The following is a 72089-nucleotide window of genomic DNA, read 5'->3' as shown; positions in this document are numbered from 1 at the left end:
CTAAGCTATGTATTTTAGATAAGAATAATCATATTTGATATTGACAAATAGAAAGGGAAATAAATGTTAAAACATGAATTTAGTTTTGCATCACAGTTAAATTAAAAAAGTTTTATTTGAGAATAATTCCACATAAAGAAGATCCATATATGCACATATAACATGAATTAATATATTCACATATTCCTTCATATATTCACATATAAGACATATTGAAGATACACATATTATGTTTGATGAAACTGTCCATTTACCATGGTGTTTATCTGGTACCTCCTACTCCTGCCATGCATAAATCTCTTGATCTCTCTAAAACTCATATACTCTTATCTTTGGTTGTTTTCAAATATATGTTTTTTATGACAAATCTTCATAAGCCAATTAGTTAATGAAGTTTTTTTCTATTCTTTTCACTCTCCTGTTTGTTCTTTGTTATAATTTAATATATTAAATCTTGTTTTTTTCTGTTTTAATTTCTCATTTAAATGACACTTTTCAGTGTCCTTGCTTTCATATATTTCTTAGCTTTTCTCTAATAGTTTCAGAATTACAGGTTCTAAATAGAAATCTTCCATTTTGATCATATGAATGTGGTTGACTCCAATAATCTCAAGGCACTATTAGGAGATGTGGTTTTGTTGGAGTGGGTATAACCTTGTTGGATGAAATGTGTCACTGTGGAGGTGAGCTTTGAGGTTTCCTCTTTCCTAGAATACTACCATTTTCTCCGTTTTACTCCGGTTGCCTGCAAGATAAAGGACTCACCACTCAAGCATCACCTCAGTTTGTATGCTATCATAATCCTCCCTATGATGATAATGAACTGAACCTCTGAAAAGGTAAGAAACCACAATTAAATGTTTTCCTTACAAGAGTTGTCAGCATCATGGTGTCTCATCACAGCAGTAAAATACACTAAAACATATTTTGTTACGAGAAGTGGGCTATTGCTGTGATAGTCCTATCTTTTTCTTTTTCTTTCTTTTTTTTTTGAGTAATGTGAACTTTGGAACTGTGGATTAGAAAATCAATTGAACGCTTTAAGTGCTGTTTAATGGGCCATCCTAATCAGAGCACGGACAACAGTGGTGTTGAATGTGATTTGATGAGGTGCGGGGGCTTGCTGAAGATGTGCCAGAGGAGAAGAATTTTAGTATGTTCTTAAAGATTGTTCTTGTAACATTTTGGTCAAGAAAATGGCTGAATGTTGCCCTTGTCCAAATAGTGGCCTGAAACTAAAATACAGGATTTGGGAATAATTACATTTGGCAGAGGAAATTTCAAAAAGTCTAGCACAAACTGTATTTGTAGTTATTAGTGGTAACTATAATGAAGATATGGAATGAAAAGAAACAGGCTCGGCAAGGAAAAATATTTGAAAGAAAAAGTGCACCAGAAATAGGATGGAGCCAAGTCCTGTCTTCAAGGAGATAGACAGATTAATAAATTGGATAAAGAACCTGATGACCTCAGGGCAATATTCCATCTAGCTGAATTTTCAACTTGTGAACATTAACTAAAGAAACGCTTAGAGTTCAGTGTGTTGGGGGCATACCTTTAATCAAATTATTGAGAAGGTAGAACCTGGCAAATACCTGAGTTTGGGACCAGCCTAGTTTAGGATTCAGTTTCAGAACAGCCAAGCTTAGGCAGCAAAGGGCAGAAAGCTAGTGAAGAAGTAAATGAGAAGAGGCCATGTTCCAGTCCCAGTAAGCAGCAAAACTTGCCAGCTTCAGTCGTGTGGGCCTGGCTTTAGAGTTAAAGAGAGAAGACACAGATTATGGAATTTATCTCTGTGGGTAAAGAAAGTCATGGAGGCAAGACATTGTCAGGGGCATCCCTGAATGGAAGCCTAGTCCAGAGACCATTTGTGAAGCTGTGGAGTTGAGCCTTGATTGCCTTGCAGACCCCAAAATGTTACAAATATCAGAGTCATAGGATAACTGTCAAGGTGAACTATTAACAGAGAGTAGAAACAGTCCAAGAAGAGGGAGTGTGTTACTGATAACAAAGCTGAAAGGAGTTGGAGATCTGTTGAACTTTTCAACATCAGACATGAGAAGTTTATAGTCTTCAGTAATCTGGTTTCCAGTCTTGCTTTTAGTCCAGTGTTTCTTCACTATGCTCCCTTCTTACATTTTAGGGTGGTAATGTATATCCTATGCCACTCTATGCTTTAAGTATGTCATTTTTTTTTATTATTTTGTTTTTACAGGGGAGTACAGTTCAGAGATTGGATGAATCTCAGAAGAGACTGTGAACATTTAAAAAGTTGTTGGGATTGTTATAAACTATAGGGACTTTTGAAATTGAACTAAATGCAATTTGCATTATGATATTGCTATAAGCTTATGGAGCCCAGGGAGTTGAATGCGGTGGTTTGCATATAACTGGCCTCATAATCTCATAGGGAGAGACATTATTAGAAGGTGTGGTTTTGTTGGATTGGGTATGGTGTTGTTGGAGAAAGTGTGTCACTATGGAGGCAGGCTTTGAGGCAATTTTAAATGTATCATTCTGGTTCATATTTTAAAACAGATTTATCAAAACAGTTTGAAACTTGATTCACTTTTTATATGATGCTCAATTTTACCACAAGGGCATTTGCTCAACTATGTTCAAAGCACCATTGTTTGTCATAGTCAGAATGTGGAGATAACCTAAATGCCCCATGATCAAAATGAATAAGGAAAATATGGTACGTTTAATTAACGGAATACTACAGAGCAAAGAAAAATAATGACACCTTGAAATTTGCAGAAAATGAATGAAGCTAGAAAATATCATATCAAGTGAAGTAACCCAGACCCAAGAAGACAATGAAAATGTATACTCACTCATAAATGGTTATTAAACATAAAGCAAAGGAAACCAGCCTACAAATCACAATCCCAGAGAACATAGACAATAATGAGGACCCTAAAAAACACATCCATGTTTCTAATCTACATGGGAAGTAGAAAAATGCAAAATCTTCTGAGTAAATTGGGAGTATGGGTAACATAGGAGAGGGTTGAAGGGAAGGGAAGTTGAGAAAAATGTAATTCTCAAAAAGATCAATAAAAATAAATTTTCTGTGTTGTTCTGCAGACATGCCTCAAAGCAGAAGCCAATGGAATCTTTATTGAATTACCAATGTCAGTCCTACAGCCAGGAAATTGAACCCTAAATTTTACCTGGAATGACAAGGATGATGCAACATGACTGCAGCAACCATTAATAAAATGAAAAATGCTGGAGGGGTCACCTTATTGTGCATAATAGCACACAGGCCGAGTTACAAAATCAGCACAGTACTGATATATAAATAAAAATGATAGATAAAATAATGAAATAAACCCACAAGTCTTTAAACATCTGATTCTCAATTAATTGTCAAAATTTATACTTTACACAAGAGAAAGTAGGTAACAAATAATACTGGAAAAACTAAATATTAACGGGTTGAAGATTGAAATTTAGCCATTTTTATTCTAAAACCCAATTCAAAGTTGATGGATGCCTTAGGATTTTTATTACTGTGAAGAGACAACAGGATGATGGCCACTCCTACAAAGGTAATCATTTAAATGAGACGGCTTGCTTACAGTTTCAGAGCCCAGATTTGTCCAAAAATCTGTTATAAAGTATGAACCAGAATGGGACATTTAAAATAGCTCCTCCATCCCTCATCCATAAATCCCTCTCAGGAAATTTATTAGCTTCAATTTCATCATTCACAGGCATTTCTTGTGTCCTGAGCATAGTCACTCTAGAGAAAAAAGTTCCAGAAACGTGTGTGGTCACAAAGGCTGTCAAACACTATCATACCCTGAGATTAAAGCATATGAACATAGTACAACACTGGTTTAGGACCAAGGACCATCCTCATCTGGACTACTGATACTTATACTCACAACCACCACGTTAGTCTGCCCTTTGTGGAGCCACATGTTTATGCCTGACACTGACCTTCCTCTCGCAGTTCTCACTATTGGTATTAGCTCAGGGCTAGGAGTCATCAGGATCTTTCTGACGTTATTTTCACAAGTCTTATTACGAAGTTCAAGGGAAGACCTAGGATAATTGGCCTGTGATAGCTATGAAAGGAATGTTGCTCTTTGTTATAACTTAATTTGGAAAAGAATTGAAGAAGGGTAATCTTTGCCCATGATAGCTATTTCTGAACTTGGAACTCAAACTCACAGTTGAGTCTGATTAATCCAACATATACATAGTCTTAGGAATGTACTGTGATCCTTCACACAGCTGACAATACTTTAGACTTGTAAGTAGGTCTCTGTCTGGCACCAAACTAGTCTAGAGGTTTCATTTGTTCACCAGTGCCTTATTTTCATCTCTTTTTGCTGTCTTAGGCAGTGGAAAAATTTATAGTGCCTTGGCTATCACAGATAACATTAATGTGTATTGTCACAGAGAACTATCCAGCCTGATGAGAGGGGGAAGACATGTAGTGATACTTTGTAAAATAACAATTAAAGCTTGCCTGAGTTAAGCCACTAGGTGGCCATTGAGGCCAGGCAGTAGTGACACACATCTCTAATCTCAGCACTCAGGAGGCAGAGGTAGATGAATATCTGTGAGTTCAAGGCTTCCCTGGGTCACACTAGATTGATACAGTCTCAAACAGAAACAGAGTCAGGTAGTAGTGGCTCACACCTTTAATTGCAGTTCTAAGGAGTCACACACCTTTAACCCCAGCACCAGGGAGGTGGAGACAGAAATGATAAAGCTGGATGGAGTTGCAGTCTTGAGGATTCTAAGAAACAGGATCACCCCTCTGGTCTGAGCATTAGTAGAGGTAAGAAATCTGCTAGCTTCTCTTATCTTCAGCATTGACTCCTATAGCTGACTCTGGATTTTTATTATTAAGAAAAATTAGAATTCATGCTATGGCCTGGAGACTGGCAAACAATACCAGGTGAACCTCCTTTGCATACTTCTACCATTCAGATCATAAGCTTATCCTCCATCTGCTGTTTAAGTTTGGGAGAGGAATAGCAAAGAGAGCTATTATTCTGGAGAGTCAGTGTGTGGGAGGTGTAAAATGGATGTTGTGCAGCTCTGTCTAGCACCTGGTACCAGGCTGGCTGAACTGATAATGGATGTCACCTCTAAGGGTTGGTATCCATCCAAAATGGGATGCTTTCACTTTCATGATGTTTGGAGTCAGAGGATGACCAGTACTGACAACATTTCTGTCTTGCCATCCTCTATATTTGTTTTATTTGCATTATACTAAAATGAAGCACTGTGTCCTCTAATCTAGTATTGCTTTTTTAGTGCAAGCCAAAATATCTATGGAAAAATCATTCTTAAAGGATTCCATTTAGAAACTATCTAGCCCCATCACCTGGCCATATTTATTTTCTTTATTTGTGCAAATTTCTCAACTGTTTAGCTCACTAAAATTTTAGTTCAGTAGTTTGCCTAGCCTCCTTCCTGTTTTGTACATACAGTACCTGGGGCATTCTGCTTCCCTAATAATAATGAATAAATTCCATTTTCTCAACATCCAAAACAACTTGAATTATTATCACCTATTTTTTCACATATAGTGTTGTAATAATAATGTACATGAAGTCTTATTTCTTGTGGTTTGCGTTTGTAGATACATTTTATTTTTCCATGCATCTGTGGACATTTTATCAAGATTTTATTGGGGGGCCTTGTAGATGCAAACAAACTGTACTTTATTTTTTTTTAATTTTTTTTCTCTTTGTAATTTTATTAAATTATTAAAAGTTTCCATTTACGCCCCTCCTCCCAACGCCCTCCCACTCCCCCCCTCCCTCTCCTCCTCCCTCTTTGTCCCCAAGGGAAGTCAGGGTCTCCTGCCCTGTGGGAGGTCCAAGTTCCTCCCCCCTCACTCCAGGTCCAGGAAGGTGAGCATCCAAACAGACTGGATCCCAAAAATCCAGTATATGCAGAGGAAACCAGTCCCAGTGTCATTGTCAATGGCTTCTCGGAAAGACTGCAGGCCAGCCACATTCAGAAAATCCGGCCACATTCAGAGAATCTGGTTGGATCACATGCTCGTTCAGTCACGGTCCATCTGGCCTTGGTAAACTCTCATTAGATCCGACCCCTTGTATCAGTGGGTGATAGTATCCCTCGCAGTCCTTCGTCATTTTCTTCCTCCTTCTGCTCCTCATTTGGATCTTGGGGGGCTCAGTTCGGTGCTCCAACGCGGGCCTCCATCTGTATCGTCATCTAACGCCAGATGAGGGATCTATGGTGATAAGCAAAATATTCATCAGTATGGTCACGGGCCAAGGCCGGTTCAGGCACCCCCTCCTCTGTCCAGAGAACAATCTGGGGATCTCTCCTTGGACCTGGGATCCCATATATAATCAATTTTCCTGTAAACTCTAATATGACTCCCTTAGTTGAAATATATTCTTCCCTGATCCCACATTCATCCTTCCTCCCTTCCCCCCATCCCGGTCAACCGAGCTTTCTCCATTCCTCCCCTACTCCCTTCTCTCTAACCCTCTCCCCTTCCAACAACCCTCCCCCCCCCCCCATGCACCCAAGGTTACCTGGGACTCTTGACAATTTCCTACCTCCTGGCGGATAGCTAAATAATCTTCATCAGGTTCATCTTCTTATTTAGCGTATCTAGGATCACGAATAATAGGCTCAAAGACCTTTAATTATGGTTAGAATCCACTTATGAGTGAATACATACCGTGTTCCTCTTTTTGGGTCTGGCTTACCTCACTCAGTAAAGCGTTTTCTATGTCCATCCATTTGCATGCAAAATTCAAGATGTCATTATTTTTTACCGCTGAGTAAAACTCTAATGTGTATATGTTCCACACCTTTTTTAACCATTCTTCTATTGAGGGGCACCTAGGCTGTTTCCAGGTTCTGGCTATTACAAATAGTGCTGCTATGAACATAGTTGAACAAACGCTTTTGTAGTATGTTTGGGCATCTCTAGGGTATATTCCCAAGAGAGGAATTGCTGGGTCCTGAGGGAGGTTGACTCCCAGTTTCCTGAGAAACCGCCACACTGATTTCCAAAGTGGCTGCACAAGTTTGCATTCCCACCAACAATGGATGAGTGTTCCCCTCATTCCACATCCTCTCCAGCATAGGCTATCATTGGTGTTTTTAACTTTAGCTATTCTGACAGGTGTAAGATGGTATCTCAAAGTGGTTTTGATTTGCATTTCCCTGATCGCTAAGGAGGTTGAGCATGACCTTAAGTGTCTTCTGGCCATTCGAAGTTCATCTGTTGTGAATTCTCTGTTCAGATCAGTAACCCATTTTTTAATTGGGTTAATTAGAGTTTTAGTGTCTAGTTTCTTGAGTTCTTTGTATATTCTGGAGATCAGACCTTTGTCTGATGAGGGGTTGGTGAAGATCTTCTCCCAGTCAGAAGGCAGCCTTTTTGTCTTACTGACAGTGTCCTTTGCTTTACAGAAGCTTCTCAGTTTCAGCAGGTCCCATTTATTCATTGTTTCTCTTATTGTCTGTGCTACTGGGGTCCTACTTAGGAAGTGGCCTCCTGTGCCTATATCTTGTAGACTGCTTCCCACTTTCTCTTCTATCAGGTTCAAAGTGGACAGATTGATGTTGATGTCTTTAATCCATTTGGACTTGAGTTTTGTGATGGTGATAGATATGGATCTATTTTCATTCTTCTACAGGTTGACATCCAGTTATGCCAGCACCATTTGTTAAAGATGCTTTCCTTCTTCCATTGTATACCTTTAGCTCCCTTGTCAAAAATTAGGTGTTCGTAGGTTTGAGGGTTAGTATCTGGGTCTTCTATTCGATTCCATAGGTCGACTTCTCTGTTCTTATGCCAATACCAAGCTGTTTTCAATACTGTAGCTCTGTAATAGAGTTTGAAGTCAGGGATAGTAATGCCTCCAGTAGTTCCTTTATTGTATAAGATTGTTTTGGCTATCCTGGGTTTTTTGTTTTTCCATATAAACTTGATTATTGTTCTCTCATGGTCTGTGAAGAAGTTTGATGGGATTTTGATGGGGATTGCATTGAATCTGTAGATTGCTTTTGGTAGAATTGCCATTTTTACTATGTTGATTCTCCCAATCCAAGAGCAGGGGAGGTCTTTCCATTTTCTGGTATCCTCCTCAATTTCTCTTTTCAAAGGCTTAAAGTTCTTGTCAAATAGGTCTTTCACATCCTTGGTTAGAGTAACCCCAAGATATTTTATGGTGTTTGTGGCTATCGTGAAAGGTGATGTTTCTCTGATTTCCCTCTCCGTTTCTTTATCCTTTGTGTATAGGAGTGCCACTGATTTTTTGGAGTTGATCTTGTATCCTGCCACGTTACTAAAGGTGTTTATAAGCTGTAGGAGTTCTTTGGTAGAGTTTTTGGGGTCGCTTATGTACACTATCATATCGTCTGCAAATAACGCAAGTTTCACTTCATCCTTTCCAATTCGAATCCCCTTGATCCCCTTATGTTGTCTTATTGCTATTGCTAGAACTTCAAGCACTATATTGAAGAGGTATGGAGACAATGGACAGCCTTGTCGTGTTCCTGATTTTAGTGGAAAGGCTTTGAGTTTCTCTCCATTCAATTTGATGTTAGCTGTCGGCTTGCTGTATATTGCTTTTATTGTATTTAGGTATGATCCTTGTATCCCCAGTCTCTCCAACACCTTTATCATAAAAGGGTGTTGAATTTTGTCAAATGCTTTTTCAGCATCCAATGAAATGATCATATGATTTTTTTCTTTCAGTTTATTTATATGATGGATTACATTGATAGATTTGCATATGTTGAACCATCCCTGCATCTCTGGGATGAAGCCTACTTGATCATAATGGATGATTTTTCTAATGTGTTCTTGGATTCGGTTTGCCAGTATTTTATTGAGAATTTTCGCATCGATGTTCATGAGTGTGATTGGCCTGTAATTCTCTTTCTTGGTTGTGTCTTTGTGTGGTTTTGGTATTAGGGTGACTGTAGCCTCATAAAAGGAGTTTGGCAGTGACTTTTCTTTTTCTATATTGTGGAATACATTAAGGAGTATAGGTATTAGCTCTTCCTGGAAGTTCTGGTAGAATTCTGCATTGAAACCATCTGGTCCTGGGCTTTTTTTGGTAGGGAGATTTTTGATAACAGCTTCTAGTTCTTCACGACTAACAGGTCTATTTAGATTGTTCACCTGGTCTTGGTTCAACTTTGGTATATGGTACTTATCTAAAAAAATGTCCATTTCTTTTATATTTTCCAACTTTGTGGCATATAAACTTTCGTAGTAAGATCTAATGATTCTCTGAATTTCCTCTGTGTCTGTGGTTATGTCCCCCTTTTCATTTCTGATCCTATTAATTTGCAAGTTCTCTCTCTGCCGTTTGATTAGTTTGGATAGGGGTTTGTCAATCTTGTTAATTTTCTCCAAGAACCAGCTTTTTGCTTCATTGATTCTTTGAATTGTTTTCTGTGTTTCTATTTTGTTGATTTCAGCCCTCAGTTTGATTATTTCCAGTCTTCTACTCCTCCTGGGTAAATCAGCTTCTTTTTTTTCTAGAGCTTTCAAGTATGTTGTTAAGTCTCCAATGTGTGCTTTCTCTGTTTTCTTTAGGTGGGCACTTAGTGCTATGAACTTTCCTCTTAGCACTGCTTTCATTGTGTCCCATAGGTTTGAATACGTTGTGTCTTTGTTTTCATTATATTCAAGGAAGACTTTAATTTCTTTCTTTATTTCTTCCTTGACCCAGGGGTGATTTAGTAGTTGACTGTTCAACTTCCATGAGTTTGTTGGCTTCCTGGGGGTACCATTGTTGTTGAATTCTAATTTTAATCCATGGTGATCTGACAAGACACAGGTGGTCACTAATATTTTTTTGTATCTGTGGAAGTTTGCTTTGTTACCAAGTATGTGGTCAATTTTCGAGAAGGTTCCATGAGCTGCAGAGAAGAAGGTATACTCTTTCCTATTTGGGTGGAGTGTTCTATAGATGTCTGTTAAGTCCATTTGATTCAGTACCTCCAGTAAATCTCTTATTTCTCTGTTAGGTTTCTGTCTGATTGACCTGTCCATTGGTGAGAGAGGAGTGTTGAAGTCTCCTACTATTAGTGTGTGTGGTTTGATGACTGCCTTGAGTTCTAGAAGAGTTTCTTTTACATATGTGGGTGCCTTCATATTAGGGGCATAGATATTCAAGATTGAGACTTCTTCCTGATGAATTGTTCCTGTTATGAGTATGAAATGTCCATCTCCATCTCTTCTGATTGATTTTAGTTTGAAGTCGATTTTGTTAGATATTAGAATGGCCACACCCGCTTGTTTCTTAGGTCCATTTGCTTGGAAAACCTTTTCCCAACCCTTTACTCTGAGTAGGTGTCTGTCTTTGTGGTTGAGGTGTGTTTCTTGTAGACAGCAGAATGTTGGATCCTGTTTTCATATCCAATCTCTAAGTCTGTGCCTCTTTATAGGTGAGTTGAGACCATTGATATTAAGTGATATTAATGACCAGTGATCGATGACTCCGGTCATTTTTTTGGGTAGTAGCGTGTAAGTGTTTTCCTTCTTTGAGTTGTGCTTGTGGAGGGTCGCTAGATGTCTGAGTTAATGTAGGCAGTGTTGGGAATGTTGGATTCCTTGGGTTGTGATTTTCCTTCTAGTATTCTCTGTAAGGCTGGATTAGTAGCTACGTATTGTTTAAATTTGTTTTTATCCTGGAATATTTTGTTTTCTCTGTTGATAGTGAACAATAGCTTGGCTGGGTAAAGTAGTCTGGGTTTGCATCCATTGTCTCTTAGTTTCTGCAGTACCTCTATCCAGGACCTTCTGGCTTTCATGGTTTCCATCGAGAAGTCTGGTGTAAGTCTGATAGGTTTACCTTTATAAGTTACTTGACCTTTTTCCTTTGCAGCTCTCAATATCCTTTCTTTAGTCTGAATGCTTTGTGTTTTGATTATTATATGACGAGGGGATGTTTTTTTCTGATCCAGTCTATTCGGTGTTCTGTATGCTTCTTGAACCTTCATAGGAATATCGTTCTTTAGGATGGGAAAGTTTTCTTCTATAATTTTGTTGAGTATATTTTCTGGACCTTTGAAATGCAATTCTTCTCCTTCTTCTACTCCTATTATTCTTAGATTTGGTTTTTTTTATTGTGTCCCACAGTTCCTGAATGTTTTGTGATGAGAATTTGTTGGATTTGCTGTTTTCTTTGGACAGAGTGTTTAATTTCTCTATGGTGTCCTCAGAGTCTGAGATTCTTTCTTCTATCTCTTGTATTCTATTGGTTAAGCTTGTTTCTGAAGTCTCTGTTCGTTTACCCAGATTTTCCATAGCCAGCCGGCCCTCGGTTTGTGATTTCTTCATTGACTCCATTTCAGTTTTCAAATCTTGAACTGTTTCTATTACCTGTTTGATTGTTTTTTCTTGGTTTCCCAGAATTTCATTTACGGATTTATTCATTTCTTCAAACTTTTTGGTATATTTCTCTTCCATTTCTTTACTCATTTCCTCAATTTTTTTGTTATACTTATCTTCCATTTCTTTACAGCAGATTTTCACCTGCTGTTTAAGTTCCTCTATTATTTTCATAAAGAAGCGCTTAGAGTCGATTTCTTCTATTTCTTCTGGAGTAGGGTGTTCAATTCTTCTAGTTTCGAGCTCCCTGGATTCTGGCGATGTCATGTTGCCTTTCAGGTTGTTGGAGGAATTTTTGCATTGGCGCCTGCCCATCTCCTCCACTCTGGATGAAACTCCTCAGCACTTTCTGGATAGAACTCCTCAGCACTCTCTGGGTAGGACTTCACAGCACTCTCTGGATAGAGCTCCTCAGCCCTCTCTGGGAAGAACTGCTCAGCAGGGCAATAGGGCTAGCTGGTCTTCCCAGGACTCAGGAGGCAAAGGGCCCGCAGCAGTGGGGGGAGGGGAGGGCTCCCTTGGAACACTGAAGACCCTGCCACAGAAGCTGAGGGGGGGAGGGCTGTGCTCCCTTCCCGGACAGGCAGGCAGGCTGCCCAGGCTAGCACCCACTCACCTCTCTGGGAAGAACTGCTCAGCAGGGCAACAGGGCTAGCTGGTCTTCCCAGAACTCAGGAGACAAAGGGCCCGCAGCAGTGGGGGGAGGGGAGGGGTCCCTTTGAACACCGAAGACCCTGCCGCAGAAGCTGGGGGGGGGGAAGGGCTGTGCTCCCTTCCTGGACAGGCAGGCAGGCTGCCCAGGCTAGCACCCACTCACCTCTCTGGGAAGAACTGCCACAAACTGTACTTTAAAAGGGCATAAGAAAATACTTTATTTAAGGCAAGTATGAATTTCCTCTTCATGAGAACATGTATTCATTCTCTGGTGCATGATACATTATAAGATAGTGACAATTTTTATTAATTTTGGCAATACTGTGGATCAAGCCTTGAACATACATTTATTTAAGGAACTACATACCCAACCAGTGATCAGTGGACGATTAAATCTAAGTTCAAGGAGTTATGTAAACCTTTTTTAGCCAATGTGCTAAGAAAGCCATAATAATACTAATATAAACAATTTTGTGGGTGGTGCACTATGTAGGAATATATTGAAAAATTCTCATATGTTTTAGATATTATGGCACTCTTAGATTAGAGTTGGTACAGAATGGGGCTTTTCAACCAAATGTAAAAATAAGTAGAAGCCTTTTTAAAGGATCTAAAATAAACCAGTAGAACTCTGGTCTCTGATACGTGTGTGTGTGTGTGTGTGTGTGTGTGTGTGTGTGTGTGTGTGTATGTGTGTGTGTGTGTGTGTGTATGTGTGTGTGTGTGTGTGTATTTTCATGTGTGTATTTGAGCTGGGTCTTTTCCACATCAATCACTAATTAGGAAAATACCCTACAGGCCTTCCTGCAGTCTGATGTTATGGAGGTCTTTTCTCAGAAGAGGCTCCTTCCTTCATGCTGACTCTAGTTTGGGTCAAGTTGATAATACTAACCAACACAGTATAGTAACAAACAACAGATGCATATATAAATAGGATTTAGCATATACACAAAATTTTATACTGACTTTTTACAGATGGAATTATTCCATATTTTATAACACCAACAAACATATAGAACACTATTCTAAGGGGAGTCACAGTCAATAATTCCAAGATTCCAAATGCCTGAGTTATCGGGAAAAAAATCAAATATTAAAAGAGAAGAAGAGATTTTCAAGAGTTGTGGAAAAACAGGCATGGAGATCTATACTTCATATTTAAACCAGATGAATAAATTCTAAAGATCTTCAGCAGAACATAGTACCAAGCTATCTCTATGTACTATTTTTGTTCTACATACTATGGGCACAAATAATGTTTGAGTTATTTCATGTTCTAGTAATGGAATCTTATGTGAATTGTTTCGCTACAATAAAAAAGTTAGTAGCAAATGGGTCTGTTTATGAACAATTATTTTTAAGTTAAGAAGCTCAGTGTAACTGAAACTAATTTGTTATGTATTTGTGTTTGCATGTGATTTATAAGTTTGTGTGCTGTTGTGAGGGGGTGGCGTCATTTGGAGGCCATTGAGTGGTTTAGGTCTTTATCAGTCTTAACTTTTTTTGTTGGTTTGCCTGTTTATTTACTTATTTTGATAAAGAGTCTATGAATAACAAGGGATTTTATCTTGTCAGCTAGATTGGTTGATTATTGAGTCACTGTGATTTGCCAGATACCTCCTCTAGAACCGAAGTTATAAGTTTGCACTGCACTTGGCTTCTATTCCTTTGCTGGGGTGCCAAGTTCAAGTAGTCATTAGTATTGTTTAAATACTGGGGTCTTCCTGTGTGAGCCTAGCTGTTCAGGAACTCTCTACATAAACCAGACTGGCCACAAACTCACAGAGCTTGTTTGTCTTCAGAGTGCTGGAATGGAAGATGCATTCCACCATGCTAGGCTCATGCCATCAGTCTTGGACAAGAAGCTCTTGTGGACTGAACCATCTACCAGTCACTTAACCAACTTCTTACAAGGACTTAACGGCCTACCAGCTGTCTGTTCTTCCGCTTGCTGTTTTATAGAGATCAGCATAATGTGGATATGTGAATATATAATGTGTAAGTCAGAGGATCTTCAACCATTTACACCGCACAGGTTCTTTTTTGTACTTACTAACCTGTTCTGTTTCTAGTAACAACAGACACAACCAGCTAATGACAGAAAACATCCCTTACAACAGGGATAATGGAAAAGAGTTGTAGCTTTTATAATGATAGTATGGGAAAAAAAAACTAATATGCTCAAAGAGAAAGGCAATGGGTTCTGATTTTCAAAACTAGGAAGTGTGGTTTTATATTGTTTTTAATTTTCACACCAAAAATTATTATATCACTTTTACTGACATATTGACACAGTTATTTATTGAAATCCTTTGCCCTTCATAATTAGTTGCATTGTAACTTTCCAAGTTCGGTGTTTAGATGGTACATATATACCAGTCATATACACAACTCTCATTATATCTTAATAATCCATAATTAATTGGTAACATATATCATTACTATGATTACATGCATTATACACTTAATACATGTGAAGCTAATCTACAAAATATAGACATGGGAAGCAGAGAAATACTCTCAGGTTTGTTGACATGACTTTTGTAGGAATAAAGGTATACTATGTATTTTATTTAGAAAGTATGCCTGGAAATTTTATGAATATATTGTTAATACCATGTAGCTGACAATAAGGTATCTATAATCTAAAGGAAGAAAAATACATAAATTCACATATGTTATACTGAAATTCATTTCTAGAAAGTAATTTTACATATCTTAGATCTTGGACATATTTATGAATGCAGTCTCATTTTGCTATTATATAGATTAGGCACAAATAGTAAGTATAGATGTGAATTTTAGTAAGAATGAGTTCTCTATTTTTGGTCTGAGAATGCCTCTTTATTTTCCAGACTAACTCCTCTCTTGTGAGCAAAAATATCCCATGTAATTTTACTTGGGAACTGATTTATTTGAATGCAGTACAGACAATCTTGGTTCTGTATACACTGTCCTAATCTGTTTTTTTTTCTAGCAGAACTAATAAAATAATATCTATTGTTTCCAACTTCTAATTCCTAAAGACTCTTCAAGGTGCAACTTCATTAATGGATATTTTGAATCCTGCCACATATAATATGCTGTTATATTTTTTCTGTTTTTTTCCCTGTGAGATTTAATTTAATTATATTTCTGCTTCCTCCAAACCTTATTCTCCTTCTGATTCACGGCTTCTTTTGTTTTCACCAATTGTTAATTTATGTATGTATGTGTTTGTATATACTTAATTCAGTTTAGTCTTTCACGATTAATTGTTATTGATAGTAATAAAGAACAGCTCCCTTTACTTTTAGTGGGGCTGGTAAGAAAGTCAGTCCTACTGAATCTTGTTTTGTTTCCATATTTTCAGTTTTTCATTTCTAGACCTGCTAATATATCTCCTCTGCTGCTGTCATCAAACTTGCCATCATTTCTAAGAAATAAAGACCTCTTTTTCTAATACAAGTATTAGTGTCTCTTCTTTATTGGCTCTCTTCTTTTAATGCAGTAGTCTTAATAACCTGATACCACACAACTCTTAATCACAAATCATATGCTGATTATAATTATAGGTTTTCAGGTCACTCCAGTTTATCAAATATTCTTTAGCATTCAGAACATCCTTAGATATATTACTAAGTAGGACAGAGTCTAGTCTCTTAGGAACTATTCATTTGATTTGGAGGAGGAATGGAAATTTCAGATCGGTGAAAATGTTAATTATGTTTACAATTTTACTCTAGGTCTATTTGAGCTGAGTTTAATGCGCTTACAATATCAGTATGGTTTGAAAAATATCTTACAAAGTCTTATATATTGTAATTGGAACCCACTGTGAGGTATTAAGAACATGGAAACTTATTCAGATTTTTTTTTCTGTTTAGCAGTAGAAAATTAAGAAGAACTGGAATTAGAAAATATCCTTAGTGAGCATCTTTTAGGATTGAATAACTGTAATAAAGATATACATGTATATCTGTTTTTTATATCTCTTGCCAAATGATGCCCAGTAATGCCTTAGATTTGCGCAAGTATAATAATAATTAGGTATGCATTTCAATATTACATATCTAGAAATATGAATTAAAATTAACCTTTAAAAATCACTCAGCCACAAGTATTTTATTACAGTTATGTCAGGTAGACCGATGTAAGCACTCATGTTTGCTATTCTGCATCTACAAAGAACCATTGAGAATTAACTTTAGTTATATTTTTAAGTGTTAACAAAGATATTGCCTCATTTCTGATTTCAACAAAAGGGTGTAAGTAGCACTCCTCATTCTTTATTATCTTGAAAACTCTACACAGGTATTTACAACATTGCTTAGAGTTAGGAGTTCTCCAGCACAAAATGGCAAAACATTCTATAGTTTGCATATTCAATTTTAAGCAAGTGACTTTGTATTTATTTCAGTAATTACAATCATTCAATAATAATTTAATGGATATCATTTGGATATCATGAAAGAAAAATACACTAGACTGCTATTTTATATAAGTAATAAGTGGATGAAAAATTCTTCCCTAAAATATTAAACCTCTATATTACTCTATAGTCATCAATTAAAGATGAATTCTTATTACCATATATGCTGTCATTCTAAGTTGTTTTCCTTTCTAGAATATAGAGAAAATCATAAAATATAAGGAGACTTTAATAGATATGTACAATGTCCTTATAATTTCCAGTGACTGATATTCTTAATTTTTCCTTGTTGATAAATTATATTTAATAACAAACAGATAATGACATCAGGAAATTTTCTCAGTATTTGGTTCCACCTATTACATGCTTCACACAATTTTTATACATACATTTTTATGGCAGTGACTTGATATAGTTGAGGCTATATGCACACAGTTAATTTAAAAATCATTATACAAATGTAATGTAAATTAAATACTACTTCCAGTTAAGATATCTGTTTATTTCAAGTCAGTAGTGTTTTGTCTTAAATTGTAATGAATTTAACATCACTCTATTTGGCATCTGGGCATGATCTTAATCAAACTTATATATTTTCCAAAATTCAGGTGATTTTAGTCATTTAATAATTAAATGTGGAAGATAAACCATTTTTCTTGTATTTAAATGGTGTATTGGGTTATAAAATTCACACTAAAGACACTAAAGAAGAGAATGATAGTTTTTAGCCAGATGGCTTTTTGGATGTTTGGAAATATGCACGAAAGATTTTATTAATTTTACCACCATATGGGGTAGCTCTGAAATTAGCTTCTATGGGCAGTAAAATTCAGATATAATCTGGTTATAACAGTGTGCCTAGCTCCAACTTCTAGCATTCTATTCTCTGATAACATTTCATGGACTAGTTTTGGTTTTTCTGTTCCATGTTCATACAGAAATGTATTATTTGCTTTCTGTTAGGGTGACATGGCCAAAAGTTCTTCAAACTGAAATGTTAAAATACTGATTCTCACACAAATCTCAGGTCTTTGGATTCATGAAACCTATTAAATAATTTACATGCAGCTATTGCCATTTATTTTATTTTTGTACATGGTGTATAAACCAACATAAGTTTGTATAGCTGCAGCCAAATGTTTAAGTTTACTGCCTACACACCTACAAAATATTGCCTCTCAACAGATGAAAAGTAGGTAAATAAAAATGAGAAGCTGAAATATGACCCAGTAAAGTTTTTCAAGGAGAAAATAAGAGAGTTTTTTTTACTAATTAGAATTTTTAATATATGTACCTCAAAATTGACTGCAAGTTTAAGTAAACATTTTAATTTACTATTTTATGCAATTAATTATTTAAAATTAATGTTAATAAATATATTTAATTAGTTTCTTTTTGACTTAATGCAAGTGAAAGTGAATAAACTAAGTTATAAATTCGGTGTTGGAAACTTTAAAGACAATCCAGCCCTTCAGGTCCCTTACTGCTGTTGCAGAGTACCAAAGTTTAGGTCCCAGTGAACAGATTGGGCAGTTCAAAATTTCCTATAACTCTAGCTCCAAAGGATTCAACATGCTCTTATTGCGTCAGTGTGCACTTTTGTACTTTCTCTCTCTCACACACACACATGCACACAAACATCATTTTTCACAAACTTGAAGATTAAGTTTTACATGAGATTTTATATTCTACAAATGTCAAGAGAAGATAAACCTATAAAATCTCATCAAAGTGACTGACTAAACAGAACCTGAAGGATGGCATGCTTTCATGGAAGGGGAAAAGTTCAAGAGGCCTCAACTCCAAAGGTCTATGAGCAATTTAGAGATGTTGAAAGTAGAAAAAATAGTCTTTCCCTGATTTTCTGGATATTTAATACCAAATGATCAGCATGAAAACATGGATATAAATAATGTTGTACAGACTGAAAAGGTTACAAATATATCTAAGTGTACACACTCACAAACAATATATGTCTGTGTTTGTGTGTGTGAGTGTGTATTTGGATATATAAGTTCAACCTGTTATAAGGTGCATGTATCTTTACATATATGTAAACATAAGTATGTAAGTATATATATATATATATATATATATTTATTTATTTAAGTTATATGTAAGTACAGCAAACAATATATGAACATATGTACACATGTATATGTGTGTACTTGGATATATAAGTATATATATTCATATAAAAATGCTATCCATGCATATAAAAGCAAAGAAAAAGAAAAGGAGTCTATTTGCATGAGATAAAACAAGGAGAGAGGTTAATATGGGAGAGATTGAAGAAAGGTAAGGGAAATGATGCAATAATTTTAAGATTAAAAAACTTATAATAAAATAAATCAAGAAAATATAAAGCAAGCTCCCCAAACAAAATCAATTTGTCCATTTAAAAAATAGCTCCATAGAGTCATGATGCAGACCTTTAGTTCCTACTCATAGAAGCAATGGGTGGTATCAATGGACACTATCAAATGATTTAAAAACTAAAATCATAAAAGACACAAATTGAGAGATTAGAATGTCTGTAATATTATGTAAAACTGAACAATACAGAATAAAGTCCTGTTCATATTTTCCTTTAGCTTTACAATTTTCCTCTCCAACTATCATATAAGGAAAATATAAATATTTCATTTGGTTCAGAACCATAAGTACTGTGCTTTATTGTGAAGAAAAGGTGAAAGACCCCCCCAATATTGAAAGCCTCTCACTCAAGCCTCGGGATAACGCAACCCCCCCCCCCCCCCCAGTAACTCACGAGAGACCAACCTTGCTGCAATCACAAGAGGTTTAATGACAAGTTGACAAGACAGGAACCAGTGCACTGGTGCCGAGACTCATAACCCATGCAGGGGAAGAGTTCGACTTCGAGTGATCGGGAGAAGTAGTTTTTATAGGAAGAAACCACACAGCCCAGTAATCCGATAGGGGGGCAGGGAGGGTGTCACAGAAAATTCTGAAAATTCCAGTGATGATTCAACTCCCAGCCTCTCAAGATCATTCTTAAGGTCATAATCAACTAGTTCCTGTTCTAAAAATACACTAGGGGGTGATAATTACTAGGGGGAATCTCCCTGTTTCTCAAGATTACTCTCAAGATTACAATCTACCTTTATCTTCAGCTAGTTCCTGAAACCCTGAAACTGGCTAATCCTAGATTTCTGATTCTTCTCTCCCTGCTAGATTTTTGGCTCTATTTTCCTGCTAGGGGGGATCTAGATTTATTCAGGTCTTTCAAAGGATGAGGGATTGGACGTCCTCACCAATAAAGTAGAAGTTACATTGTGTCTCGTATTGTGGACCTCTTTTATACCATAACCATTAGTGCTGTTTTACAAAACTATAGTTTTAACAGTCTACTAAATTCTTTTATACATCATCACATACTACAGAGCACTGTACTTTCTGTGTGGTATGTAATCTTCCACACTTTCAGGGTTTTATGACTTCAGTAAGTAAAAAGTCCTTGGTCACTGCTACTTTCAATATAAAATTTTAATAACCAATTCCAAATATTCATGATAAAACAGCTAGCATTTTGAATGTGCTGTTGAGTATGGGATATATTGCAAAAATTCCAAATCTACATTTTACATCTGCAAACTTTAAGATTTGTTTACATCTTGGTTGTGAAATTATGGGGTCTAATGTCTGAATAGGTTTGTTTTTACCCACAATCTAAATTTTATACTTGAAGAAATTTATGGTTTTTGTATCCACTGTGCACTAATGGAAATAGTTAAAAAATATAACATGGAACAAGTTGTTTATTAGGGCCCAATTTTCATTCCAGATTATACATAATCAAATATTTGACATGTTACAACCTATTTTAAAGATTTAAGTATTCAAAGGGAAAGCATTGTTCTAGACAGTTTCCAAACAAATTCAAATGGGCTTTTGTTTTCTGACTGTTCTGAATGACAAAGAACTTGTTGTTTGAGCAATTGAGAAACATTACCATAGCATTTTATATTAATGTCAATGGAAATAACAAAGAAGAATACGGAGCTGTTTTTCATTGTTTGATTTTTATAACTTATATTTTTGTCATTATTCATTCCATCTGAAACCAACTATTTTGTGCAGTATCATACATTGCCTATTTCTTTACTTTTAATGTGAACAAAAAATTATAGCCTAAAAGATTAGGTAATACCCTTAAAAGTCTTACTTCCTCAGAGACCACATAGAACAGATGAATGTGTTCAATTATACTTTGGTCATGCTTAGATTATCATGTCTTGCTATCTTGTTTATTTAACTTTAATTTGCACAAACTTATTGAGCAAAACAAACACAGTTAATATTCCCAGCTTTTCCACTACAGGCAGCAGAGAAGTCAGTGATTAAGCAACTCTCAAGGGAAATTTATTAAAGAGATAAGCTCAAATAGATCACAAAAGAGCCTCCTTCATTTACATGAGGACTCTGTATCCATCGACATCATTGTTATTTCTGAGAAACAGAAAGGCCTTCTTTTTAACATTCACAGTAAGTCAGCGCCTCTTGATTTTCCATCTGTGGAGATCGGTCCAGTTCGTACAAATGTGATCCAAGCAAAGCACTGATACTGACTCACTGTAAAATAGTGAGAAGATGCTCATGATCTCCATCTATAACTGATGTTCTACTATGCAGCATCTTTTACTTGTTTTTGGTACTATATGTATAGGACTATAACATAGAAAAGTATGGACATTAATTTTATCAGTGCTTAATTTCCTTGTTAATAAATTAAATATGACAATAGTACACTAATAAAGTGTGGAGTTGAGATAATTCATGCGGAATATTTAGGATTACAAATGCTACAGAGTATGTAGTTAATTCATTAACTCTTTTTTATTTATGACCTCAATCTACAGATATACTAAAATTTATGCCAAACATAAATGAACATAGTCAATATTTAAATTAATGTTGAATGTACGACCCTAAGCATGTTTGACCAGACTGCTCAGACATTATTTACTGCTTTCTATTTTTCTTTCCCTTTCCAGTGTTCAAGTGTTAGGTGATATGATTGTAAATCAGGCAAACTTATTATGCAGTTAAGGGGTGTGTGTGTGTCCTATAATAAGGTGTTTAAAAATCCAATAATCACTTATAGTTAACATTACCTGTTGCCCCTTTTCTTTTGTTTGTTAATAAAAACACTTTATAATGTCACTTGGTTATATGTAATAAAACATACTGGATAGATTGTTCAACCATTAATTTAATTTAAAACATGCTTTTTCTACTGAGATAGCTCTTTATAATCCTAAACCATCAAAAGTATTATACAAATACAATAATGAATATTTAAATTATAAAGCTAGGGCATGGATAACGATACATTATTTGATGATATCTAAATAAAAATGATGAAAATGGTAATTAATGTTCTTTTGAATTAATATGTTTAACAGTAGCAAATAATTATATCAAACAGTATTTTGAAGAATAAGCTAAAGAAAATATAGAAAATAAAAAAGAAGTTTTTATAAATCTGCAAAATAATAAACAATGGGATTTCATGTTATAGAGTAATCATTTTAACCACTTATTTCACTGTAGTTAAAGGATATCTTCCACTTAGATCCTTTTGTTTATTGTGAAAAATAATCTATTGATTTGAAATATATATTCATTTCTATTCAAACATATGTATGCTTGAATAAAAAATGGTCTTCACAGGCTCATATGATTAAATGCTTAGTAATTAGGGAGTGGAACTATTAGGAGATATACCCTTATTGGAGATAAAGTATCACTGGTGTGGGGTTTATGGTTTCAAAATCCCATGCCAATCCCAGTGTCTATCTTTCTCTCTGCCTAGAGATCAGATGTAGTTTTCAGTTTCTGGTCCTAAATCTACCTGCATGTCACAATGTTTTCTGCCATGAGGATAATTAACTAAATCGATGAAAATGTAAGCCAACTTCCATTGAAAGGATTTCTCTTATTATAGCTTCTATATGGTGTCTCTTCACAGCCATAGAACAGTGACTAACGGTACAACTGCACTTGCAGAAAAGTATGTTTTATACAATAATATAGTGATGCTCATTTTGGGGGTTTATTCTTTTATAGCAATTGTCAAGCAAAATATATGATGTAAATATGCATCAAATTTAAAATTTTAATCGGTTGTCTACTACTAGCAACCTAATAATTATAGTGAAGACATTGTCTCTTACGGAAATAGACATGAAAATCATTTTATGTAGGAAGATGACAGTATCAAAAATAATAAAAAGAATACTTTCCACTACATACCTATTAAATTGTTGTAATGTATCATAGAATTTTTATTTGTTTTTAGCATTTACAAGTTTAAATACAGTACTATTTCATGTGAGCATTTTAACAAAATTAAATCAAAAAAATCTAAAAGGTTCATGTTAAATTGAAAAAGTGTGCACAAATTCCTATTCTTAGAGATGCCAGGACTCTTGACTCTAATAATACCAATAGATTTATTTCACAAGAGGAACCAACGGTGTTTCAGGAAGAAAAAGGCTCTCACTTTCCTTTAGTAGGTAGCAAATGATGTAAATTTTTTTTGTAAGCCACGTGCTAAAAATCCACTTGACTAGAACATGCACATAATTATATTTAGTAAGGGGAAATTTATAATTTGGAGTAATTATTTATTCCTTTTCTCCAAGTATTTTAAAATGTCAATAGTTGATGTCACTGTTATTGTGTGACATAAGTTAATACATTTGCTTAAAAAATACAAGTTGCCCATTAACAAATAAATTCAAGATGAAAGGTCTTTTGGAGTCCTTAATAGGATAAGTGATAACTACAAATAGGGTAATTATGGAAGAAGCAAATTTCTTAGTTATAGTGCATCATTTAATTTATTACATGCTAATTTTAGAGGAGCTTTTCAATGGAGTTTACAAATTTAATCATTTCAGTAGCTATGATAAATATGAAACTTATAAGAAGAGATTTTAAAATTCAGTTTTGCTAGTTACTAGCTAATTTCTTTCACTTGATCCTCATAAAACTTTACCTCAATTAGTAATATTTTGATTTCAGTTTTCATGATACATAATCTGGGCTTTCAAAAGAAGCAATATTTTGTCACATATCAATGTTTCAGAACTAAATCATTTAGAAGGTACTATTTTCAATTAAACATTCTATTTTAGGTTTCTCTATGTATTTTCTTTGTCTGTTCTGTATTTTGTATTGTTTTCTAGACACTGTCTGTTTGAGGGAGGAAAAGATCATAAATAATTTATATTAAATAAATTTCTCATAAAACATAAAGAAATCCTTGCCATATCTACAGATAACTATGATCTAAAGTTGCTTATAGATATCTTGCCATGCTAAAACTACAGTTTCAATTGAACATTAATAACCTTTCATAAACAATAGTCTAAGTAGTACTGCTGCTTTTAATTTAATATTTTTCTTTTGCTGAGAACCCGGATTGCATATAATGGAGCTGAGCAGTAGAGTTTGGGGAATATCATGAATTTATGTATGAATGATAATAGAACTCACTAAAGATGATATCTGCATGACAGAAAGGAAAGAGATGCGCTCTCAAACATGCACTTTTATACTACAAGCCTGCTCTCCCAAGGAAAACATTATAACTTGTTAAGCCACAAGGTTTGTTCAGATAAGCCTTGATATATTGCTTTCTGTACCAAACATCTTTTTCTGTACTGAAGACAAAAAGGTCTTAGGAATTCCAGATTATTGTCATATATCACTCTATAAAGCAACTTTCACTCCCCACGACGAAGAGATCTCTAACTCACTGCTTGGCAATGCAATTTTGGGAATGTGTCTTAATTTTTTGATGGTTATGCAATCTCTTATTATAACATACATCCATATTTTTACTACGATATCTTAATTTTGAGGTGGTTTTTTAATTTCTTATTATAATATTCATACTTTGAATTAATTCTTAAAATACGTAATTATAAACCAAGTGAAAACTCCATTATCTCTGCATAACATTTATATATAGAATATAATACTTTTAGAATGTCATAGGCTATAATCTCAAATATGTATGAAACATTTTAAGAAGGATTCTTTCAGTTGGTTGATTAACAAAAGGGTTAATTTTAACATAAAGTTACAGAAATTTCACAAGGTCTGACGCCTGCATGAAGAACTGCATATATTAATAATTGCAAAGAGTGGGAGAATTAGGCTTCTCTAGGTATAAGCTCCTAAGTTAGTTGTAAAATCCCTAGACACAAATATACCTGGGAAACATTAAATGGACAGCAGGTTATATGTATATGTATATGTATATGTATATATATGTATATATATATATAATTATGTGTGTGTTTGTATGTATGTATGCATGGAGGTTTTGTTTGACTTGTCCATATTGGATTTTATGGTCTAAGATGAAGAGGACGACTGACCAGGTCTTTTACACAAGAGGGCACCAGATCTCATTACAGATGGCTGTGAGACATATGTGGTTGCTAGGAATTGAACAGAGGACCTTTGGAAGAAGAGGCAGTGCTTTTAAACACTGAGCCATCTCTCCAGGCATGTTCATATATACATATTCATAAATATAAGTATGTATACATATCAACTTTAATGAAGTAAAAGAGGTCTTGAATTTTTATGAGGGAGTTAGTAGGGCACTAGAAGAGTTGGAGTAGGGAAAAGAATGAATTGCTGCGGGAGGACCTTCCGCCCCTTCGGTCAATCGTCGCTGGAGCAGGAGCCAGAACCAAGCGCCTGAACCAAGAGGCCGAGCCGAGGCTGGCCGCTCTTCTTTAGAATAAGAATGATCTCAAAATAGGAATACTAGAATTCTCAAAAACTCTTTAACATCAAAAGCAATCAAAAGGACATATCCCTTTGTAATATTTTAATTATTCAAACTTCTCTTCATTGACCTTTCAATACAGCCCAAATACACAAATGTGAAGTCTGGTCTTTCTGTTCTACTGTGTTTGGAAGTAAGAATTAAACTTTCAATTGAAATTCTCTGCTTTTAGGTATTTGGATATTATTAGGGAATTTTTGCAAATGCATAAAAATTTCTGCTTATTCCTTGACTTATTAAATCACTTTAGACAGTGTATTATGAAGCCCAAGCTAGAATAGCACTCATAAATAATAATCATAATAATGAAGATTAGCATTTTCTGAGCAACATTGTTGTTTAATATCCTACTTCAAATGTATCAAATATTAACATATATAGATAAAAGTATAAGCTTTTTGAGTGTTTGGATTAAAGCTTTGTATTACCACACATGGCTTACTCTGGTTTTAGCTAATACTGAAATTATGAAACAGAGTTAGTACTGATTAAAATTTTTAAATAAATCACCCTAATAAATATGTGGTAACGTCACATCAAAATGAATGTACCTGAAAATTAGAAAGGGCTCAGAAAAAAGTAGGGCCCATAAGAAAAGATGACAAGCAACTTGAATGCAAATAGAAAATAGGTGAATTAAAAAGTAGAAGCGTAATGTGTTGAAATTGAATGAAAAAGTAAGAATAATGTAGAAACATGAAAATATAAGATGTTTGTGGATAGGTAGGGATAAAAGAAAACAACATTATTAAAGAGGAAATAAATGTCTAAATATTTGCACATTCATGAAGAACAAATGAGCGAGACACTTGGAGTTGAATGTATATTTCAGAAACACTGGAGAGGGGGAACGGCACTGAAGTTATGCTATTAACATGGTCAATACTAAACCAAGCAGACAATTTAGAATGAACTTGGGCCTCAACATACATCAGTGTTTATAGTGTTGTATTGATTGTCAGCCTTCCCGATAATTACCAAAGCTCCACTCTTCTCTCTGTTAAGTAAACAGTCTCAGTGATAACCTTGATTTATTGAAAATGGAAGAGCACACATTTCAGAATCTGCAAATATGCAGAGTAATATCAATTTCAATTCAGTTAATGTTTATGATTTCTTAGATAGAATTGCATTATAACACAAAGCTCAAAATAATACAGTCATTGAAATATTTAGAAGTTGTAGTCAGGGAGTGGTTTGATGGTACTATGCTTTCTTGACATCTGCATGCTTCTGGGGCAATCCACAACATCTCTAGGCCAACATAAATGATGAAATGCACATGCATACACACACACACACACACACACACAAATGGATTTATTAGAATGATTTGCAGGTAGTCCAACGACAGTTGTGTCGTAACAGAAAGACTGAGAATTCAGGAGCTGCTAGATTCACAAGATGTGATGTATCAGCAATCCCAACAAGATGCTGCAGTGCCAGACGATTCCTAGAATGCTACAGTTTGTGTTGGAAAAAGTGGATACTAATCCCTGCAATGGCATGCCTAAACAACAAGATAAATGAACTTGCCAGAGGGAGTGAGAGCAGGCAATCACAAAAGAAATGCCTCCTTATTTCTTGTCTTTTTTTATAGGCTGCCATCAGAAGTTCTGGCCCACTTTGGATGGGTCTTCTCATCTCAAATTCTAGAATCAATTAAATCCCTCACATGCATGCACAGCTCCTTGATTTTTAGTAGATTTCCTATATACTAATGTAGACAACCAATATAAGCTCATTATATGTATCAAACCAGAGTCTCCCACATACTAGGCAAGTGCTCCATGGATCCTCTGTATCTCTTGGTTCTTAGTCACTTTTTGTTACACTGTAAAAATTGCTATTCTATTTTGTGTATTGTCATCTAATAATGCACCTCATTGAAAAATAACTTTTCCATTTCACAGCTGCCTTTTAACCCATTTGACATCTCAAAGCTTTGTAGCATTATAACTAAGATAGATGGAAAATTGTACTCATTTTTTTCACTTGTGATAAATTTAAATTCACAGTGTGTCTAAAAGAAGTTGGCAAACATAACATGCTTTCTCTGGAAGACTGTTAGTGTTTCTATTTTTTTCTGGCTTCAAATATTTACTTCATCTTTCTTTTCTGTAATATCTCACTTACTAAAAGAAATATATTAAAATGTCTGCACATAATAAATGATTTATTGGTTTTCCTTGCAGTTCTAAAATCTTGCCTTGTATAATTATAGTAGTTTGAATATATTACCGACTTTGACTCTTCACCTCTCCTTGACTTTACACCCCTTTTCTAAAAGCAGTGCTTCCCTATTGTTGTCAGTCTTTGTCTTCTCTGTTTAATGGGATTTAGTTAAACATGACATGAGCTTGAAGGGAACTTGGACAATCTTGCTTGGTTCTTATCATCTGCTGATTATCATGACTTCATGTCAGGGCTAAGTTTTTCCAGAGATCTCAGCCAAGATCATCCAGACTAGCATACCATTAGCTAATGAAGGGTTATATGAGTAACACTATTTGATAACAGAAAAAAAAGCATATCATTGGAAAGCTTATAAGAAGATGTTCTTCTGACACAATGGCTTTGTTGTTATGCATGTATGCGTTCTGTGCATAGTAGCAATACTTTATTGCCATAAAGAGATGACAAATACGTTTGGGCCTTTAGAGATACATACATACATTACATACATATTTTTCTGTGTGACCACAAATGGACAACATTTTGTTTATTATATATCCTCCAAGATGAACAATCTTTTTTCCCCTGTCATTAAGGTTGATTTTTATTTTCTAAGATGTTTTCTTTACATGCCGAACATTTCTTTTTCCTTGTTTTATGTGGCTTCTTCACAAAGTTGAGCATTGTATTCACAGTCAAAAAATTTCTTGTGATTTATGTTGCCTGGTGATCTTGTAATAAAAACAAGACTGAAGATAACAGAGGGGATTAAAAACAAATTGGGGCTTGTGGTTTGAATGAGAGTGATCTTGTAGACATATATTTGAATGTGCAGTTCTCATTTGTTTCAACTCTGGGAAAAAGTTAGGAGTTGTGGTCCTATTGAAGGAAGGGTGTCACTGCAGGTATGATGGGAAGTTTCAAAAGCCCATGCCAGGCCTAAACTCCATCTCTCTCTCTCATAAACTTACAGATCAGATGTAAGTTCTCTCCTCATACCCCAGATCCATACTTTGTCATGGTGACTCTATACATCAATAGAAAAGTAACTAAGATAGTGCTGGTGAGATAGCTCAGCAAGTATATACACTAGCTAAGCAAGTGAGTCAAAATAAGTTGCTCTCCATAGCTGCACTAAAGGAGAAAGGAGAGAAATAACTATAAAAGGTTGTCTTCTGACCTCCACTAAAGTATCTTGAAATGTATACTCCCCTTCTTTCACATCAAGTATAAGTACAATAATAAAATTAAATTAAATAAAAATAATTTGATGACCTTTTTTACTAAATGTGTCTTAATCCTGTATCTTATCTCCCATCAGAAATTACCAAAATCTTTGACCACGCTTTCTCTTGGTTGGAATGGTCAATTCCAAATCAGGTTGTCTGTACTAAGTGATATATAGAAGGATGCCAAACACTATTTTTGCACAACTCTGTAAGGAGATTTTAATTAAAAATGGCATTCAGTGGAAATATCAACACCTGGAATAAGTATCCTATGCCATTCTCACTCCAGTTCTCAGGGACCCTTTCAGAAGAAACGTTATCAAGATTTTAAGAACCAGAGGTTGGATAAGACTAGAGCAAAACAGTATCGTTACATGATGGGACCTGTGGACAGCTGAATTCACAGCAGCTGCACAAGAATTTTACAAGATCAAAGCACTCAGCATTTTAATCCAAAGCCATACAACCATCACCCACATTCAGAGGACTTAGTTTGGTCCTATGATGGCTCTCTCGCTCTCAAGCCACAATTGGTGGGCTCCCATTAGCTCAGGGTAGGTCCATAAGCCTCCACTCTTAAGGGCAGAGAAGCAGAGAATAGTTAACTTCTAGAGGAGGAAGAATTAGTTTCAAGGGTGTAGACCCTGCCATGTAATGCACGCTGCAGCAGGTGATGCCATATTTGTGAATAGATGGGTGGCACAAATTAGTCTTGATGGCTTCTTTTCTAATTATTTTTTTAAAACTTTTTTTTCTCATTTTGCATACCAATCCGAGTTCCCACTCCATCTCCTTCTCTTACTCTGTTCACCTTCCCCCAATCCCAGCTCCCATTCATTCCTCAGTAGGGAGTTAACAACATCTATCACATTGCTTTGAGGCAGGACCAAGGCCCTCCCTCCTGTATCTAGGTTGAGCAAGGTATCCCTGCAAAGAGAATCGGTTCCAAAAAGGCAGTACAAGTAATAAGGATAAATCCTGGTTTCACTTTTAGGGGCCCCACAGTCTGCCCCATCCATACAATTATCACCCACATTCAGAGAGCTTAGTTTGGTCCTATGCTGACTCCTCGATGTCAAGCCACAACTGGTGGGCTCCCATTAACTCAGGCAAACTGTTTCAGTGTGTATTCCCATCATGTTCTTGAACTCTTTGCCCATATTCTCACTCCTCTCACTCTTTGACTGGTCTTTGGGAGCTCAGTCCAGTGCTCCACTGTGGATCTCTGCAGCTGATTTCACCAGTCGCTGGATAAAGGTTCTATGGTACCAGTTTCGGTATACATAGATCTGACTACAGGGCAGGCCAGTTCAGGCACCCTCTCCATTATTGTTTGGCTCTTAGCTGACTCATTCTTGTGGATTCATAGGAATTTCTTTAGTGCCAAGTTTCTTTCTAGCCCTATAATGGTTCCCTTAATCAAGATATCTCTTTCCTTCCTTCCCATCTTTGTCCTTCCATCTTGACCATCCATTCCCTCAAGTTCTTCTCCCCCCTTCTCTTCTCCCAGCCTCCTCCTTTTCTGCCATCTTTTCTCCCCAATCTCTATGCTCCCAATTTTCTTAGAAGATCTTGTGTATCTTCCCATCCCAGGGGAATAATCTGAGTAGCACCACAAAGTGGTGGCTTTCCGGGAAAGATTCAGCATGTCTGACCTAGTGTCTGCTCCATGGCATCTGCCTCATTGCCCTCTTCCCAGCATTCTGTTCTGTTTACTCTGCCTACCTAATTTTCTGTCCTATCAAAGGGCCAACACAGTCTCTTTATTAACACATAGACAGAAGGACCACCTACAGCAGAGGAATGAGCTTTCCTCTTCTCAGAATTCTCCTGTTCTCATTGACTGACCTCTACTTCCTGTCTGGTTGTCCTGCCTATACTTCCTGCCTGGGTACTGACCAATCAGCATTTATTTAAAATATAATTGACAGAAAACAAACAATTGTCCCATACCAATTCCTGAATAATTAATTAACAATAATCTAAGGGAAATTTAAAATAAAAATTAATGCAAAGTCTATGATGAACTTAGGAATGAATATTAAATTTTAAATTAAGCCCTGATCTACTATGTTTAAGTTTTCTTTCATTTGTCATGCCAGATTATTATTAGATCCTTTTCATTGCTCTTTTTGGTAATCTGCTCTCTCTCTCCCTCTCTCTCTCTCTCTTTCTCTCTCTCTGTATGTGTGTTTATTTTGTCTTTTTGTTTTATTTTTTAACTTTTTTATTGATTTTTATTTAGCTCCACATATTTTTTCTGCTCCCCTACTTGCCTCTTCCCTCAACTTCAACCCTCTGCAAAGGTCCCCATGCTCCCAAATTACTCAGGAGATCTTGACTTTTTCTACTACCCATGTAGATGAGATGTATGCATGTCTCTGTTATTGTCCTCATTGTTGTCTAGGTTCTCTGGGATTGTGATTTGTGGGCTGGTTTTCTTTGCTTTCTGTTTAAAATCCACTTATGAGTGAGTACATGTGATAATTTTCTTTCTGGTCTGGGTTACTTCACTAAAAATGATGCTTTCTAGCTTTATCCATTTGCCTGCAAAATTCAAGATGTTATTTTTTCTGCTGTGTAATACTCCATTGTGCAAATGTACCACATTTTCCTAATTCTCTCTTCAGTCGAAGGACATTAAGGTTCTTTCCAGATGGTGGCTATAACAAACAACACTTCTATGAACGTAGTGGAGTACATGTCCTTGTGGCACGGTTGAGCATCTTTTGGATATATACCCAAAAGTGGTATAACTGGGTCTTGAGGAAGGTTGTTTCCTAATGTTCTGAGAAATCACCACACTGACATCCATATCTATCACCATGCACAAAACTCAAGTCCAAATGGACCAAAGACCTCAACATAAAGCCAATGACACTGAACCTTATAGAATGGAAAGTGGGAAGTACACTTGAATGCATTGGCACAGGAGACCACGTCCTAAATATAATCCCAGTAGCACAGACAGTGAGAGAAACAATTAATAAATGGGAACTCCTGAAACTGAAAAGCCTCTGTAAAGCAAAGGACATAATCAACAAGACAAAACAACAGCCTATAGAATGGTAAAAGATCTTCACTAACCCCACATCAGACAGAGGTCTGATCTCCAAAATATACAAAGACCTCAAGAAATTGGTCATCAAAAGAACAAATGATCCAATAAAAAAAAATGGAGTAGAGACCTAAACAGAGAACTCTTCATAGAGGAATCTAAAATGGCTAAAAGGCACTTAAGGAAATGTTCCATATTCTTAGTAATCAGAGAAACAAATCAAAATAACTCTGAGATTGCATCTTATACCTTTAAGAATGGCCAAGTTGATGACAACTTCTGCTTGAGAGGTTATGGTGAAAGGGAACACTCCTGCATTGCTGGTGGGAATGCAAGCTGGTACAGCCCCTTTGGATGTCACTGTGGCGATTTCTCAGAAAATTAGTGTACGTGTGTTTATTATAGGCTTCAGAGGACTTGTGAATCTTACTACTCTCCTTTCACCACATGACTTTCAGTGTTTGAACCTGAGTCATTAGTCTTAGCAAGATGTACTTTAAGCCAATTCTTTTTGGACATCAAACATCTATTCAAAGTCCAAATTTAAGCAATAATTTAGATATTTTCTTGTCTGTTGATACCAAGCTGTTTTCATGAGAAAAGAAAAAAATTACTTTAATTTAATCAATATAAAATCTGACTTCTGAATTTAGAAAAAATAATATTTTTAAAATTTGTTTCAAAACATGATGGTTCTGAAATTAATTTCCCAACATTAGTGCTGTACTTTAGTTTTAATTTGAAATCTTCTTGTATAGTCTAGCCACTTTCCCCTGTTCGTGCTGGTTTCTAACAGGTGATTTAAGATTTACCAATGCCAGGATTTTCTTACTGGTTTAGTTTGTTCTGTCTGTAATCTATGCTGATATTTCAGTCCAAGCATAAGAGTTTAAGGGGAATTCAAGGCTTTATGAAAGAGTTTGGTTATTAAGAGTGATTAATTCATCTCTCATGGGTCTGTGTTAATTGCTCAAGGAAGAAGTTTTTTATAGGGAATTTTTCCCAGACCTATGATTTCATGGCCAAGGAAAAGACTACTTGCCTTTTTGCTGCTTACCTAAGGCATGATGACGGAGAATATTTCCATCAGAAATACAAGAGAGGATACATGTGTGTTTCTGAACATCCAAGACTCAAAGGCTGATATAAGCAGTGACTGCTCATTTGTTTTCTGGAGGTCCAGACTCTAATAATCACACAGAATCTATATTAATCACAAGACTGTGTAGCCTATTAGCTCAAACATCTTATTAACTAACTCTTACATCTTAAATTAGCCCATTTCTATTAATCTGTGTATCATCACGAGGCCATGGCCTACCATTAAAGATTCCAAGGTATCTGTCTCCTTTGGCAGTTACTTGGTGTATCCCTGACTCTGCCTATTCTTTCCCTTTATCTCTGTTCAGATTTCCTGCCTGGCATTATTCTGTCCTGCCCTAGGTTATTGATTTTATTCATCAACCAATAAAACAACACATACAGAAGGACATATCAAACATTAGACTGAGAGTCAATTAAATTTCTTTTATATATATACTATCAAGGCTCAAGCATTCATTGTATCTGTAGGCCATTTTAAAATGTCTTTCAATATCTATTTTTCAAATTTACTCTTACTTTTCTTTTTTTGCATTTTGTACAAAGATCAGTTGTGCATTCCAATGTGCTATTTATAATGTTTTGACAACTTAATTAGTATTTAAAAATTGCTTTCAATGAAAACCTCAAGTTTTTACATGTTATAGTGATTGTAGAAAGCTAAAAAACATATGACAGGTTGGAAGAAGAAAACTGCTTGATTGTGATGCAACTGGCTTATGTCTTTTTCTCTTTCAAAGCTGATGCTACTTTTAGTTATATAAATAAGAGTGTGAGGGTTACTGTCACATATCAATATACATATCAGTGAAGAAGTCAAGAAACATGCATCGTTTCCTCAAAACTGAAGTCAAATGTGAACTGTCTGGGGTTGGTGCTGGGAATCTAACACTAATCCTCTGCAGGAGCAATAAGGGCTCTTAACCACTAAAACATCTCTGCAACCAAGGTTTTTCACTTTAAAGCCTCTTAATTATTAATTTTATGAGAAAATACATGTTTTACCTTGATCCAAGAGAATACACGTACCAATTAATTTTTATAGTTAATAAATAACATATAGATTTATGTGGATAATATAGGTTGATTTATGTACGTCTTTATTGTCAAACAAATTTAAGGAAATACTCATGTTTCTTCTAATACAGCTCATCCTACCTCCCAAAACCTTTTCTGAAAAGATACACAGATGGTTCTCCACAAGAAACGTTGAATTTCTTGAATGACACTTGCTACTTTTCTATGAAGGACAATATTTTCAGTACAAAGACAAAGCACAAAAATCTGATTTATTTGAAAATAAAATATATGATTATCAAAAATATTGTTCTTCCCTGCTTGATAGTTCGCATTACCAACCTTTCAAATGCTTGCAGAAGTATTAAATATCATCCAGAAATTTTCTCCTTCATATGCTAGTGATAATCAATGCTACACTGTCTGGAATAATTGTGCTTTTGTATATAGTGTTACTTCTTCATGAATGTTTAATTCAAAACATTAAGAGTTTTTATTATTGTATTAGAACCTTACCAAAGAGGTGACAGAAAATTTGTATGAGTCAAAGGGAGAAGAGGAAACAATGAAAACATGACATGAAGGGTTCATAGTGGCTCACAGAGACTCACAGAGACTGAAGCAGCAAGTGCAGCAAGAGAACAGCAGCGGTCTTCCTGCCCAGTCTACTTATTCTTTTGCTCCTTTATCTATACTTTCTGCCTCCGAGGCCCTGTCTATCTGTGTTCCTGTTTTGCTTTTGGCCATGTAGCTCTTTATTAGACATCAGACGTTTTAGACAGTCAAGGAATCACAGCATCACAGAGTAAAAGAAATGCAGCATAAAAAGGCTTAAAATAACATTCCCCAACATTTCCCTCTTTTTTCTAAACAATAATGAAATGTTTTAACTTTAGCATAATGAGACTGTATACTACCAGAAAAACTGTTAATTACATTTACAATGTACTGAATTCCAATTAATTTGTGTCTAGTATTTAAAGAAAATACTTCATAATCTATCTTATCTTTGTCAATCTAAAATTTATACCTAACATACTTTCTATCATATCTAAGAAAAACTTCAGTTATAGCTATCTAGTCTTCAATTTCTTTATTGGCACAATAAGGATATAATATTATTAAAATAACAAAACCTTTATTGAAAATGACTTCTAAATACTCTAGAAATGACAGAGACGGCCGATTCCTTGGTCACTTACCCAAGTTTTTGCAACATTTGGGCATCCTTCTTCAGCCTATAGGCCCCTCGGTCCTCTGGATATATTCTACGGCTGTTAACTTGATCTTTTGTGGGATTCCTAACCATGGGAGTGGGTGTGTCTCTGACTCTTAGCCTGCACTTAGAACTCTTTTCCTCCTATTCAGTTATCTCATCCAGTTCCTGTATGAGGGCTTTTCCTTTGTTTTATTTGTCTCATTAAGTTGCTGTCACTTGTAGGTCAACTATTTTTCCTATAAGAAATGGTGTGGTAGTGGATATGGGAAAAAGAAGAGAAGTTGGGAGCTGGAAGGAGTGGAGGGAGCAGAAACTGATCAAGATGTATGAGATGTATGAGAAAAATATCTATTTTCAATGATAAGTAAATAAATAAGAACTTTTCAAATTTAAGTTGACAATTTCATGCATTTGTACATTGCACCATAATCAGATTCATGCCCCAGTATTTGCCCTTGTTCCGATTGCTCTTCTTTAGAATGTGTTTTCGTACATCTAGCTCCCATCCCACTTTTATGTCTTATTTTTGTATGTGATTCACTGAGTTTAATTAGGGTAGCTTGAATAAGCTTCTATGGCGGATTATTTACTGAACTTTGGGGCATATCGCATTGGTTATAGCACTGGAGAAAATGTCTTTTCCTCTCAGCAATTCATTAACTGCCAACAGGTTGTCAAGAGGTAGAGGCTCATGTGTTCTTTTACCCCTGATGAAATGCTGAGAATGCTTGAATAGCAAAGAAGTTAACTGCAACAATTTTCTCAATAAAGAAGATGATTAATTCATATAAAATAATTTTTGATACATTTTCAATAAACATATGAGTATCCATACATTTACTTGATATGCATATATACCATATAAATACATGGTTTTTTTAAATTGATGTATACTGCAGAACATTGAGAAAAACTGTCATTTTTTCAGATTTCAGAGTTTCTGAAGTTCTTAATTCAGAGATAAGGAAAAAATTGCATATAATTAAGAGTCCCACAGAAATAAAAATCTTTGTATTCCTACTAAAGAGATAGCAAAAGTATAACACGAAGCCTGGACAGGTGATTGATTACTCCCTGAGGTTATGATTTTCCATTGGACTTTTCACTTAGGTTCTTCCCTGTCAGCTTTCCCAGCGATACTGTTGTTATTCTTTCCTACCAATAATTGTTTTATGCACACTTAAATCCATCTCACCTAAGTGATAGCATTCTTTAGCTTTCCTGTAGCAAACTATATTTAGTTTGATTTTATTTGCTTTATTAAATCCACAATGATAAGCCAATATATAAAATTAATTTCTGGCAAAATAACAAAACAAAAGTAATTTGCCTGAGCCTTATATCCTGCATTCTTAAAATACTAGTTTCCTTTCGTTCAGTGCTTGGGGACAGCCCACTTCACTTTCCAGCTCAGGTGTTATACATCTCTGCTCTTAGAGAAATAACCCCTAGATACCATTTCCATTTCAGTGGAGATAATGATGCCATGAAATAGCTCTCAAGTGGACCTGAAACCATGACATTGCAAGGAAGTTTATATTTTAAGGCAAAGAAGTTACATTCCATTAGGTGTTAGTGTCTAATAAATATGCGGACCCTGAGAGACTTCGAGGAAAGACAGAGAATTGGTACATGTTTCCAAGATTGTTTGACAGACATTAAATATAGCATAAATCACAATAAAATAGACATGAAAACTTCATCTACAGTAAAACTAGACAAGTTTCCCTCATCATTCCACACATTCTGAAATATCAGCCCGATTCAATGAAATTTAGATGAAGCTGAGAGATGCTATCAGACACTAATACTTGATTTTCTGGCAGAACTGGAACTGTGAGATTGGGAAACTATATATAAGGTTTTTTAAACACAGCAATAATTCTTATCCTGAAGGAATGAGAGCTGAAGGCAGGAATAGAATGTCAAGAGCATAAGAAACAAGCTATTTGGAAATCAGCAGTGCAAGGAGGCCTGAGGTAGAATTCCGCCACCGAAAACAGTGTTGCTGAGATTTTAGTGTGTATCAGAATTACCAGAAAAGCTTGTTAAACACATGTTATTGGATGCTGTTGGCAGAATTTATGATTTGGAAGGTTGTGGAGTAGTGTTCTGACAATTTGTTTCCCTGCAATGTTCCCTGGTAATGCCTAAAGTGTTTGCCTTTGACTACAATTGATGATGTAAATTACATTTTTCAATGCTGTTAGTTTTATCTTTGACCTAAATCTACAAAATGAAGAACATTAGATGGTAGGCGAAACATATTCTTATTCTGGTTCCTGGAAGATTTCATATAAGAACAACTTTAAAATATATCCTATAAAGTCACACTGATTTATAATGTGAAAGTCAGCTGTTAAGTAATAATTTTAAATCACATTGGTGGAATAGCCTAAATCCCTAGGTCTTCATTCTTAATGAGTTCTAAGTGAAGTAAATTCTGAAAACAATTATATGTGTCAAAAAATAAACCTGATAAAATTTACCCTAAATAGATAAATTAAATAATCATCATGATTCAAAAATTATATTTTGTGTGAAAATTTAATACTTCTAGAGAAACAGTTAAGGGAATTTGTAATGGAAAGAATATCAGTAAGCTGCTAGGTGCTACTCATGTCTCTTGAATGTAGACTCTGTAGATAAGAAAGATTCCACAATGTCAGACATATTGTTTCCTTCAAATGTGCTCTGTGGCCATTTTATTAGGGCTGGGATTTTCCCATTCATTCCATGGCAGGAAGACAAGAGAACAACAGTAGCTTAAGAATAAAAACATTGGACAGACTTGTGGCAGCAATCTCTACAGTAACATGTCCAAGGGAGCAACCACCAAGAAACCACTGTGGGACAAGGTGTGACCTCTGACCAAGCAGACTCAAGTCAGGGACCTCTGTGGAAACAGGTCTGAGCCAGGGACCTCCACAGAAGCTAGCTTGAACAAGTGACCTCCCCCAGAACAGGCCTCAGGCAGAAAAAAAAACTCCACAGTTGCAGGTATATGGGAGCCACTGCCCACTGCTGAGGGAGCAGGCACAAGCCAGAGACTTCTAGGGGAGAGGACAGGCATAAATCAGTGACTTCTGAGGTAGCAGACCTGAGGCAGTGACCCCCAATAGAGCAGGCTCCAGCCAGCAACCTCTGCCAGAGCAGTCCTGAACCAGCAATTTCCACCAGAACAGGCCTGAGCCAGAGACCTCTGTGGATCTAGGCACAACTTAGGGCCCTTCAAAGGGACAAGCCTTAGCCAAAGAATTATGCAGAACTGGACCCAAGCCAACAATCACTGCGGGAACAGGTTCAGGCCAGGGCCATCTACAGAAACAGGCCTGAGCCAGCGACTTCTATCAGAGCATGGCAGAACCAATGATCTCCACTGAAGCAGTCCTGAGGCAGGGACCTCCACAAGAGCAGGTGAATGGGAGTCACCCCACCACTGAGGGAACCAGCCCAAGTCAGAGACTTCTGTAAGAACTGGCATGAATCAACCACCTGAGCCAGTAATATCTGCTAGAGCAGTTTCAAACCAAGGACCCCACCAGAACATGCCTGAGGCCAGAAGCCTTTGCCAGAGCAGGACCAAGACAGTGACCTCAGTGGAAGCAGCCCCAAGCAAGCAACCTCCTTGGGAGGAGGACCAAATGACTGCAGGTATTGCAGAGCAACCCCAGGGAGCACTGTGCAACATCTAGGATCACCAATTGACCTGTTGGCTGACAAAAACCATGACCCTGATTGCACAATGAGGAACAAGCATCTGAGTTTTGGAACCACTAGAGAAGATTGATCACCAGATCCAGCCCCAGCTACATCAATCTAGGAAAAAGGATAGATAGGCAAGATAAGAACATGCTCAACAACACAAACAGCAACATGACACCAATAAAAACTAGTGACTTTACAACACTAAGACTTGAATAACCAAATATAAATAAAACAGAAGAAAATAATCTAAAAAATAAGTTTAGGAAAATGTTTGAGGCCCATAAAGAGGAAATGAAAAATTCCCTCAAAGAAATGAAGGAAAAGACAAGTGAAGCATTGGAAGAAATCAACAAATCCCTTAAAGAAAACCAAGAAAAAGTAATCAAACATGTGAAAGAAGTGATTAAAGACTTGAAAAACGAAATAGAGACAATGAAGAAAACACAAACCAAAGGAATTATAGAAACGGAGATTGTTAGAAAATAATCAGGAAACACAAATGCAAGCATAAACAGCAGAATACAAGGGATGGAAGAGAGAATTTCAAGTGCTGAAGATACAACAGAAGAAATAGACTCATTGGTCAAAGAAAACATTAAATCTAGCAAAAGCATATCACAAAATATCCAGGAAGTATGGGACTTCATGAAAAGACCTAAGAATAATATGTATAAAAGAAGGAAAAGAAATCCAACTTAAAAGCACAGAAAATATATTCAGCAAATTCATAGAAGAAAAATTTCCCAACCTAATAAAAGATATGCATACAAGAAACTTACAGAACACTAAATAGACTGTATCAAAAAAAATACTCTTGTCACATAATAGTCAAAACACTAAACCTACAGAATAAAGAAACAATATTGGGAGTGATGGAGCATGTGATCAAACTAGACTCTCTGAATGTGGTTGTCAATGAAGGCTCACTGAGAAGCCAAGGACAATGGCACTGGGTTTTGATTCTACTGCATGGACTGGCTTTGTGGGAGCCTGGTTTGGATGCTCACCTTTATATACCTGGATGGAGGGGGGAGGACCTTGGACTTCCCACGGGGCAGGGAACCCTGACTGCTCTTAGGACTGGAGAGGGAGGGGGAGGAGGGGAAGGGGAGGGAAAAAGGAGGTGAGGAGGAGGTGGAAACTTTTAATAAAAAAATAAATTAAAAAATAAAAGCTGCAAGGAAAAATGTTCAAGTAATATATAAAGGCACACCCATCAGAATTACAACTTCTCTGTTGTAAACCATGAAAGCCATAAGGTCTTGGTCAAGTGTTATACAGACATTACAGAAACACAGATGCCAGCCCAGACTACTATAGTCAGCAAAACTTTCAATCACCATAGACAGACAAAACAATATATTCCATGAAAGAACCAGATTTAACCAACACCTAGCTACAAACCCAGCCCTATACAAAGTACTAGAAAGAAAGCTTCAACCCAAAAATTTGGCTACATCCACAAAAACACAGAAAATAGATTATCTTATGGCAACAAATCACAAAGAAGGAAAAAACACACATAATAACATCACCAACAATGAAAACTAAAATAACCGGAACTAGCAATCATGGGTCATTAATATCTTTTCATCTAAGTGGACTCAAATCTCTTATAAAAAGATACAGGCTAACAGATTGGATATGAAAATAGAATCCCTCCTTCTGCTGCTTACAAGAAACACATATCAACCTCAAAGACAGACATCACCTCAGAGTAAAAGTTAGTAAAATCTTTCCAATCAAATGAACCTAAGAAACAAACTGGATTAGCTATCCTAATATCTATCAAAACAGACTTTAAACCAAAGTCAATCAAAAGAGACAAAGAAGGACATTTCATATTAGTCCATGGAAAAAATCAATCAAAAGGAAATTTCAATACTGAACATTGATGCCACAAATACAAGGGCAACCTCATATGTAAAAGAAATACTTCTAAAGCTTGAATTACATATTACACACTACACACTAACAATAGAAGACTTCAGCACCCCACTTTCACCACTGGACACATCTATCAGACAGAAAATTTATAGAGAAATACAGTAACTAACTGATGTTATGACTCAAATGGACTTAACAGACATCTATGGAAAATTCCAACCAAGCATAAAATATTATACCTTCTTTTCAGAACCTCATAAAACCTTCCTAAAAGTCGACCATATACTAGGTATAAAAGCAAGGCTCAACATATACAAAAAAATTAGAATAACCCCATATCTTATTAGATCACCAGGGATTAACATTAGAATTCAGCAGCAACACTATTCCAAGAAAGCCACAAAACATATGGAAATTAAATAGTGCTCATCTGGAACATCAATGGGTCAAGGAAAAAATAAAGGAAAAAATTAAAGACTTCCTAAAATTCAATGAAAATAACCACACAAATATCTTAATTTAAAATGGAACACAATGAAAGTAGTGTTAAGGGGAAAGTTCACAGCACTAAATGCCTAGATAAGAAACTGGGAAAATCACACACTAGTGAGTTAACAGAACATTTGGAAACTTTAAAACAAAAAGAAACAAACTCAACCAAGATAACTAGATGACAGTAAATAATCAAATTGAGAGTTGAAATTAGCAAAATAGGAACAAAGAAAATAATGCAAAAATATCAATGAGAAAGAGCATTGGTTCTTCGAAAAAATCAACAAAAGAGACAAACATTTTTCCAAACTAACCAAAAGAAAGGGAGAAAATATCCAAATTAACAAAAACAAAAATGAAAATGGGAACATAATAACAGCCACAGAGGAAATCTAGAGTCTCATCAGGACACGTTTTTAAAATGCGTACTCCACAAAATTGGAAAATTTAAAGGAAATGCACAACTTCCTGGATAAATAACACTTACAAAAATTAAATCAAGACAAGATAAGCAAATTAAATAGACCTATAACTCTAAAGAAATAGAAATATTCATCAAAAGTCTCTCAACCAAAAAGAGCCCCAGGTCAGATAGTTTCAGCTCACAATTCTACAAGCTTTTTAAAGAAGAACTAAAACCAAATACCCCTAGAATTGTTCCAGACAATAGAAACAGAAGGAGCATTACCAAACTCTATTTATGAGGCTATAATTACCCTGAAACCTTTACCACATAAAGACATTACTAAGAAAGAGAATTGCAAACCAATTTTACTGATGAAAGTTGATGGAGAAATATTCAATAAAATTCTGGCAAGCTGAATCCAAGAACACATAAGCAATATTATCCACCATAATCAAGTTGTCTTCATCCCAGAAATGCAGGGATCATGCAACATATGAAATTTTGTCAATGTAATCTACCATATAAACACACTGAAAAATAAAAAGCACATGATCATCTCATTAGATGCTGAAAAAGCCTTAAACAAAAACAACATCCTCTTCATGATAAAGATCTTGGAGAGAGCAGGGATATAAGTAACATACCTAAGCATAATAAAAGCAATATACAGCAAGCCAACAGCCAACATTAATGCAAATATAGAAAAACTCAAAGTAATCCCACTGAAATCAATGTTGTCTACTCTCTTCATATCTATTCTATGTAGTTCTTGAGCTTTTAGCTAGAGATATTATACAACAAAAGGTGGTCAAGGGTATGCAAATCAAAAAAATAGAAGTCAAACTCCCACTATTTGCTGATGATATGAGGGCTATGTAAGTGACCCCAAAAATATACAAGGATCTTCATTCATATAAATATATATATAATATTATTTTTTATTAAACCAGAAATAACTTATATGCCCCTTGACAGAAGAAAGGATAACAAAAAGGTGGTATATTTACACAATGGAGTACTACACAGCAGAAAAAACAGGATCTTGAAATTTGCAAGCAAATGAATGGATTTAGAAAACATCATATTGAATGAGGTAACCCAGACTCAGAAAGACAAATATCATATGTTTTTAGACATAAAGCAAAGAAAATACAGCCTATAATTCACAATCCCAGAAAAACCTAGACAACAATGAGGACCATAAGAGAGACTTTCATAGATCTAATCTACATAGAAAGTAGAAAAAGACAAAATTTCCTGGGTAAATTGGAAGCATAGGATCATGGGAGTGAGTAGAAGGGGAGGGGAGAGGAAGGAATGGGAGTGGAGAAAAGTATATAGCTCAATAAAAACAATTAAAAAGAAGTTAAAAACATTGTCCGACAGGTAGCCAAACCTAATTCCTGAAGGAAAGGGAGAGAGAGAAAGAGAAAGAGATTATTTTAGGGATTCACGATTGGAACACTGGTTCATTTTCCCCAGTCAGTTTCTCCAGGATGACTGTAATACAAGATTTGACGATATCAATGTACAACTACCTATTCTTTTGCTTGACAGCCTAGGTATAGGGTATATTGTGCTCCACATTGGCAACCAGGTCATGAAATTTTGATGGTGCCTTAGCCAAAATATCTCCATGGAGTTTAAATGTTTGTAGATTGGTTTGATGATATAATGGAAACAAAGCAAAGTGAAAGTCCATTACACCATTAAAATATAGTAAATTTTATTTCAAATTTTGGATGTTGATTTATAGATAAAGAAATACTCTAATAGCAAATTAGGTCATTCATTCATATAGTTTTGGAATGATTTTAAAAATTGCTGGTCCATTTAAGCAAATATTGTTACATTAAATATAGGATACATGGTGGACTTATTTCTCAAATTTTTGTCCTTATTTTCTATTCATCCTATTACCTTTTGTTTCTAATTAAAAGTCTTGCACAATAGAATTTGTGGCAGATATAAGCTAGATTATAAATCAAGTTCATTTTGTCTACAAATATGTTTTACTCCTAAACATTACCAGTTAATGCCAATGTATCAGGTTGGTTGATGATGCTAGCTGGCAAGATATTATTGCTGCCATTGCTGCCAGTTACTTTAGCCTTCGAGCATGAAGAAATCAAGCTGATACTGATCTGGAAGGTTCACACCTATAGCATAAGTTCTAATTCATCTGTTATTAAGATAATAAAAACCTGAAGTGAGATATTAGTGCATGAAAACTGAAAGATTAGAGAAGCAGAGCAGCTACTCACTAGAGTTTTTAAACTCTAGGAAATCCTCAGACCAAAAAAAAAAAAAAAAGTATGAGCTCTCACCTTATATTTCGCTCTCCAGTCATACATATTACTTCTCCAGTTCCCTGTTGTTGACTTGTGGCTATCTCTGCCCTCTGATCTTCAGGCTAGATTGATTTGTTAGAGTACAAACAAGATATCACCACAAATACTTTCTATCAGTCTTTCACAACGCTGAAAAAAACTAAGCATGCTTCTAGAGGAGGAAAGCAATCATTAATTTTACCCAGCCATAAACTTTGTAACTTATAATGCTGATAGGATTCACAAGGAATACCATTGTTGCACAAAGGTCAGGGAAGTAACCAAATACTTTCTAGGTAGATTTAAGGCCTTCTACACAAGAGGAAATCCAAGTCTTGAGCTGTTATTGTGCTAAGAACTTGTCCTTAGAAAGATCGTAGACCCCTTTGCTCATATTCTCACTCTTCTAACTCTTCAATTGGACTTTGGGAGCTCAGTCCAAGGCTCCACTGCGGGTCTCTGCCTGTTTCCATCAGTTGCTGAATGAAGGTTCTATGGTGATATTTAAGATATTCATCAGTCTGATCACAGATCAAGGCCAGTTCGTGCACCCTCTCCTCTATTGCTTACTGGGGTCATCCTTGTGGATTCCTAGGAATTTCTCTAGTGCTAGGTTTTTTGCTAGCCCCATAATGGCTCCCTCAGTCAAAATATCTTTCCTTGCTCTCATCTCCGTTCTTTCTGGGTCTCTACTATTCTATTCCCTCCAGTTCTCCTCCCCACTCTCCTTCTCTACTTCTCTTCTCCATCTGCCCTCGCTTATTCTACCACCCTCATGCTCCAAATTTTGTCAGGCAATCTGGTCTATTTTCCCTTTCCCGGTGGATCGATGTACCTTTCTCTTGGGGTTCACCTTGTAACTTAGCTTCTCTATGATCATGAATTGTAGGCTCAATATTCTTTGCTTTTCGGCTGCTTTCTGCGTATGAGTCAGTACATACCATGTTCATCATTCTGGGTCTGGGTTACCTCCCTCAGCATGTTTTTTTTTTTCCCTAGCTCCATCTATTTGCATGCAAATTTCAGAATGTCATTATTTTTAAATGCTGAGTAGTACTGTAATGTGTAAATGTGCTTTACTTTCTTTATCCATTCTTCAGTTGAGGGGCATCTAGGTTGTTTCCAGATTCTGGCTATTAAAAATAGTGCTGCTATGAACATAGCTGAACAAATGGACTTGTAATATAATTGAGCATCTTTTTTGGGTATATGCCCAAGATTTGTACACCCACTGAAGCAGTTTACCTGAGCTAATGGGAGTTTACCATCTCCAGCCAGATAGGGAAGGAACCAGCATAGGTCCAAACTAGTTTCTCTGAATGTGGGTGGCAGTTTTATCACTGGGCAGACTGCAGGGCCTCTGGTAGTGGCTGCAGGATTTATCCCTACTGCTTGTACTGACTTTTTCACAACCTATTCTCTTTGGAAGAATACTTTGCACAATCTAGACATAGTATGGAGGGCTTTGCACATTCCCCAAACCAATTTGCCTTACCCTCTCTGAGGAGTGTATGGGGCACTGCATGGGAATTAAGTGAAGGAATGGGAGGAGGGGAGAGAGTAGGAACTGAGATTGGCAAGTAAAATGAAAAAAAAAGTTTGTTTTCTTTTTTAAAAGGAGAAATTATATCAAAAAGAATGATCATAGGCTCCAAAACTGAATCTACCATTTTGGAATATTCACTATAATAAACCAATTCTTAATGACTCATTTTAATATCCATAGAATAAGGTATCTCTCAAACCTCATCTGAAAATCAGAAAAGTTCTGTTTGCAGTAGATGGTTTACAACCAAGAATTCATAATTGGTCAAGTAACAGAGAATAAGAGTCTTCAGAATGTTCAATTCTAAGTGAAACATATATATTTCAAACCGTTCTTCAACAGCCTAGAGATAATTATAAAAGAGTGGGCAGAAAGATTTTAAAAGCTAAAAGTAGAATATAATTATAAGGAAATATTATCTTCTGAACACATCACGGCAGCAACACATCTGAACTTACAGAAGTTTTGACAGCATATAAAAGACCTGTGCAAACCTGAGTCACACCAAATGCCATCATGAAGAAGGGGGATAAGTATGAAGTTACAACTCTTGACAGGAAATAATTGGTAATTCATAGTTTCCAGAAGATGAAGTTTCTAGGAGTGCAGATTCTCATGAGTTGCCCTTGCCCCAGTGGAAGGACACAGAGACAAGTACGTACTAAGAACACAAGAGACAAAGTGTATTATGCCTTCTTTTTATTTTGCTGTTTCTTCTTAACCATAACATGTGTATATATATATCCCATCTCAAAAACATATGACAATTTATATTCAGTTTAATTCATGTGGTTCATTGATTTGGAAATTTTGTATGCAATGTTTCATAAATGACACAGATAAAATTATTTCCTTTCATCATAGAGTTACAAAGAGAAAATTATTTTAAAATATCCAATATTCAAATATTTAATATCTAATATGTAAGTAAATAAAACATTTGTGACTACACTAGAATGCATGTTCATGTTAAGAACTTTTAATGAGAAATTTCTCTTTAAGATAACATGAGTCATAAAGGATTTAGAAAAATAACCTTCTCTACGTCTTCTAGCTTTTGCCAGTGAGACAATATGTCAATTTTGTTCTTCCTGTGACATACAGATAAGAGTACCAAAACTACAACCATTATCAAAGTCTTTTTGTAAACATAAAATATTTTATTTTTGTTGATTCTACTTTCTGATGAAAGCAGTATTATTATCTACTTTACGAAGAGTAAGGTATACTCTAACAATTTTATGTTTATAACTTTTTTTATCCATCTTAACACATTACAAGGAGGTAGATGCAAAAGGATCATAAAAAGTAAAGGGGAAGACACAGAAAATTTACACAAGTTCTTTCTCATTCTACTTTCCAATATTGCTAAGGACAGAAGCCTGGATGACTTAAGAATTCCTCAGCGATATCCTGTTTCTTTTCAACTAGCTTCTTTCTGGTTCATCTAATTAGTATATTATAAGTAGGAGTAATTTTCTCTTCATGTTTATGATGCTCAAAGTGCACACTGCAATGAATAATGATTTTTCCTAAGTGAATTGAAGCAGAGCCAATAATTCAAGCACAGCTTTTACCACCACTTATCAAGTGGGGATGGTACCAACCCTGAGAGACAGAAACAATTGCATTTGACCCTGATAACTGAATGGGTTGCATGAACCCCAACCTAGCCTCTTTAAAACTAAAATAACAAATTGTGTTTCAAAGGAGATAAATGACTCTATAGAGGAGGCAAAAGACAAGCTCTTCCATATACTCTAAAATGTTAGTTTTAAGAGCGAGAGATTCTTATCCTTAAAACTCCCTGAGGAGGAAAGGCACTGCAGAGTAGAGAAGATAGGTGCATCATGAATTCAAGGAACATTTTCATTCCAGCTAGCATCTGCCTGCTGATAGTAAACCTGGGGGTAACTGTCACACAGTGTGGGTACTTTTCCGTCCAGTAAGGTTGATGAGAAAACCTTATAGCTTCTGGCACAGTTGTTCAGGTTCCATTTCTAACAAAATGTGGATGTGAAACTGTAAAAGAAGTTTAAAGACAAAAAATATTTTAACTGTATTGGAAGAAAAATATATTTCTTAAAATCACATTTTTACTATGTTTTGTTTTTGATTTTTTGATGCAACACATTTCTATGAATACATATATTATTTCAAAATGTGCACAATATTGTGATATTCTAAAATGTATTATTAATCTATATGTATGCTGTTTGTGTGTGTACTAGTGTTTTCAAAGGGAAGCATAAAAATGTTAAGCTGTAGGGACAATACAGATGTTGCTGAACTGTCAAGGACTTGATGGACAAGCATTGCTTAGAGACAAATGTAATTGCTTGTTTCCACCTGTGGGTGTAGAAGGTCACAGACATTTCAGATTTATGCTTACATCAAGGCTGTTCCTAAAGCACAGAAGAAAATCTGCTTTCCTCACATGTACTTATCATGATTGTATCATAAAATAAAGTGGATTTGTTATCCTATTAGTCACTTATGTATGCTTAATATAAAGAACTGCATTGACACAATGTATCGTGAGGAATGCGATACATTAAGATAAATATTGATAACAAATAATTGCTAGTATAAATGGTAATAATTCATATCAATTAAATAATTAATATATTAATTCACAATGAAGACAATTACAGTGTAATCTAAATATCCAATAAGAAGAGTAACCTGGGTAATTAATAAAGATAGGTTCTTATAGCTTGGAAATGAGAGTATACAGGATATTCTCAAAATAGCATCATCACATAGCATGAATACATTATCACAGGGCTAGTTTCTGTCAGAGTCTATTATAACTCTAATTTGGTATTGAAATGCTTTCAAGTGACTTCCTCTAAATTTCAAAACTGCATAATTCTACCCCTCTCCAGTAGGAATAGTTTTACCCTTTTGAATCTATCAATGGAAGTATGGGGCCTCGAAAATCTTGGGATGATGAATGGTTGCCAAGGTCAGAAAGGTTTTATTGGTGGAAACTGCATGTATACCACGAAGATTGGCTGTCAGAGTTAATTTTTCTCACTGAAGAGCCACAAGAAATCATTTAAATATTTTACTTTGTCATTACTGTTTTGCAGAGGATCATAAAGGACCCATAACACTTCTACTTTGGGACATTTTACGGAGGTTGAAGACTGACATTCATCGCTGATAAATAACACTTGTTAACTAATCACAGACTGTCAGGTCATGTGTCTGAATAATTTGCCATATAATTTTCTTACATTAGTCAAATGAAAATGCCCAAATGCATATACCATTACAGCCAGTTAAGTTAATGATAGGTGATATGTTAAAATTAATTATCTGGCATGTCATATTATTTCAAATTTGAATTAGTCTCCCATTTGACCTAAATGTTTGCAAACACACTACAAATATCTGGGGCTTATTAAATTATTTCATATGGGTTCATATCTTCTTAAGGAAAAATAATGTCTTATACCAATATGATTGTATGTGTTGTGTAAGGTGAACATATAGATGTGTTATAAATGTGATTAGACTCATATCATGCAGAACTGATGAGGCCTTTTCTCAAACTATGTACTGGCAATGGAATAGCATAATGAACAATGTTCTCCAAACTATGGTTGTTAGAAGCCTTACATCAACTCTACTGTAATAGTCTATATTCTTCAATGTCCATGTTCCAGAATTCCCTGTTCCTATCAACAAGCTGAATGAATATTCAGACTAAGCAAGCAAGCATATTCCACAGTGCTTTCTCCTTTCTTTGTTGTCGATAGATCATGATCAACAGAATACTTATTTTATTCAAATGAGAAGAAATCTACCGAGGGACTAAGCTTTAGCCAGAGAACTCACAGCTTCTCTACATGTCGCAGTACAGATAACGTTGCTTATAGCAGTTTTTCTGGAAGCAAAGGAAGAAGTAACTCTTTCATATTATTCAGATGGACCCCTCATTATTTTACACATTTCTGATGGGAAATCATAATAAGCATTGTGATTAATTTTTGTTGTTGTCACTTGATCGTGTATTCCAAGATGTTGTTTATGGAGTAAATGTTCACTGTTCTTAGGACTGTAAGGTTGCTCAGTATGAATAAAGATAATTGAGGAAATTTCCAAGATCCATGTTACACTGGAAATGAAACCCTAACTTAGGAGTAATCAATATTAAGGAGAACAAATGAGGTTTATTTGTTGGAAATTTGAAATTTTTTCTACCAGTAATAGAAAAATATTATTATTTTCTCTCAGCTCCCCATAATCATTAATAATCAAGAGACAAGTGTATATATACCATAAAAACAAAGTCTGAGAAGGTTAGTAAGGACAACTCACTTTTCTGAAACAGCAACGTTTTTGTTGAATTATCAGTTTTGCCATCTACTAGCAAAGCATGAATACTCCTAGTTAGAAAGTACAATTCAAGTTTTTGTTTGTTTGTTTGTTCTATTTTCTGGGAGTACTTGATCTCAGCATTGGCTGTCTACCCATTGACTGAGATTAAAGTAGACATATTGTAAGCTGACAATCTATGTATAGTGGTCATGGAGGAACTAAAGATAATACTGTTCTAGCAATAAAAGATTTCTGAAAATTTTTTCTCATGAACAGAAAGGAAAGAAAGTGTCTGAGAATGAGTGCAATGTGATTGAGCAAGTGTAAGTTGAGCTGAGATGGATGAGGAGTGGTGAACTGAAGCCACAGTGTGTGTGATGGTCTAGCTTTTTACCTCTCACTATAGTGGGTAAGGAAAGAATCTAAACAGGAGAAAGCTCAATGCCGTCATTTGGTTTATCTTTGCGGTGGCTCTATTTATGGGATAAGTAGAAGAATATTGACATGAGGAGTCCATCCCTCCTAACAATTGTAGACATTTACGCCCATGACTCTATCCAAACTTGTAAACTATGACATGACCAATCTCTACTACAACTTTTAGTATCATGATCCTATAACTCTTGTATAGTGCCAGCTATCATTTCCCATTCTTCAATATTTCAAATCTGTGTTTGAAATGTCTTCCAGGAAACCCTGGAAAATACTAAATGAATTTACCATCTTTTCTGGTCATTACCTGCTCATGGGCAGATAGGCTACTGTTTGATATATTTGATAAATAAGATACACTCTTTGATAAATTACTATAAAAAAATACCCTAGTTCATTTGGAACCTACAACTAAATGCCAAAGACACTGTGACTTACAAGGAGCAGAAACTTATTTTTCGTGGTTCTGGACTTGGAATGAATGCTATGGCATTTGTTTTTAGTGACAGCAAGGATCTGGCATGTATCTCTTTCTTGCATCTCACATTGTAGAAAGGAAAAGAATTTCCGCCCTCGAATCACTCTCCAAAGCCCCTCATCTCTTAACATCATATTGCTGGGGTTCCATGTTTTTAAGAATGAATTTTAGGAATGCATAAACATTTATTGTACAGCATGTTTAAAACTATCATGTAACATGAGAGGGCCTGTTTGTTGGGGGTTTTCCTGTCCTGCCTGGCCCCCCAGCTGTTTAGTTCCAGATAAAAATCACACAAAGAACTCTGTAAGTTATAAAGCTGATTGGCTCTTTTGGTCAGGCTTCTTACTGGCTAACTCTCACATCTTGATTAACCCATTTTTCTGATCTATGTTAGCCATGTGGCTTAGTACCTTTTTCAGTGGGGCAGCTCATATCCTGCTGCTTCGGTGGCCTGGGCAGGAGTCGGAGTAATCAACTTCCTCCTCCCCAGAATTCTCCTGCTCTCCTTGCATCATTTCCACTTCCTGTCTGGTTTTCCCGCCTACACCTCCTGACTGGCCAATCAGCATTTGTTTAAAACATGATTGACAGAATACAGAAAATGCTCCCGCACCACTATCAGACCTTTTCTGTTTCTGGGATATACCACCCAGAAGTATTTCTTTCAATCTAAAGTTTTATTATTATACATAAGAGACATTGGTGAGAGAGGTCACTCTACTTTTATCAGACCATGGATTCCTGTTGAACCATTGCCTTCTCTCATAAAGATAAGAAACATTTTGCATCATATTTTTTGTTTATTTTTTCTCCTCAACACAAAGTTTAACTCATAAATAGATGTAGCTTTATTCACATAGATACACTTAGCTAACCCAAGACTTTCAGACATCTCTAGTAATGTTTTAAATTTTCTCGAATCAGTCTTAACTAATAAAACCAAAGCAGTTGAATTTAGTTCATAGTAAGTGATCTTGCCTGTTATGATAGTTTAGTAAATAGTACATGGGCTTAAAGTGTGGCTAATCTTTAGCATCCTTATCTTGAATATAATGGAGAAACAAAAAGGCCTATGGATTTACAAAATTGGGATTAGGAAGAAGAGAGACTAGTGCATGGAATCACTAAATACTGATTTAGGGTCAAGGATAGTATCTTTACAGATTCATTGTTATCCCTAGAACTAGTCTTCAGGAAGGATTTTGCCAAAGGTGACTGACAAAGAAACCTCCAAGTACAGGTCTCAGGGCTAGTGACACAGATATAAGACTATGACCAAAGTAGCGTGGGTCTCTGACTGAAACATTTCTGGGAGACTGTAAAACATTGTCTCTTCATACCCTTGGGAGACTTGACAGGAAAAGCTTCTATCATACATATGGTTAAAGATGAAGGAAGACAGGTAGAATTTTAGGAATGAGTTTCTAATACCAGAGCATCCACTTGCTTATGGACTGACTGTTGTGCCCACACAAAGGCATCTGTCAAACCATAAACACCAATATGACAGAAACAGAAGAGATTCTTAAAAGCATATACTAATTAGAGAGGTTAGTGATGACTGTACTCTCATAGTGATATTAGTGCATAATAAAGGATATTAGACATTCAACATACTTTTCTTTTTTGTAAAACATAGTTTTAGTGTATAAATAATGGATTGCTATTTTTTAGAGACTCAGTGGATTGATTTTAGGGATCAACAATTGTGTTGATTCCAATCATCTCTGTAGACATATTGGGGGGGATACAAATTTATTCAGGGATATTTAATAAAATCGATTTCTGGAAATTTTCTTTTGTGTATACATGTATCATATATGTATATACATGCATGAATATATACATATATTATGTATCCCATTCCCTTGTCTTTCCTGCCTTTTCTAGAACATAACTCCTTTCTTTATTGCATACAACTTCATTCTTTTTATTTAAAAAAATAAGTCACTAAGTCCATTTATCTCATGTAACATGTTTTATGGCCAGCAACACATTAAGAATTTCAGGTTGGCAAATAGGGGATTGGCAATCATATATATTGTCAACAATTTGCTCATTTTTGTGTATTTTTATATTCTAAGTGTTGTATTATATATGCTTTAGAAATAGACGAGTGAACTAATCATACATAAAGTACTTTTAAAATTTATACTTGAGAGTGATGACCCTATTGATTTATTGCTCAACTGAAGCAGTATGCAAAGTTGTATTTGCTTCCAAAATGAATGTTAATAATGGGAACTGTCCAAAAGAGGTCACCATTGTCTTAATTTTTGATTAATAGCCTTTTAAGCTACATTCCTCAGTTGCTTATACTTGTATTTGTGTTAAAAATGGTTTAGTAAAATTTTATCACTTCCAAAACTAAAACAAAGCCAGAAACAAACAATCGAAAGTAGCATCAAGAGCAATAAAATTTGACAAGCTGGGTGACAATATGTTCTGTATGAGAATCTGAAACACGTTCCCAGTTTTTCATCATACAAAGATGTAACAGTATTTCATTTGTATTTTACTAAATAAAGTTTGCCTGAAGATCAGAGAGTAAAACAGCCCCACTAGGCAGGCAGTCTTACAGACCAGACATGGTATCACATACAACATTAATCCCAGTAGTCAACACTACTTTGCCATAAAATCTTAGCAATAGTGCATGCCTTTAATTCCAGTCCTAGACAGGAATATAGGATATGAGGAGATGGTTCTCAGGAGCATTCTCATTCTGAGATTCCTGGAGGCAGAATTGTCATTTCAGATTGAGGTAGAAGTAAGAACCAGTGGCTGACTGCTTTGAATTTCTGTCTTTTGGGTTGAAACCCTGCATCTGTCTCTTGGTTTTTCATTAATCATGTTACACAAACACATGAGGTTTTAGTTACAGAGAATTTCAAATAGTCATAAAACACATTGTGTGTGATTTTACTAGTCATTACTCCACAGCTAACCTGAGCAGAGTTGTCCTGATATGAATTTAGCAGTGTATTTTCAGAAAGTTCCAGTTTTCCCAAAAGAGGACTATTTCTCTGCTCAACTGATTGTGGTGAAGAAACTATCTTCCAGAAAGCTTGTGTCATTTAGAAGAGGAAATCTCAATTCATGAATTTCCTCCTTCAGAGTGACAATGATAGTGGCATTTCTTGGTTAATATTTAAATGGAAGTCCCTGTTCACTGTGAGTCACGGCACCCCTGGGCAGGTAGTTCTGAGTGATACTAGAAAGCAAACCAAGCAAACTGCAGGGAGTTAGACAATGAAAAATATTCTTCCATGATTTCTGCGTCAACTCCTGCATATTATTTTCTTTATTGAGTTGCTATAATGACTTCTTTTTTGGATGGACTACAATTGTATGGTGACATAAACCCTTCTCTTATCAAGTTGCTTTTAGTTAGGGTGTTTATCATAACAATTTATAACTAACTAGAACTAGGGCCATTATGTTAGAATTTTTACCACCTGTGTATATATTCACATTTTTATAATACCTAAGAAGAAAATAATGAATTACTAAATAAAATTTCTTGTTTAATTTTAATTTACCTCTAATAGATTTAAAAAATTAGACTATGTTTGAGCTTCAGTTGTGAGCTTAATCATTTTGGGAAGTTGGGGACATATAAATAATCAAAATTCTTTTTCCTCTATTGGGAATTAAAAAATAATGGTTCATATGGAAATAAAAATCACTTTGTATAAGAGAAATAAATTAGTAAATGAAAAATACTTTCTTTGCTATATTTTATATGCCTATAGAGTACACTTGAGAATGGAAAAAGAGAATTACATACTGCTTGGGAAAAGAAATAGGGTTAATGCAGTTTTAAAAATGGAAGTTGACAAAGTAATATAAAGAGAAATGGCACTTTAGTGATGGAGGAGGTTGAAGGCAGAATTATAGGCTAAGAAGGAGTGTGAACAAAGTCACGAAGTTATGAGGAAACAGATGATTGGCAATTTAACTTCCTTCTCAGAATGCCTGAAGCACTGAGAACAGAATGTGAGAAGTAAGGTTAATGGATACACAAGGGCTCCATCATATATTGCTGAAAACTTTTCTCTGGACTTTATGCTATGGTCAGCGACTAACAGATTTGATACAGGAGAGAAATTTAAGTAGAACTGCATTTAGAGTGAGCACCTGGGAGAAATACAGAATGTGAATCCAAAGGAGCTCAAATTAGCATGGAGGAGACCTCACTAGCTATTTAGAATCAGACTGAGATATGCTAGTTCTTCTTTGTAGCCTTCAATCTGCTCAGACTTTTAAATTTTTATTTAAACTTGTTTAACATTTACCTTTAACCTAACAAATATACCTTAAAGTCAAGGTACAGGAAAAAAATCCTAAGCTAACCTAAGCATAAATAAAAACAAACACATAACAAATGGAAAAGGATCTGAATAAAGTAAACATGGAGAGCTGTTTTCAATTTAAAAACAAAATCTGCAATAATTCAGTCAAGGTAAATAAATTAAATCCCCAAAGGACTAGGAGCAAATATGCTGAGTTAAAAGAAACAACCAGACACAAATGCACACACTCTACATTTTTTACCTTACTGATGTTGTGTTGCAGGAAACATTCCCAAGGACCTATAAATCCAAGGCCTCTGTTGGACTAAAAGACCTTTTTAAATAACGCATTTCCATTGTTTATTCTTTAGATATAATATAGTTCTTCTAAAATCTGAGTTGAGTCCTTGGATTTCTGTGATGCTACAGATTGTCAGAACAATTGTGAGTTTGAGAAGATGGCCATCTTTCTGGTGTTATCTCTCTCTAAATAAAATCATGTTATCATCAAGGTGAAAGTGTAAAGTATGGTTAAATAAGAAAAACAGTTAAGGCATATCCTAGTAAGATTTTGACTATAATTTTCTCATGGTCACTGATATATCAGTAAGTCAGAAGTGTTGCATGCATAGGTTAAAGATTTGGCTCTTTTTGGAGGATAGGTTTTAAGATGTTAACAAACAACACAATTTCTGAGACACAGTAAAGAAATGACCATGTTTAGTTCAATGAAGACAAACAAAAAAGAATTAATCCCAAGAGAATGTACTTAAAATATAAATGTCAAGATTACCCTGACTTCATTGCTTCAAAGTTTCCTATGTGAAGATGAATGTTAAAAAGTCATCCAAAATCATCTCAGAACTGAGTATATTAAAGGGTTATTTATTTAGGGGTAGACCCACAGATCATAGTCCTCTGCACGAACAGGGAACACTCACCAGTTCTAGCAGATGGAAGGGAGAGAGCACATGCAAGCTTTATAGCTGCATTTATAGTACAAGAAACCATGCCCAAGTGGCTGGTATCTTAAAGGCTATTGACTTAAGGAGTTTCTAATGCACCTCCCTCTTTTGTCTAAATAAGAGAGTTCTAAGCTTAATACAAAACTATATGCAATAAGAACATATATCTAGTATTAAAATTAGAATTACAACCAACATAAGCAATATCAAGCAAGAAACATATGGTAAGTGTTTCAATAATTATCCTATCTTACGTCTAAGTCTTGTATTAGAAATATCTTGGCCAAGTAATGAGAAGAAAGTAACTAGAGCTATCTTGTGTTCAACCCCATCAAAGAACTGAAAAGGAAAATAATATTACTTGAGTAAGCAGGAAGTCCAATCAAGCAACTCCTAAAATATACAACAAATGACAGAAACAACAGACTACCTGTGTAGTCTCATTTCAACTTTGGAACAACCAACTTTGACTTAGACCTAGAGTAATTGACAGACCATTTTCAGTCCCTGGAAATTTTTCAAAGCCATTTTATCCTGTCTTGGCAAGATTTGACACATTGTTTTTTCATGTATACTGCTTGTTCTGCCCAGATTCATGCAATTTGTCAGTGGTCAGTGCATGGGAGGGTCCTTGCTCAAAGGTCAGTTGTGCAAAGAAGAAAACAAGCTCTAAGTGGAGTGTCTTTGGCACTCAACATTATCTCAGAAATAGACCTGTTCTTCCAGTAGCAATCAGGTCTCATGTAAACAGAACCCTAAGTTATTTAAATGTCATATTCTACAGCTTTTTGAAGTGGTTGAAGATTACCTATAGATGCTGAATGCAATCTCTATGAATCTAAAGAACCTGATTAGTCTAACTACAAGTATGACAAACAAGAATGGCTATTCATGTATAATTCTTAATTCCTATATAGCTTAAATACTACGACTTCATATTAGAATACTAAACAATCTTTAAACAACTGTGCAGCAAATGATAACAATAACCTCAAAATGTAGACAATGTATAAGTATTTTGATGAGAGCTAGAAATGTATAATGAGATATGATAAATATATCCAACAATTTTATCAATATAGAAAATGTTCTTAAGCAAAGGTAGAAGCATGCATGCTTACAATATGACAAAGTAATTTTCCCTAGTTATACAAATATTATAAACAGAAATATGAACATATTCAATATAATTTGAATTTGCATCAGTATACAAGAATCTATACCAATGTAAATTACCTATAAATAACTGTTCACAAATATTCTCTCTATTAATCACTATTATTATTGGTTTGAGTAAGGTCACACTAATCTACCTATTGTTCCATCTAACTCCTTTCTCTTTCAAAGAAATCCTTGAGCCTACATAATTTTCACCCCAATTCCCAGCCATGTACCACTTATAATCAACTCCTAATTGATGTCCCTAACCCTGAGGAGAAACTTAGTTGGGAGAGGAGATGTTATCTTCTAGATTTACTTCCAGTATCATGGGGGCAATTTTCTTTCTATGGAATCCTGTAAAAGTAAAGTGATAGTTAAGTTTTAAGATTACTGTCTGGTATAATTGCAAATAGTCTCTGAGTATTTGGTAGGATTTTTCTGAGGTTCCTATTTGGATTTCTGGTCAGAATGTTATAAGAAGGTGCACCATTTTAACTTACTAAGTTGGAACCATCTTAAGCAGCTGATACCCAAAATTAGTGTTACTGAAACACTATCAGCATCATGATATCATACCAAAGAGGTGGAGTCATTGTTTCCTGGAAACTTCAAAGATTACTTCAGGAAAATTATTGTTCATTGTGGAAAACTTAAATATTATTTATATAGACATATAGTAAAACAAAGTATATAGTGACAAAATAGGTATGGAGAAAAGTAATTTTTTTCTAAATATTTTCTTCTTTCTGTCCCATATCAAAGGGCTCCTGATATGAGACAGAACATTTAAATTTTTCTTTTAATAACATGCTTAGATTTAGAGAAGGATAGACATTATCCAGCTTTCATTTTTAAGGAGACTTATACACATGTTCAGATAATTCAATTTTACTGTGCAAATGATATGGCACCAGAAGTCAGATTTCTCTTTGCTTCTATGTATAAGGTTTCTATTGTGAGGTCAACACATCCTTGAAATATACCAATTGATTTAATTCAGAAGTTTGTTCTATTATCTGATGTGTCTCTGTTGTTCCTTTCTAATTAACATTAAGAAAATTTGAGGTTAATAAAGCACTATACAATCAGTTTTTGTGCCATTTACCAACCCTTTCAGTTTGTTTAAACATATTTTTATTGTTCGTTGTGATGATTTATATTTCAATGTTATGATTTATCATTGTATGTGGACCAGTTCTTTGCCGCACAAAGCTATCATGGTGACACTGAATTCTAAAAAATAAATGAAATATTTTTCATGTGTACATACCTATCCATAGAACTTCAAACTAAATGATATAAAACCCAAAAGAAATAAAATGAGTACTGATATATCATGAATGGAATTCAGGTGTTGGTTTTTTATTTGTACACACATAAAAATATATAATCTTTACTAAAATAGTAGCAAATTTAGTCAAAAACTTTATTTCTAGAGTAAAAGAAACTTTTCTCAAAAAATTTTCCAGAAAATAATTTAAGAATTTATGCCTTTTAAATTGAGAAAATAAAGATACTGATAAAGGCATATCTTATAAATATGAAAGCACAGACTGTAGCCAAGTATCTGTAAGAGAAGTGATAGAAACATCTATAGAAAATTTAAAGATTTTTGTCTAAAGAAAGAACCAGTGTAGCCCAGATATTACATTAATTTAGCACATCTAATCTCTGCACTACACAATATACAATCTTAGGTTCCATTGGAAGAATTATTAGCATACATACTGATGCTTCATGTGATTTTGGTGCATAACCAAAAAGTTAAGAAATATATACAAAATGTCTTCTCATTTGGAAAATATATATACTATAATGACTGGACTTTGATAAAAACAAAAAAGCTAACCAACTCCTGAATATTTTTTTTGAAATATCAGTAAGGAACAAATCCTATTACAAAACTGCAGATATTCATATTATAATGTATAAGGACACTAGGATAGTTTGTGTTCTGTGATTGGTTTGAAAGTACAACTTGCAAGTAATATGGTAGATAATCAACTGATATTTCACAGCAAAGTATGATGCAGAAGGCATGGTTTCCGCTGAATGGTGTAGGAGGTCCTTCTGTCTATGTGTTGCTCTCATTGGTTAATAAAGAAACTACCTTGGTCTGTTGATGGGGCAGAATTTAGTTAGGCGGAGGAAACTGGACTGAATATTGGAAGGAAGAAGGCAAAGTCAGGAGACACCATGGATTTACTGCCAGAGATAGTCATAGTCATGCTGTGCTGGTAAGCCATTGCCACTTGGCGATATACAGATTAATAGAAATGGGTTAAATTAAGATGTAATCTTAGCCAATAAGAAGCTAGAGCTAATGGGCCAAGCGGTGATTAATTAAATACAGTTTATTAATTATATACAGTGAATAATTAAATGCAGTGTATTAATTAAATACAGTTTCTGTTTGATTATTTTGGTGTTAAGCTAACCAGGCTACTGGGATGAACAAGCAGGCCCTCCCTCTTATAGCCAAATTTTTATAGAAAAATGTATAACAACATTATATATTTTGACACATTGAGACACAACCTGGCAATCAAGTGAGTATATGATACTTCCAAACTTATGTACAGTCTCTTCATAGAAAGGCAAGGCATAACATTTTAAAACAGTGATTAGCCACTGTATTTTTAGAGCATTTTTAGAGTCAGGTTAGTCTCCTGTGGTATATTATTTGTATCTTGATAAATCAATCTTTCATGAACATCAGAGACAAAGCTAAAGCCACTAGAGGTCAGGTAATGGTGACACACACATCAAATCCCTGGATTTGGTAGTCAGAGTCAGATGGATATCCCTGAGTTCAAGGCCACCCTGGGCTCTGCAAGATCAAAACAGAAACAAATTTGGTGGTGGTGCCTCACCTGCCATCCCAGTACTATAGAGCCACACACCTATAAGCCCAGCACTAGTGGGAATATAAAATGGAAGGAGAGAAATGTTAATCTGCTTAGTTTGAGGTCACCCAGCCTTGGTAGAGGTAAGGCCTTGCTAGTGGCTTGGATGCTTTACTTTTTTTGGGTCTTCAGGTTGAACCTAATTTCTGTCTCTGGGATTTTATTATTTGTGTTACAGTGTCTTAGGTTTGTTTGGTTCCACTAAGAACCCCATTAGCCATTTCTAATCCTATTTGGAAGGAGGAACAATTTACCAATGGGGACTGCAATAGAGATGCAAGTGTCTAGCCTTGGCCAAGGAGAAACTCTGCTCTTCAAAATGGGCCTCTTCCCTTCCAACAACCCTCCCACCCCCCCACCCCCCATGCACTCAAGGTTACCTGGGACTCTTGACTATTTCCTACCTCCTGGCGGATAGCTAAATAATCTTCATCAGGTTTGTCTTCTTATTTAGCTTCTCTAGGATCACGAATAATAGGCTCAAAGACCTTAAATTATGGTTAGAATCCACTTATGAGTGAATACATACCGTGTTCCTCTTTTTGGGTCTGGCTTACCTCACTCAGTAAAGCGTTTTCTATGTCCATCCATTTGCATGCAAAATTCAAGATGTCATTATTTTTTACCGCTGAGTAAAACTCTAATGTGTATATGTTCCACACCTTTTTTAACCATTCTTCTATTGAGGGGCACCTAGGCTGTTTCCAGGTTCTGGCTATTACAAATAGTGCTGCTATGAACATAGTTGAACAAACACTTTTGTAGTATGTTTGGGAATCTCTAGGGTATATTCCCAAGAGAGGAATTGCTGGGTCCTGAGGGAGGTTGACTCCCAGTTTCCTGAGCAACCGCCACACTGATTTCCAAAGTGGCTGCACAAGTTTGCATTCCCACCAACAATGGATGAGTGTTCCCCTCATTCCACATCCTCTCCAGCATAGGCTATCATTGGTGTTTTTAACTTTAGCTATTCTGACAGGTGTAAGATGGTATCTCAAAGTGGTTTTGATTTGCATTTCCCTGATCGCTAAGGAGGTTGAGCATGACCTTAAGTGTCTTCTGGCCATTCGAAGTTCATCTGTTGTGAATTCTCTGTTCAGATCAGTACCCCATTTTTTAATTGGGTTAATTAGAGTTTTAGTGTCTAGTTTCTTGAGTTCTTTGTATATTCTGGAGATCAGACCTTTGTCTGATGAGGGGTTGGTGAAGATCTTCTCCCAGTCAGAAGAGGGTTAGAGAGAAGGGAGTAGGGGAGGAATGGAGAAAGCTCGGTTGACCGAGATGGGGGGAAGGGAGGAAGGATGAATGTGGGATCAGGGAAGAATATATTTCAACTAAAGGAGTCATTTTAGAGTTTACAGGAAACTTGATTATATATGGGATCCCAGGTCCAAGGAGAGATCCCCAGATTGTTCTCTGGACAGAGGAGGGGGTGCCTGAACCGGCCTTGGCCCGTGACCATACTGATGAATATTTTGCTTATCACCATAGATCCTTCATCTGGCGTTGGATGGCGATACAGATGGAGGCCCGCGTTGAAGCACCGAACTGAGCCCCCCAAGATCCAAATGAGGAGCAGAAGGAGGAAGAAAATGACGAAGGACTGCGAGGGATACTATCACCCACTGATACAAGGGGTCGGATCTAATGAGAGTTTACCAAGGCCAGATGGACCGTGACTGAACGAGCATGTGATCCAACCAGATTCTCTGAATGTGGCCGGATTTTCTGAATGTGGCTGGCCTGCAGTCTTTCTGAGAAGCCATTGACAATGACACTGGGACTGGTTTCTTCTGCATATACTGGATTTTTGGGATCCAGTCTGTTTGGATGCTCACCTTCCTGGACCTGGAGGGAGGGGGGAGGAACTTGGACTTCCCACAGGGCAGGAGACCCAGACTGCCCTTGGGGACAAAGAGGGAGGAGGAGAGGGAGGGGGGGAGTGGGAGGGCGTTGGGAGGAGGGGCGTAAATGGAAACTTTTTATAATTTAATAAAATTACTTTCAAAAAAAAATGGGCCTCTTATTGAGGCATGATGCACACTACTTGCGCTTTTTGTGCACTAATCTTCTCACAAAGGTGAAGACATTTAGAAACAGAAAGACAGACAGCATTTCTGAGTTACACTCTTTTCTGTGATGGCATGTCACTTGCCAGTAATGTACACAACATTTTTCCCTAGCCTTAAACTTGGGCTGTGATGGTGCTTTCTGGTATACCTGTTTCATGGTGCTTCTTTGATAATAAGTAAATTTTCCCCTGGGTTAAGAGTAAGCATTTCCTATGTATAAATATACTACAAGAGTATTTATTCCTTTCTCTTTCTTATGCTTCCAGGCTCATTTATTTTGTTGGTTGGATTTCTCTTTGATCTAGGAGCTCAACTCTTGCTTGCTTAGAGTTATGAAGTGAAATGAATTACTTCACTTTTATATGGTTTATACATATATTTTTATATCTTGACAAAAATGAAAAAACATATTATATTTTTGTAAATTCTTGCAGGAAATATTCAACAATTCATAATTACGTATCCAGTATCATACTGATAAGAAATCTAACAACTGGATTTTCAAAAGATATCATCTAAAAATTTACTAGGAACAAAAAATGAAGTAATCTTCAACAAAACATTAGAAAATCAATTACAGCAACAAAAATTTTCATAAATCATCACTAGAAAACTTTCATTCCATAAATTTATAAAGAAATTTTTATATTCAAATCCTATGAGTATGTATGAGAAGAATTAAAATATGAATCTTAGTTTTCTTTCCATGACTGCATGTGCAAAATATATCAAGAATTATTGTGTTTAGTTTGGACATAACAAGTAATCTAAAATATGTCCCCAATTTTAATGGCATAGCCAGATTTCTCTCTCTCTCTCTCTCTCTCTCTCTCTCTCTCTCTCTCTCCACCTGTCTCCATCTCTCTCTGTCTCTCTGTCTCTGTCTATCTTGGCAGTGTCAGGGTTAGGCTCTCTCTCATGGCATATGTCTAAATTTGGACCAGTTGACCACTCCCATAATTTCTACACTACCTTCACTCCAGAACATCTTGTATACAGGATAAATTGTAGGCTGGAGGTTTTGTGGTTCCACTGGTGTCCAAATTCCTCCACTGGAAGTCTTAAGTATAGCAGGAGATGTCCTGTGTGGGTTATGTTTCCCCCATTGTAAGGAGCATTAGTTAGGGTTACCGAATTCAAGAACACATCAAAAAGACCATCCACCATGATCAAGTAAGATGCATCCCAGTGATTTAGGAATGGTTCAATATATAAAACTGTGTCACTGTAATTCCCCATGTAAACAAACTGAAGGAAAAATACCTCATGATCATTTCATTGGATGCTGAAAAAGCCATTGAAAAAATCTAACATCTTCATGATAAAAGTCTTAGAGATTTCAAGGACGCAATGGACATACCTAAAATAATAAAACCCATGTACAAGAAGTTTATAGTCAACAATAAATTAAAGGGAGAGAAACTCAAGGCAATGTCACTAAAATCAGGAACAGGATGAGACACTTCACTGTCTACATATCTATCCAACACAGAACTTGAAATTCTACCTAAAGCAATAACATAAATTGAAAAAGTAAAGAGGGTGCAAATTAGAAAAGAATAAGTTAAAGAATTGCTATTTCCAGATTTATGATAGCATACATAAGCAACCCCAAAAGTTCTACCAGAAAGTTCCTATTACTGCAGCTAGCAAACACCTTCAGCAAAGTGACTGGATACAAATTTTAAAAAAAAAGAAGAAATCTGTTGATCTCCTATATACAAATGGTAAATGGGCTTATAATGAAATCAGGGATACAACCCTTCATAATAGCCACAAATAAAATAAAATATCTTGGTGTAACATTAATCAATCAAGTAAAAGACCTGTATGACAAAAATTCATGTATTTGAAACAAAATTGGAGAAGATATCAGTAGATGGAAATATTCCCCATGCTCATTAATTGGTAGTATTAATATATGATGAATGGCCATCTTATCAAAAGCAATCTACAAATTCAATGCATTCCCCATTAGAACTATAACACAATTCTTTTTTTTTTTTTTTTTGATTTTTGAGACAGGGTTTCTCTGTAGTTTTTGGTGCCTGTCCTGGAACTAGCTCTTGTAGACCAGGCTGGCCTCGAACTCACAGAGATCCGCCTGCCTCTGCCTCCCGAGTGCTGGGATTAAAGGCGTGCGCCACCACCGCCCGGCTAACACAATTCTTAATAGACTTTACAAAAACAATACTCAAATTCAAATGGAAAAAAACAAAACAAAATAAAATAGATTAGCTGAAACAATCCTTTAATGCAAGAACTGCTGGAGGTATCACCATCCCTTTTTCAAAGCTGTACTACAAAACTCTAATGATAAAAGGCATGATATTCCCACAAAAACAGACCTCTTGATCAATCAAATTGAATCAAAGACCCAAACTTAAATCCTTACACGTATGTACACCTTATTTTTGACAAAGAATTCTACAATGGGACAAAAAAGTCACTTAAATAAATTGTGCTAATTAAGCTGATGTCAGCAGGTGAAAGCATGCACATAGATCCATACCTATCACCTTGCACAAAAAAGTCCAAGTAGATGAAAGACCTCAACATAAATTTGGATACACTAAACCTGATAGAAGAGAAAGTAGAGAATAGCATCGAACAGACTGGCACAGGAGATAACTTCCTATTTCTGTCTCCTTCAAAGCAGAGATCCCTAAGCCTGAAAGGGAAGGATTTGAAGGACATAAATTATTTAGGATTGAGTGCTCTATAATCTCTAACTTTCTGCATATTTTCTAACTATGGGATCCTGTGTTAATTCCTCCCAAACTGGAGGAATCGTCTCTGATGATGGCAGTGTGTAATATTAACCTATTGTTATAAAAAATGTCCTTCAGGCGTCTTTGTATTGCTACATTCCTTGAGCAAGACAGTAGTAATCTGCTTTCACTTAGGTCCATGGCTTATCCAGTATCAGGTTTATGGACATCTGAGCAAAACCAAGAATGGATTACAATTCATGGGATGGGCCTTAAATCCAATCAGATATTGGTTGCTTAATCTCAGAAGCAATGTGCCTCTATTGACTATCTTTCAGTCAGGTCATAGTGCAGATCACAGAGTTTTACACCATTATTATCATGTACCTTTCTTCTTCAGTAAGTACAGAGTACCATGAACACTAGTCAGTTGGGGTGAAAAATCTAAACAGACACTAGCTTGACTTCTCCTTGGTCATTGAGCTATGCAGGTATTATGCAATATGATCTGGCTGTCAGTGTATGTGGAGCAACCAATAGCATTGCCAATAACTTTTTTTGTGAGAGAGGTGGTTAAGGTGTGACCCATTCCTGAAACTAGACACTTCATCTGGCTATAAGAGATGTCCAGTTGTAGCTCCATCTCCATTAGTTGGCAATTCCTCTCAGACCACCTTCATAAATGTATATATTTTAAGACACTTCTGGTAGCATATTAAGTTTCAATATCATCGTTTAAAAGGTCTTAGGTTTAGATGTCAATTCTCATATTTCCTTCGTCTTTTCCCATAAGAATGGGAAATATGAGGACATGCCACACCATCTGATTTTTCAGGCTTAGCCTTATTCACCCATCCATTGCTATTCTATTTCCCATTCCTTGAGTTATTTAATACTCCTCTCAGTCCCCTATTCTATATCTAATCTCTATGGTAATATGTATTAAAGCCTTCTTATAGAAGGCTTAAGAGCAAGCATTCAAATATAAGTGAAAAATATAATATTTATATTTGGGGTCTTAATTGGCTCATTGATGATTACTCTTTTTTTTTCTATTTTTGTTGTTTGTTGTCATTTACCTGAGAATTTGATGATACCATTTTTACAGCTTTGCAAGAGTTAACTATATAATGTTATGATGATTATTATTCATCCACTGACAGCCATTTATTTTTATCTTCCTGAAGAACTGCCACCCTGATTTCCATAGTGGTGTAAAATGTTTGCATTATACCAGGAAAGGATTAGTGCTCCTCTTACTGCCTGTATTGTCAGCATGTGCTGTCTTTTGTTTTATTGACCTTGACCCTTCAGAGAGTGTAATATGAGATTCCTATGTATTTTGAAGTATCACTCAGTTATTTTTTATTATGCTTACAATTTATTATGTTTAGTGATATCTCTTGTATCACCAATCTCTTCCAAATTTTTATCATGAAGGGATGAAGGATTTTGTAAATGGTTTTTAGCAACTAATGGAATGATGTATGAAAAAAAGAAAAACCCAGGAAAACTATAACAGTCATGTACAATAAAAGAAGATGTAAAGGTATCACAATCATTGATTTCAAATTCTACTACATGTATTATTGGACTAAAAATAGAGAGTTGAATTAATGAAGTCAAATTGAAGATCTACACCACGAACAAACAAACTATATATATATACATATATATATATACATATATATATATATATATATATATATATATGTATGTCTATGGGTACCTGATTTTTTTTCTCAAAGTTTATTAAAATACAAAAGTCTCCATTTCCGCCCCTCCTCCCAACACCCTCCCACTCCCCCCACTCCTTCCCCTCCTCCCTCTCCATCCCCAAGAGCAGTCAGGGTCTCCTGCCTTGTGGGTAGTTCAAGCTCCTCCCCCCTCCCTCCAGGTCCAGGAAGGTGAGCATCCAAACAGACCTAATGAGAGTTCACCAAGGCCAGTTGTCTGGGATTGAGCGAGCACGTGATCCAGCCAGATTCTCTGAATGAGGCCAGGCCGGATTCTCTGAATGTGGCTGGCCCGGAGTTTTTCTGAAAAGCCATTGACAATGACACTGGGACTTGTTTCCTCTGCATATACTGGGTACCTGATTTTTGACAAAGAAGCCAAAATTATAAAATGAGAAAATACCTTTAATAAATGGTTCCGGAATAACTAGATGTCAGCATATAAATGGATGAAAAGAAATCGTTATATAAAAATCTACACAAAACTCAAGTGCAAGTCCATCAAAGACCTCAACCAGACACATTGAACCTGACAGAAAAGTAAATGGAGAATAGCCTTGAGCACATTGTTGTTACATCTCTGTCTCTTTATAAGGATATGTGTAAATGAGCACAGATATCCGGAGAGGACAAAGAGGATGTTCGATGCTTGAGAGTTACTCAATGTGGGTGTTGTAATGATTTTGGGTCATTGTATATGTATTTAATAACTGGGCCATCTCCATAGCACCCAAGATATCACTTTAATAATGGGGACGTCTTTAGGAAATACATTATATCCCAATTTATTCTACTAAAGAGTATTAAATATGAAACAGTGAGATGGCTCAGAGGATACAGATATTTGCCACCAACCTAAATGTTGAAATTCCATCCCAAAATTTTACATATTACAAAAAAGACTGATAAATGAAGATTCTTTTCTGACCTCCACTGATGCTTGTATGAGTGCCTTTCTGACAGAATGAAAAAAATAAATAAATAAAAATTTAAAATATTACATAGAAAATTTAATTTGCTATTTGATAAGACTAGATTATCATGGTTTACTATAGAAATTGAAGAATTTTCTTATGTTTAAGTTGTTCATTTTATTTTCAAATCTTCAAGATCCTGAATATGAAAAATCCCCTGAGAATTCAAGGGACTTCTACATTGTTTCTTTATCTCTTGACAGTGACAAAAAATGAAAAAATTTTGTGGAGTTTCAGTTGCTCTCATATAAGAAGAACAATAATCTAAGGTAGTCAAGAGTGCTGAAAGGTTGATTTTCTGCTCTAATGAATTTTAAAACCACTTTAAAGAAATAACTACATAGTTCAACTGAGTGTAGGAACTAAGTTGAAATTCAGCACTGCATGTAACAGCTAATTTTATGCTTGCTACCAATCATATCTTTGAATTTAATACTACATGAAATAAATATGAACTCTAATGCATTTTTCTTATGTTCAGGTTTTTCTTTAAATCATTTTAATAGTGGATAACAAGATGACACAACAGATTCTGGAAGTCACAAGCAGAAGACATGACTGATATCCTTCAGTTATACTCTGACCTCTACATGTGTACTGTAGTATGCATTACCATGCTTACACACATATATGCAGAATAAGTATGAAAATATTAAAATACTAGATAAACTTAAGTTTTTAATTATAAGAATATATGATATTTTTTAATTAAAATATTTTTATGAAATTTAGTTAATACAAGCGAATTATACATAATTGTAAAAATTTGCTCCTTATCTGTTCACAATCACGCATTGCTAGAACACTAATTTTATGGTCCAAATATCCCTGGGTCTTTGCAAAAGGAGGGCACACGTCTTATGGCTTCTGAAGGATTGGAATACTTCTTCCAGAATGACCCACCTTCTAATGCGACAAACTTCAGTTCAGCCCTGAGCTTTGGTTCATCCCTAGTCATAGATCTTTGCTGCCTCATTGAGCAGAACTGATTTTGAATGGCACTGTGGCACAAACTAATCCAAACAGGGGTGACAAATATGGCAGAATGAGCACATGTGCACATTAAGGAGGAAGGTATCAACACTATTAGATGGGAGGTCAGAAGAAAAGTACAAATAAATGACTGTCCATGGCATTCCTTATAAGATTAATCAAAGACTGCTACAAGAATCGCATTTCCTGTTTAAATGGATTTGAGAAAACTTACTATCTTGGTATTAAATTCACAAATGACTCTAGCTATAGGCATCAGTGAAGGATTATTAGAGAAAAAATGCTTTGTTGAACAGGGAGGACACAACAATTAATTAAAATGTGCAGACAATGTTACTCCTTATAGAGAACACTGTAATATATTTTAGATATTTTGCAATATCTGCCTTTTCCATGTAATGTTACAATAATAAATAGTATATTATCTTCAATCAGGTCATGACTTTGTTTCGAGCCCTGGACTTACTGACCTGTAACAGAATAAAGATGTAGAAATGACATTCACACCTCTTAATTGCTATCATTAAGAGGATTATTTTTTCTTAATGCCAGAGGACAAGTAAGAGACCTCCCTGAGATGAGTATGCACTAGGGAAAGCTGAAACTGTCTCCTAATGAGAACACAATGCTTGTAGCTCTTTCAAATGAACCAATTAGCATTTGCTACACATTTTAAGATAGATCTGTTGCTCAGGACACATTGAAGGTAGTTCTAGTTTCCAGCCAGGAATAGGGAAGCGTTAGGAGAAGTTAAAATGGTTCACACTAATAGAAGAGATTATAGAAGGAGAAAATCTGATTTGTGTGTGTGTTTGTGTGTGTGCATAAATATGGTAAAAAATTGTTTCATAAATGTGCAAGTATCTTAATGCTAAATATAAACACTTTTGAACATTTTCCTTGAAAATTACGATTACTACAGTTATATGTAAACTACATACAAAACTCCAAATAGTCTTTCTGTGTGTTTGGCATATATACATTCTTGAGGCTCTCACCTAACTTCTTGAGGGGTTGATGTTCACAAAGCATTATTCTGGATTCAATACCCAGAAAAGACTTTCAACCGAATATTAGAGAAACAGTAGAGTAGCATAGATTTGCATGAGGAGAGTAAAGATGAACAAAGGTGTGTAGTTATTGGGAATTGAGACAAATGGATTATAATTTCATAGAAAAAATTCCAAAGTTTCAAAAGAAAGAATAGAACATACATGAAGATCATGTGATTAAAATATACATAGAGGACCATTAACAAGAAGTACAAATTCAAACTAGATGAAAACCCAGACTGAAGAAAGAAAAGTAGTGTGGGAAGGGAGCAAAACAAGAAAAAAAATTGCAACTGATAACTATTGGAAAAGGGAAAATCAGTTTGCTATAAGGGAATGGCATTATATACCAAGCATACTCTAAAACAGGGCATAAGGTTAATACAAGACAAATACAACATCACTCAATCTTTTTGTGTGTCTGGCTTGTATTGTCACTTCTTAAATTCATTTTTTTTTTATTTTTTCCTTTTTATGTTTCGTCGTCTTTGTTTTGTGAGAGAAAACTGCGGTAAGGTGGAGGGGGTCTTGAGGATGGGCAGTTATGGGAGAACTTGAGAGATAATGACGAACATCTTCAAAATATATTTATTAAATATTTAAAATAATTTAATAGTGTAAGAAAAATGAATATAAAAGTATTGAATAATAAAACAGGACCATTTTGAATAATAAAACACTGCCATTCACTTAGTAATAATGTGCATATAATATATATCAAATTTTAAAGTCAAATTCATTATAAATCATTTATGACTGAATGTTAAACTATAAATTTATGATTAAAGATCAAAATCTTTTTATGTTTTCATAACAGTGATATAACAAAGTTGCATCATTATGTATTTTAATCAGTTTTACTGCATATATTTTGCTAATAGCATGTCATCTCTATTTTTTGAAGAATAGTCATCTGAAAATTAGGGTTTTTTTTATTTTCCTTTCATAAATTTCCTACAATCTGGTCTAAAGTTACAGCTTCATGGTGAATAGATTCAAACTATTCCACTTAATTGATTTTACTGTCTGTAAAATAACAAATATAATTGAAAAATTATTCTCTGAGGGATTCCAAACATCTGCCAATTTCTGAGCAAACTGTGCCAGAGAATACATCCTGCTCTAAATTTTAAAGGTTTGCAATATCATCAGTTTAGTTAAAATATTATAGGAAGTAAGCTATTTGGCTTTATTTGTAATTTCAATTTTTATGAAACAAATTTTCAAAAAAAGAATTCTCCAATAATTTCTCTGAGTACTTTCTATATTCTGCCTAACAATTATGCTTGTAATTGTTACCAGTGTTGTTTACTCTAAGACAAAGAATAAACAAATCCTGAAGAAAGAGAACCCCAGTCAGTAATTTTCACCCAAAGCCAAGAAAGTCACTTTCATTTACTTTTGTAAGAAAGTTGAGCGTTTTTCTTTTTCACATTTAATAAAAATGCAGGAAATATTGCAATATTGAAAATAAGCAAACAGTACCTTTTAAAAAATGTTTTCATAAAAACTACATAATAACCTGAGGAATGCAAAGTGAAATTTCAAAAAATATTTGCTTGTAATAAATTCAAAATCATTGATGTGCATTTCCGTTGGTTTAAAATGTTTTACTTTATAAAATTTCATTTAAAGGAACATAAAGAATCCATATTTTCAAGTACTTTAATTTAGCCTGGTGGTTGTTTGAGACACCTTAAATTGCAGCAATTAGAAAGTAGACATCTGTGAGTTAATAGCCAGCCTGATCTACAGAAAGAGTTCCAGGATACCCAGAAGTACCAGAAGTACACAGAAAAACCCTGAAGAGCCTGTTTGAAAAGAAAACAAACAAACAAACAAAAATCCTTTAATTTATATTTAAATGCTGTTCTCCTATTTCAAAAGCTTGTGTGTGTGTTTGTGTGTCTGTGTGAGTGAGTGTGTGAGTGAGTCTGTGTGTGTGTGTGTGTGTGTGTGTGTGTGTGTGTGTGTGTGTGTACAGAGAGAGAGAGAAGTGGGAGTGTTATTTTGGAAAAAGGTCTTGCTTAAACTGATATTCACTGGGTAACCTAAAATATTTTTTTTTGTTTGTTTCACATACAAGTCAGTAAAACAAAATAAATAGTATAAGACAAAGTGTTTGACTAGTGTGGCTGAGGTTGAAACTTTGGCTTCAGTGCCTAGCAATACCTGTAACGGTATACAACACATACATAAACACACACCTACAAGGAATATATATATATATATACATATATATATATATATATATATATATATATGTATATATATATATATAATGTGATTTATGTATTACATTCTATTCTATTTTTTTTGACAAGGTTTCTCTGTAGTTCTGGTGCCTGTTCAAGGACTAGCTCTTGTAGACCAGGCTGGCCTCAAACTCACAGAGATCTGCCTGCCTACTGAGAGCTGGGATTAAACACCTGTGCTACCACTGCCAGACTACATTCTATTCTTTAAGCTTTCTTACTTTAGGAGGCTAGCAATGGCCTATAACTCTAACTCCAGGGAAGGACATCTATGGAGTAAAATAGGGAGA

The sequence above is a fragment of the Myodes glareolus genome, chromosome 2 (genome assembly GCF_982192425.1).
Source record: "Myodes glareolus chromosome 2, mMyoGla1.1, whole genome shotgun sequence".
NCBI classification, from domain to species: Eukaryota; Metazoa; Chordata; class Mammalia; order Rodentia; family Cricetidae; genus Myodes; species Myodes glareolus.
This window is presented reverse-complemented; position numbering follows the sequence as displayed.